A 67,178-nucleotide genomic window follows, 5' to 3' on the forward strand; every position below is an offset into this window, starting at 1 on the left:
GGTTTGAAAAATTCCAAAGTGGTGGTTTTGGCGTTAGAAATACAGAGTGCAGCCAGCCTCCAAAAAGTTTTAAGACACCGAATTGCATGTATTGCTCGATGAAAATGATGGACAAACGCAAGAACAGCTTGCAGAACAATTGGGTGTTGACCGTCGGACCGGTGGAAAACGTTTAAAAGCAATGGGAAAAATTTTAAAGATCGGAAGATAGGTGCCACATGACCTGAATAACAGGCAGCAAGAAAACAAAAAAACCACTTGTGAAATGCTGCTCACCCGGTACAAAAGGAACTCATTTTTGCCTCGAATCGTAACTGGCGATGAAAAGTGGGTCTATTTTTAGAATCTGAAACGAAAAAGATAATATGTTGACCGTGGCGGCAAGACCAAACCGACCGCAAGGCCAGATCGCATCGGAAAGAAGGCAATTCTGAGACTAGTGTGGTGTCATAAGAAAGGACTTTATACAACTCCGTCAAACCGTTCATGGTGATCGCTACCAACAACCATTGGCCGATCTAAACCATGTTATAAGCCAAAACGCCCAAAATATGAAGCCAGGAAACAGAAGGTAAATTTCCTTATGGACTACGCACCACCACCTCGCTATATAGCCACCTGCCAGCTTGTTGAATCGTACAACTGGGAACTTATTGCTCATGCAGCTTACTCATCAGACCTGGCGCCTTACCATTATCACTTGTTTGCATCGATGGGCCACGCTCTCAATGGTCTACACTTCGATTCTCACGCTGAAGCCAAAAAATAAATCGATGGCTGGTTTGCAGCCTAAAACAAACAATTTTTTGGAAAGGCATCCATAAATTAGCTGGAAGAGGGGGAAAATGTTTGGCTAGCGATTTTTTTTTAAAAGTATCATATAACAGGCGCATACTTGTTATATAATTAGCTCTTTGACATAACCTAATCATACTTCAAAATTGCTTTTGGAGAACTCTTTCAATTTTCACCTCCGAAAAATGAAATGTTCCATTAAAACCTTTCAACTAGACGGTCCACAATTCCAAGATTGACTAAATAGATTACAAATGAGGGTTTTTAATAAACGATAGCATAAGTCCCTGTCTCTCTGTTCATCTCTTTTTAACACGAATGAACTATTTTCTTATATAATTGTTATTTAATTGATGAACTATTTATTATATATTTTTTAAAGGCTGTATCTTGGAGACTGCGTGGTTAGTGTATATCCAGATGTTAAGTAATTTATGGTCAAAATAAAGGAAGGGGAGAAAAACAATGTGTGTTTCACGTATAGAGTTTTTGGCTTAATATGAGGGACTTGTTCAATGTTTAGCGAGAGCTTAATCCAGTTTAACCGATACCCGTTCAAAGATATTAATGGTAAGAGACGTATGTAAAGGGTGATTCAAAACGAGCAGTTTTCTCCAGTAGGGATTTTTTGACAGGCGTGTGCGAGTTCTGTCAAATTCATACATCATCTTTACTCAGTATTGTTTAACTAATCTTCATGTAAAGATATACTCCACGACAACATGTCAAATTGTTCAATTGTACTATGAAAATCAGCGTTCTGTGAAATAAGTTTTTCACAAATTACGTCCAACTGATGGTCCACATAATCGACCTTCAGAATCCACAATTAGCAGAACAATCAAAAAATTTGAAGGGGCAGCAACTTGCTGGGATGCCCCGTCGTCTGGTAGGCCACGTACAGCTCGCAGCGTAGAAAGTATTGCGGCCATAGCCGAGAGTGTAGCCGAAGATCGTGAAGAATCGATTTGCCACCGCTCTCAACAACTTGGCTCGTCGTATGCAACTTTTTGGTACCTCAAATTGAAGCACATGGTCTCCACGATATTTGTTACTTGTGCACAGTACGAGTAACAATGGGACATCATTTTGGTGAGCAATTAATTTCAAGTTTTGGCCCGGTGAATTGGCCAAGAAGATCGTGTGATATAACACCTTTGGACTTTTTTATTTGGGGCTACGTAAAAGCAAAAGTCTATGTGGATAAACCAGCGACGTTTGAAGCTGTGGAAGCAAATATTGAGTGAGTTGTTCTCCAGATTCCCGTCACAATGCTCGAACACGTCATCGAATATTGACACGAAAGAATGGACCATTTAAAGGCCAGTTGCGGCCAACATATGAAGGTGATTATTTTCTAGAAATAATTTTAAAGGATTGTTTTTTCGGTTCATAATAAAGTCTTGACCATAATATAATATTTTATGTGTTTTATTTCTACAATCCAAAAACCGCTCGTTTTGAATCACCCTTTAGACAAATAAATATTAAATTTTTATATTAAGTGAAATAACGCTGTTGTATATATTTGAAGACACAATGAATAAGAGTTAAAATCTATTTGCGTATGTAGAAGGAATGGTTACATTTATACAAGTATATAGAGGGTTTGCAAGTTATCTATGCCACAATAAGGATTTTTTTCAAGCGCAATTTCCTCTCTAACCAATGCAAAGATTTAAAAAAATGAAACCAGATTCTGAAAGCCTGATGAATTCTGAATTATTTAATTTAATAAAATTGGAATCTCATGCGAGGCCAAAGGATCGAACAGGCCTTTGCCAATTTGGCGCTTGGCAAATACTGGAATTCCTTCTTGATCCGACTGATAAGTTCATCTTTAGTGTTGAAGGTGGCTTGTTTAGTTTGTTGTTCAATCGTACCCCCCCCTCCCCCACAAAAAAATCCATCGGATTCGGATCCGGCGATTTTTGAGGGCTAAATTCAGGGAGACAAAGTCGTCAAAATTATTTCAAAGTCATTTGAGAAATTTTGTTCGAGGTGTGTCAGGGAGCTTAGTCCACTTGCTACATGTAAGGCCTCCCATTGGCATCCATCTAGATCCGGGGCTTCACCTTGGTCTCTAGTACGTTTAGGTATGTATCAGTGTTGCCCCTGAAGACTAGGGGGAACACATGAGGATGCATAACGTGGCTTTCGAAGTTAACCACCCCTAAATCCATTAAATGTGCCAGGAATTTCGTCTACATGATGACAAGCACATCTTTAGGCAGAATGCCAACCATCTGATGTCTCAAAGATCGAGTAATAACGTTATATTGTCGTTCCCAGTGTGAATCCGAAGGAGAATTTTGTGCCTTCTCCAAATAGTTGGGACAACGAATACGTTAATGGATTATATTCTCTCCAACTGGTGCAAGCTTGAACAAGCTATCTAACAGCTGCAACAAAAATCAGCTACGCAAGTACTTGTATTTATCCCAGAAACAGCGCCAAAGTGGTGGCATAGATAGCTTGCACACCTTGTGGATGAATAAATGTTATAAAACTGGTAAGAGGGGACGAATTAAGGTTACAAAATCTCAGGAGGGAGACATCATCCCAGAGCTCAATTCGTCTTTATATTCTTGTACTTCTTTTGTAGCTATATGTATTTAATTATAGTCTTTAAAACTGTGACTTCCATCATTCTCAATCTTAGTTTACTTTTTTTTTATTCATAAGGGTATCTATAGGGAATACATCATCAAAATACACAAATACATTTTTAATTCACTTCAAAATAAAATTGATGAGTCGTTGGAATGTCTCGGGAGCGTTTTTAAGCCCAAACAGTATTCTCAAGTACTCCAAAATGGCGTAATCATAGCTGTTTTACTAATGAAGTCTACACGAATGGGTGTTTGATTGTAAGCTCTGTGTAAGTCCATTTGACTAAAAAATTTCATCCCTCTTAGGTTGGCCGCGAAATCCTTAAATTTGGAATAGGATATCAATCTAGATCCGTCATGTTATTTAATTGGCAATTATCACCACACATTCGCCGGCCTCCTTTGGCTTTAGGTAGTACATGAATCGCTGATGAAAAATTTGAAGAAGATGGACGAGTTATTCCCTGCTCTAGAAGTCCATCAATTTCATTTTTAACAAAATTTAGTTTATCACCAACCAGGTTGCGGGATTTTTCAAAGCAGGTAGGACCCTCAGTTTCGATAAGATGTTCAACTCCATTAGTTGGGTAAGATTGAGCGAATTTTTTATCATCGAAAACTTTAGGGTATTGAGATTGAACCCATTAGGCTTCTCATAATTCTGAAATGACGCATGGATCATTAGAAAACAATTTTCTTGTTGAATAAGTCAATATTAATTTTGTAGAAATGAAGAAAATCAGCCCCTAAAATAGAGCAGCCTCTAGATGCCACAATAAATTTCTGTTGGAAAGTTCCTAGATTGCACCCTTCGAGTTTTAGTACCCAAAACTTCTACTGGATTCCCTCCATAACCAAAGATAGGTGGTATTTTAACACGAATGAAATCTTTACAATTCGTCAGGGATATAACAGATACCTGGGCACCTGTATCTACAAGAAAATTAATTGAATTTATATTGTCTTGAATTAATAATAAATTTGAAGGATTATTTAATGCCTCGGTCCCATGCAGCCGAGGACAATTTAGTTTTTTTTTAATCAATGAATTAAAATGACAATCAGGACCAGAGCACACAGTTGCATTCAAACCAAATATTGAATGATACTAACATACTCCACTAGGTCTCTTCTTAATCAAAGGTGCGACAGTGGGAGAAAAAGATGGATCCTCGACAGTAGAAATGGAAGGGTTTGTGACTTCCTTCGCAGTTGTACAAATATCTGCTAAATTCGTAGTAGTAAGTGTTGATTGTGCTCTCAAATATCCCTCTTGTTCCTTTGGAGCATTTTTATTTTTGCCTCTTTAATAAAACTTTCACGTAAATCCTTTAGGTATTCCTCATCCAGAAGACGTTCAACCTCATCTTTTACCTCCATGCTTGAGAGCCCGGGAAGTATCAAACATCTGATAGCCCATATAGAACTAATATGGATTTCTTCGCTCCCTCTTAAGTAATATTCTCCTCACTAATAGGAATAGTATTGAAAACCTCACCCAGCAATGCTGACGCCATAAGACTATGTTTAACTTTGGTATGACAAATCTCCCACAACGCAAAATTAAGTTCAATTCTCTGGAACCATTTCTCAACATCCGAAGAACAGAACTTAGGAAGGCGGAGTTCCACAACGGCCATCGCTAAATTCGTTTCTTCCGTTTTAATTGACCATGCTTGTTTTTGGGGAGACACAGGTGGTGAAGTTTGCTTTTGGGGAATTTTTGGAATCACGTCGGGGTCACCAATGTAAAGTATTTAAAGTTCAAATTTTTACTTATTATATTCTAGATAAATAATAATAATAACAAGAGGATAAAAAAGAAGTGATCAACTCAATCAAATCAAACTTCAACATATATAATCCTAACGATGAATAAAACACATTTCTGATGAACAGTGCATAAGCTCGAGTAGTCAAGGACATTCAATATCTACTTTAATAATTAACCCATCAAAATAAATTGGTTAAAATAATATTCAAGAATTTAATAAGTAATAGTAAATATTCTTCGATATTTACTATTTTAATATATAAAAATTTATGGAATTTTTAACTGTGTGATACGAGGGCATAACTTCTTTAAAAATATAGGTTTTTCGACAAGAAATCGTTATTAAAAATAGTCCTCTTTAAGCAATACTTCGTTCAAATTTTTTCCAATTTTGTTATACATTCCAAGAAATACATTTTGTCCAGGATCTCAAAATAGACATTGCTTTGTGCATAATTTCATCATTGGAGTGATATCTCTTTCTGCCGAGACATTTCTTTAACTTGTAGCTAAATTAGGAGAATAAGAAGGATATGGGAAATGAAATTTTGACATGGAAACTACACATGGGTGCACCCTTGCATTGCCTTGTGGAGAAATATGTGTGAACTGTTAAAATAGTGTTATAAAAATAGTTTCGAAGTTAAAATTTTGAAGGCATGTTTATTTAAGTTTTATTACGCATTTTATTTGTTGATAATGCATAAACAACACTTATTAAAAATGAGTTTTTTATCCAAATCATGCCAAAGCTTTTGAAAACTAACTTAATTATTTATCAATTTTGAGAGTTTTAAGAATATTTACCCGAATATTTTTGAGGACTTCAATATTTTATGTGAAATTTTTACATTTTCTTATTGACTGAAAATAAGAAGTTTGAGCTACAAAAATCCTCGACAACTCCAAATATCCCAAATGTTTATAAAATTAAAATTATATTATTACGATATGATCGAAAACGGCCTTTAAATATGTAGACATCAATATGAAACAGCTTTTCAAAGTTTTAGAAACGATTTTGATAAACAAATCATATTTTTACAATGTATATATAAGAAATATGAACCGATAATTATTTTCAATATAAGTATAGTAGAGGTTTGGTATTAAATAAAAGCCAAATGGATTGTTTTCGATGGGTTAAACGTTATAATATAGAATAAAACATATATTAAATTATAAAGTGCGTCAAACTTGGGTTTTTTAACTCTATTTTTAAGAGTAACAAGAATGATTCTCTTCCTGACTTAAAATTATTAGGGTTGTATAGCACAACTCACTGTACAATCTACGACCACCTTGGAACATTGGTTATGAGTACTAGGGATGGGATTTTTGTTGAAAAATAAGCAGAGGAATCACTTTCAAGGAAAACATATTTTAAGGGGCTTACGACCTTTTTCAAGTTATAAATACGCCTAGCTGGTACTGGAGAAGAATGTCTCAAGGGTAGTCAAAAACCTTTTAACAAGTTAGCAAGATCCTAGGCTATGAAAAACCAATAAACTACAGGACTCTTACAAATGATGAGCATTTTTCAGGTTACAACTTCCTGGATGACAATTATAGTGATATTCTAGATCAACAAAAAATCAAATCCTGTCCTCATTATACCTACATTGCAATAAAATTCGAGAAAAAAAACCCAGAGATTTTCCAGCATTTTTGTCAAAATATAGAAGCTTCATTTCCCTTTAAATATAATTCAATATATTTTGAGATCAAATTATTTTGTAACTATAGGAACCTTAACATTAACTATCATTAAAAATCAAGGGTACATTATAATAATTGATCACTGAAACAAATGTATTAATACTTTTAGTCACTCGTAAAATTATTTTGTAACTTTCAACCTCAGTGCAATGAAGTTAATCACTTTGAAGCTCTAATTACAGATAATAATAACCTTTTAATTATAAGACGTTTGATCGAAATTACCGGGTCTTTAATATGGAATAATAAGAAAATAACATATTCTATAAAATGAATACATTAGTAAGACTTGCGGGCATCATAACATTAACAGATCTATATTAAAATCTTCTTATTCCATAATTATTATTATTATTATTTTTTTCAGTTTTGAGATAATGCATTCTCAGGTACTATAAGGACGTTGCCTCTAGGACAAACACTTTACGAAATGTAAAATTATCATACCCATTAAGGCCTTGCTGCGAGCTATGGGCATTACAGTGTCCCAAAAAAGTAAAAGTAATTTTAAAAATATTCATATTTTTTTCTATTTGATCTCACCTACAAAAAATATGGTTTATTTTCTTCCTTAGAACATGAATAGCAGATACCAAGCTGAGTTTAAGCTTTAACTATGACTTGAGTCCAGAGAGGAATTGGGACATGTCACACTTAAATTTGTATACCGGGTGTCCACAGTTGTGCAGTACACTTTTGCAAATTGATGTAGTTTGCAACTGATTAAAGCAATCGGAAAAATCTTTTTTTAAATTGCATAATGCTTAAACATGCAACACCAAAAGCTTTCTGAAGAGTAACTTGAGCAGGGGTATCTGCAGGATTATACAGGGTAGGACAGCAAAATGTGGACTCCAGAGATGGATTTAGAAATCCATCAATAATTTTCAATAATAGGCAAAAAAATAATGTTAAAGAAACACCTGGACAAGATTCTTGCATAACTTTTTCCACTCAAGATGTCCACTTTCATTATCAATCGCAGCCTTTACACGTCGCCTGAAGGTTATGCAGGAGTTGATGATAAACTCCTCTAACAAGTTGTTCCATGCAGACACTATGGAGGACTTCAGTGAGTCCACATTTAGGTGTGAGGCCCTGTTGGTTTCCCTCTCCAAAGCACCCCATACATAAAAGTCAAGTAGATTTAAATTTTTGAGGAAGGGACCCATATCTGTTTGCACCAGAATCGAGCCATGTTGTCTGTGAAGAACTTTTGGCACTTGGTAGATGTGTGGTAGGAGGTGCCGTCCTGAGTACAACAGTAGTTACCCACCCGTTATTTGTTGTTCAGCCATGGCAAGATGGTATTCCATAAGTACTTTATAGTAGGTCTTCTGGCCGATTTTCTGCCCGACCTTGAAATATAACGGAGGTATCTTTTTTCCATCAGAGGACACAACGTGGAGGATCATTGTTTGCGCTGGATATTTATTGTGGTAAACCCCTTGGACCTCTTCTTTTGTTTCCGCAAGCCAACAGTAATTTTGGCGGTTGTGGAATAGATCAACTGTAAAAATCTTCTTATCAAACAACAATTGACATATCCTAGAGAAGTCTTCTATATTTTTTTATCTTGGTCAACTTAATAACCAGTCTCCTAGATCACTTAACAATGTCTGTAATATTCATCACTTTAACTCCAGCATCCTCCCTTTTTGCTTGTTGCTTGCTCATGATAAAAAATAAAAAAGAAACGGCGGAAACTGAATATCAAAAAATAATCATTAAACCTTTTCATAATAATGAGAAAATCTAACATAATTTATCAGTCCACGATTTCCTGCCCACCCTGTATATATATATATATATTTTTGAAATGTGCTTATATACTAAATTGTTTCAAATACTATCATTAGCCAAAATTTCATAAAGCTGACATGAACCATCCATGCAATACTGTATCTCGAAATTTCCTAGTATATTATTAAGAAGTGAATAAAAAGGAAGGTATAGTTTTTGTTGAAAAATTCAGATGTTTCCGTCGCTTTCAAATAAATTTAGGAAATATTGGAATGACTGAAATCAGGAGAAAAGGAACCATCCATAAGCGTTAATTATTATTATTATTATTTATTTTTTGTAAGTTTTTAACATTAAAAATGTAAGAAGAAGGAGGCATTTTCAACTTCACTTAATTATTACCTTGTTTATCGTTAATCTATGGGAAACAAGGAAATTCATTTCCATTTTCATTGTTTAATGGAGTGATACATTTCGTTCACTATCTGTTCAAATATAGTTCATTATTACGAATCGAACAAGAAGCACTCTAATCATATTGTAGTTTTCATCAAGTATTCGACTTTTGAGTACTTTAAGTACATTGCAAGAATGTAAAGTACTGAATTATTTTAAGTGTATAGTTTCATGTAATTATAATTATAATCACTGGACTTCTTCTTAATGACGCTCCAATAAGTCCTTAATTCGTTGAGTTTTTCAAAGATTTACAACTTTTAATCTTGTTTAAAAAAATAAACAATTCATATTATTTTTTAATACATAATGTGGTGGCTTGTGAATGTAATTTGTAGGGGTGCTGTTACTCACATTAAATAACGTAATATTATATCTAAAATATTCGAATATTGAAACGAATAAATACGAAGTCATAACTAAACTGATTGTTAACAATCTCTTGTGTGACTTTATTATATACATATATATTTATATGTTATACACTTCAGCGTAGACGTAGAAGATGGGACGGGGGCGATTAGTCCACCTCAATGCTGTTGAAACTAATAATCAGTCAAATTGTAGGGCTGCTCTTGACAGGGAGCCCCGCGCTAAATATCAATTAATATCAGTTCAATTAATCAGCTGTTTCGAATATGAAGCTTATAAACTTATTTTACATCGAAATTGTCAATTATTTTAGAATAAATTATAATTACCAATTCAATTTTTTTCTTCGGAATATTATTGTAATCTATATTCACACAACCTGACCCACTGATTATATTTAAATATCTTAGTAAATGTTTAAAACTAAATTGACCAAAAATCAATCAAAATCGACTTTTTTAAGACAATTTAAAAAAAAAATTGATATATAAAGTCTATTTTATAACTTCACCTAGTAGAAAAAGAAACTCAAAATTTAATAAGAAATATATTAGCTTTTAAGTCAGATACTTTATTTTACTCGATTTTTTGGTAGTTATATTAATTTTTTATTCATTTTAATCAAAACAAAGTAATGAATAATTCATTTTTTAAAACCTGAAATGTTTGTGTCAATTTATATTTACTTTTTTTTCCATCTACAGTGTTCTTTTATGTCGAAATATGGCACTGAATCGTAGTAATACTCTAAAAACTTGATTTTAGAAATATATAATAAGCCCAACTTATATACCCACTGAAAATTGGCTGACCCATTTTAACCTAACCAGGTTCAAAAGAGGCAGCCCTTTAAAGTTTCAGCTTACCAGGTAAAACAGTGATGGAACCCATAAAGGACACAAATTCAAAAACTATTTTATATACAATGTAAATCTGGAGTAAAATTAACGGCTAATTATGAGACATGTATAAGAGATAGTAAGATTACTTTTTATATATTTGAAAGCCACATTAAATGTAAATAATTATTAATAATGAAATCCTTTGTTCTCGATTACGATCTGTACAACTGCGCTGAATGCCTTTGCTACCTCGTGCGGATCCATTTCCTTAATTTTATTGACGATGAAGGTATTTAAGCCTCAACTGAGGCATGATTATTCTTGCAAACGATCCTCTCCATCCTGCCCTTCAGGTAAAAACCACAGGGACTGAGGTCCGGACTGTTGGCTCGCCAATAAAATGGAGGTCAAAAATGCAGCACATTTTATCCTAAGAACTCTTGGAGTAGTGGGGAGGAGGGTGTGTGTGTCATAACTTGTCCCTCTGTGCTGATGACCACCACAACCATAACCAAAGCCAGATTCTATGTTTTCATGACTTTTGGACCTCATCAGGGTCCAGAAAGATCCATCTATCGTTTTTACGCTTATACTTGGCGTTAATGGTGAAGATTTTCTTCTTCAGAAAAGTGCTCCTAAACACCTTTACTTTTCATTTGGTTAGTAAGAATCTGGCCTGTGCTAATTCTGTCTACCTTATTCTGCTCTGTTGGTAGATAGTTTTAGACTACTTTGGGGCTTTGACCTTAGACAAGAAACGCAAGTCAATTCTGATGACATTTTTTATGACATAACCCCTACAATTGTCATAATTCAAGTTATTCCGGATTTTCCTTGTCCATCCTGTATACATAGCGACCCGAATCTTCAGACGAGTTCATTCAAATGGACCAGTTTCGGTTATTTGGATATGATGTACTGAAAGATAGAAAAAATATTCAGTCTTCAGTTAGAAATCATACCGTGCATTTCATTTATTGGTGACAATAAATGAAATGCGCCAACCTCTTCAAAATCCAGACCTTGAAACTACGGCACTCCAGTATCAAATACCTCCTCAGGAGTAAATTCAGCATAGCACGATGCTGCCCACACCTAACCAGGTGATCAGAACTGTGCCTGCCAAAGTTTGACGAAGAAAACTTTGTTATATGGTTTTGGAAAATCGATTTCGTGTTCAAAGGACAAGGCGTCACTAATGATTTCGAGTAAGTCTACGTTGTAACAGATGTAGTCCCGCCATTTGGTTTGAGAAATATTCGGAAAGAAGAGTTATCGGGTTCTTTTGGAGCCTTGAGGAAAAACTTTTGGGATCTCTATGATATGTTTCTGTAATAACAAATAAAAAGGGGCCTTTGACCTTTTGAAGAACAAATCATTATCGGCAAAAGAAATTTTGCCTGCAGTGAATTGTGTCCGTGACTCTGAGTTTGTACCGGACCTCAAAGACAATCTGGTGATAGAGCTAATAATTATCATAGGTGGCCCAAGTTCAAACAGAGCCAAGGCCAAATTTGCAAATTAGAATAAGCAAGGAAATGCACGCGAGGCATTGTGATGGTCTCAAGCAATAATCTGCGCTCATTCAATCCTCATAGCTTCATAATATTCCATGGTATTTTCAAAGCTGGTCCTTTGCTAGGTCTATCGCCAGATCCAAGTAGAGGAAGTAGATATCCCAAAGACGGTCATCATCATCTCTATCGAACTATTCGAATATATGCAGATGCCATTTGTACTCAAAAACGCAGCATAAATGTTCCAGTGGCTAAAGTATGCATTATTTTACAACATGGGGGGAGAATTAATACATTTGGACCACCTACTAGTACCTAAATGCTTCAAGAAACATCGCTATACTCTATTTTAACCTTCACCCGGAAAATATGGTCATTAACAAATCGAGCCGAAGCCATCCAGACCCTTGACACTCTTTCCTGGTCCAGTACTTGACTCACCGCATACATTTATGAGGGACCTATGAAATCGATCAGAATATACAAATTGATACCTTCAGGCTAAAGAATCCACTTTTACGGATTATGTTTGAGAATAAATAGATTAGAACTCCAGAGTTAGATATGGAATTGGGTCCAAAATGGGGAAATTTTTTTGACTCTGAATAGCCCGAAGAAAAATTCGGGATTTGACCCAAATCATGGGACTTTTTTATGTATAAACAAGTGAAATTATGCATTAAAACAATTTCTCTGCTCAAAAAAAAATATTGTACATATGTGCACTACAGGTTTTGCATAAGTCTTTGTTACTTAAAGTGCTGTTGTTCATTCTTTGTCCAAAAAAAAATGTCAAAGGATTTTCTCTTTATCATTATGCATTTGTTCTTTTTAAAGGGATAATTTATTTAGAATAGGACTAACATGTGATATACAAAGATTTCACTTTCTAAACGTCAGACTCATCATATGAGAAGGAAAGAAAAATTTATAATAAAATAAGCCGAGTAATGACTTAGAGTCATTTTAAATCGGCTGGGTGTATTTTAGCATTGTTCTGTTGATAATAGTTTATAGAGAATTGTCGTTCTATGTACTTTTTGATAGATGGTATTGAGTCTTGAAATAAACAACTTCAAAGGTTTTATTTATTTACTTTTTTTTATATTAAAATCATGTTAACGCAAAAGCAAGCTATAACGATTTTAGTCCACATTATATTTGTAAAGAATGTTTTTCCTAACGTCAAAACTGAAAAATGGAGCTACGTAGGTGGAGAATTTATACTAAATTTATAACTAGAATACCTCCATCTAGATTCTAGGTGGTAATATCACTATTTTTGAATAATTATTATCGTCAATTTATATCAACTAACTATTCTAATTAGAAAATCCAATGAAGGCACTGGAAATTGGATTTAAAGTAGCAAAAAGTACAAAATTAAGGAAATGATAATTCTATTTGAAAAAGGGCTCTTATTTGGGCCAAATTAACTCATATAAATCAAAGGAAGGCTTTGCACTATCACATTCTTGGGTATATCAACTGATCTGAGAAGTTTAAATACAAACTATATAATTGACCGGTATAATAAGTTTATGAAATATTCAGTTGTATACCTATGATTTTAAACAAAATACATTATTAAAATTTTGTTTAAAATTGTTTTTGTGTTAATCCACCACTTAAAAATATATTAATTTTTTTAATAAGCCATTTCATATAAATAATTTATATGATCATGGCCATTTTGAATGTTTTATAGCAAGGAAAAAAATTGACATTAATCAGTATCACATATCACGTATGTAGGTGTCGACACCTAGTAAAAACATACATATTTACATAATTAGAGTTGAAATGGTGGAAGCTTCCGCACGGGTAGGCTGGAGGTTTGAAGCCCCCCACCCAAAAAAAAAAAAAAAAAAAAAAATTTTTTTGGTTTTTTTCAATAAAATTTAAATTTGAAAAAAATAAAAATCTGTGAACATCTATGGATTTTTGAAATATTCCTCCAAGTAAAAAAAAAATATAATATTTAGTAAATATCTGTCGATTTTTAAAAATTTTGTAGACAGCTGTTGATTTTTAAAATTTCTTTAAAAAAATATAATATTTAAAATTTATTTAATTTCCAAAAATATTTAATTTTTCTAATTTTTACCTACAAATTTTAATTTTCAAAAAAAGTCCAAAAACCAAACTCCCCCCCCTACCAAAAAAAAAAAAAAAATATATCTCTCTCTCTCTCATCCTGCGGACGCTATTTAATTGTAATACCTAATTAGTAAAACATCTCTGTTATCGCTCCTAGAAAAACGTTCCAAATGATTTAGCGCCATTGACAAGCAGCATTTCCACTATTAATACAATAAAGTACCTTGGTTTATTCACCAATGGGCAGGATCATTATTTATTTATATTTGTTTGTTATCGAGCGACAGAGAGTGGCGCCGTCTTGTGGTAAAATAATGCATTTCCCTAAATTATAGTATTTAGAGCAACATTAAATATATGTAGGTGTATGATTCTCACATAAAGGGTGGTGCTCAGTATACACCAATTTTTGAAAGAACCTACTTTCACAGCCACTTCCAGATATTTTTTTTTTAAGTAACCTCAAGCTTTAGTATATAAAAGAACTTTAAATATATTTTCAAGCAGGAGTATAGTTTCCCATTTTTCTAAATTAGGGCAAAGCGAAGTATCTGTTATTCTTATAAATATTGGATCCTTGATGTTTGAGATTAATTGGTGATGACGTCACTGGCTGATGACGTCACTTGTTAAAGTATATTTTTGTGTGACTTCTTCTGTGTCCAATTCAAATGCATTCATTAGATTTAGAATGAGAGCAGACGGGATGTCAAAATGTTGGGACCGATACATCTCTAATTTGAACAAACTCGACTCAAATTAGTAGAAAGTAAAGGAATATATCCTAATACAATTTGTGAAAATTATTTAATTTATACATCCTTTCTTTGAGTAGGATATTATATAACATGTAGATTCAACATATAATAATATATATATTTATTTAGAAAAAACCTGTTCTGTTTATTCGCTCTTCCCTGAGTGATATGAATCATTATAAAGGTAGTATAAGCAACTAATAAGATGGTCAGAGCAAAGCTCGACTATTTAATCATCATCCTTATCTGCTGAAGCGGGATATAAACTGCGTAGAAAATTACTTTTTTCTATATTTTAATATTTAATCCTTCAAGTCCGTGACTCATCGAATCTAACTGAGTAGTTTGTATTTTACTCTAGAAAAAATGATAAGACAAATGCAGAGATTTTATATTAATACATATGTAAAAACTAGTGTGAAAACCATTTTTTTTTTTTGGAACTGATCAAGGCCTAGTTTTATTACAAAATTGGCTCTGATCCCCTGGCCCTGAATTAATTCTATTATTGTTCTTTTAAATGTTGATTTGTTGAACTCAAATGATTTCTTGCTGAGTTGTAAAGAGTTAGCTACTTCATAGATAAGTTATGACTTGACCGGGCGAGAACGTTGTTGTCGCATTTATTTTAGGAGCGTCCACAGGGGACGGGCTGGAGGTGCTGTACCCCACCCAACTCCCAAAAAAAAACACATTCTAAATAGCTATTGCTTTTTGAAAAAAATCAGAAATTTTCAGTTTATTGTGAACAGCTATAAATTTTTTCAATTTTTTTCCACAAAATGTTTATATTTGAAATTTTTTTCCACTAAATGTTTATATTTGAAATTTTTTTCCCCAAAAAATAAGCTGTCTATGAATAGCTATTGATTTTTGATTTTTTTTTTCCAAAAAAAATCATATTTTGTGAATAGCTACGGATTTTTGATATTTTTTCCAAAAAATATAATATTTAAAATTTTTTCAAAAAAATTTATTTTTGTGAACAGGAAAATCAACCCCTCCCCCCCCAAAAAAATAATCCCCTGGAGGCCACTGATTACCTGAGAACGAGTTTTTCACAATTTCGTTGGTAAAATGTATTTTTTACGATAAAAGTTTATAACTTATGAGATCCAATAAATAAAGATGACATCATGATAGTAATTATTAGGGATAGGTCAAACGAGGAGAAAAATAAAAGTGTTAAGATTATAAAGTTAAAAAAAAAAACCCTTGTTGTTATCTAAAGCTTTAATCCAAGAAGTGAAACAAGACTGTTAGCTTGTGGAGATACAATGGTACAGTGTCGTAACACTTTTTTGCAATACGTCGCTGATTTACTTTCTGACGTAGTCTGGCCCAGATATAATAAAGAAGATGATTGATGAATATCCCACCAAAGAGAAGATAAGTTTTCAATTATAGGTACATTTATGATTTATTGATTGATATTATAATAATAAATATATCATTTAAGATACAATGGTGAATAATTGTCAGAAATGGGAACTTGGACTCCATAGTTTAACTATAAAATATATTTTTTTAGATTAATGATTATGAGAAAATACCTCAGAATAAACATCTTTAAACTCGAATAAACAAATTAGTAAATAAAAACACTCCATATTATAAAAATCTTATCTAGCTAAGCTATGTACGGAATTCCTAATTATATCTCCAAATAATAACTAAGCTGTACTTGTAGGAGAAAAACAAAACTTTCTGTGCAGCAAGTAATGGGGTTATTCAGTAGTTTCATATATTACAATCCCATCTTTTAATTGCACTATCCGAAATGCCCAGCCCGAGTTATTAAATAAAATTAACAAATTTTCGAAAAAAATTTCAGAAAACATTGTCTGATGGCTTTAAAAAAAAAAAAAAAAAAAAATAGTTGAAGTCTTTACAAAATAAAAGCAGCTGTATTTGAATAAAAACTAAGCAATATAATCAGAGGAAAAAGAGAAATTTTGCTAGATAAATAATACCTTACACATAATTTCCTTCATCAAAACGACGCAATATATATATGTATATTGTTATTTATTCTTATTAAATTTAGTTGAGTATTCTTTCAAGATATCGACTTCTAGAATGATGACGTCATTATGGGAAATCCTCAATACAATTAGAAGAGAAGCCATCTGTGAAATGTCATCTGTCTCTGAAAGTTTCTAATAATATTTGATTGCCTATTAAAACACCTAGTGTAGACATAATATATACAAGAGTGAAATTGATATGAAACGTGTCAGAAAAAAAAGTATATCAATTTGGTGAAAAAAATGATTTGGGATCATCATTCAATTAAATGATATTACCAAAAATATTAAGTTATTTATGCTGATCTTTATATTGTTTCTACAAATACATACCGTGTGCGGATAACAAATCTTTACACTTCGTTTTTACTACATAAATCAAGGTTTTTGTGAATGCAGTTAAATTGTTTGGGTTAAATAAACATAAAATAAAATAAACAAAAAAAAACAACTAGATCTTCCTGAGAAAGGAAAAAAGATTGAGAAAATGCCATCTGAACCTGATCAACGAATTTCGGTACACGCACTTTTGGACGCTGGCAAGAAACCAACGGAAGAGAAATTGTTACCAAGGGTCCAGGCCAACCACCCAGCCATGAACATGGTGTTCCAGAAATATGGGGTGCCTTTACACACGTCCAAGAAGGCCCAGAAGTGATTGGGGGATAACTTACCTTGCTGGCCAAAGAAAATGTGAGCCCACTCACATTATGCCAACCCATTAGACTTCACTCTTTGGGTGCATGTTGAGTACAAGGGCTGCACCGTCCGTCACCCATATATCAACAACCTCAAGGACACCGTCAACCAGCACTTGGGCACCATGTCTGAGTATAACATCTGCAATGGGTTCAAGGCCTTCTGTGGGCGCCTGGAAACCATCATTGCTGCCAAGGGAGGCTACATCTATTATTAGGGTAGCCAAGACATCATATTAGTTATTTTTATTTTATTGACATACCCTATTACAGCTGGTTGCTGAAAACATCTTGATATAGCTCTAGATTGAAGATATAAACATTTTTCGCTGCTCCCGGTATAACATGTCGAACAATAAGTAGTTTTATATTTTTAGCTTCATTTTAATGCTTTAGAAAAAGTTTTACAATCATCCAATTGAACCCAAGTATGTTCTGTTCTGTTCGATAACTTGTTGCCAACGAGAATCCTACTTTATAATTCTCGTATAGTAGAATTTTTGTCCCTATGTGCAAAAAAATTCAGGTAACCTATTTTCAGCGGCCTTTATTGAGGCCAAATTAGTACCCTACGGTGCGTTGGCCATCGACAGGAACAAGGGGTTGTCACTTTGTGTCAGGTTTGTACTGTGGATTCATAAGAACGTATTACCAAAGCTCCCATAGCTTCTGACGCGTCGTTAAAGATGTGTACGACCTGCCGTTGTATTTTTGATACCTATTCACAAACGCTGCCCGCTTCAGTTTGATTGCCAATTTCAAACGGTTGAGTTTTTTTTTGCAGTAGAGGGGAGAATTGAGATGGGGGAAATTGCTGGAACCCCTATTGTACAACACGAACCAAAAGAGTTTTCACTTCATATACATTGTATATTTTCTTGTACGCTTGTCTTTCCTTTTTAGGTAGTCAAAGTGTCAAATATGGGGAATTTCTTCCTTTGAGACCGCCATACTCGAGGCACGATAATTCATGAAGGAACAGACAAAGGGAAAAATTGTTTGTAGTATGTACTGACACCCCTTTACAACGTATTATCCTATGATCCCATGTGACCAATAATGAACAAGATATATTTCGTTTAAAAAGGGGCGCGCTAAATACAAATTTATTTTTCTCCCAACCTAACATATATATATATATATATATATAGAAGGTTTCTCCTTTCTAACAAAATATAACCCTTTTTTTATCAGAAAGGAACTTGTGTTGTATGGTTTTATCTGTTTCTTTGAATGATAGTAATGTTAATAGTAGAAATGTTTTAAACGTGCTCTGATTAATTTTCAGACGATTGTTGAATCTACTATAGTCAAGTATATCTGGAATTCAATTAATACTCGACTCTAATACTAAAAAATACTAAAAATTTGACTAATCATTACTTAAGTAATATTTCGAACTTAGATCATCCAAGTGTAAGTGTAAAGCCTAATTTTTAGAGGTGGGTACTTGGACTCGAGACTTGGGACTCCACTTGGTCTTGAGTCCATATTTTAATGAGTTGTCACTCTAATCACACAATCAAAGACTCGAGCTTCAAGTTGGACTTGAGATTCATTTGCATGTATTCACTATCTTTTATTTTCTGAGGACTTGAATTGGATACGAGGAAAAAATCAAGGACTTTAATTGAATTGGAATAAATATTAAAAGATTTGACCTTGAATTTTACTATTGGGCAAAGAGTTGAGACTTTACTTCTACGGGCATTACCTTACAAGTACTTTTTACCAACTCTGCGAATCTCTCGTTAACTCGAGTTTTTCTGTACAACTCGATAATGCAAATAATATTTTTTTGAGGGTCTTCTGCGGGAATGTCCTGTTTTTTTCTCCTTTTGTATTACAAACTGTAGAAGCAATTTTAGTTATCAAGAAATTTCATTTTTAACCATTTTTGTGAAATGACTTTTTTTTTAATCGATATCATCTATTGATGATAACATATTATATAAATAGTGCATTTTGATAAATTATGTATGTATAGAGATTGACAAATTTGTTTTAAACATACTTTTTCCTTATTATTGAAAATCATTAAATGTCTTGGTATGTGAGCAAAGTATTCCGTAGAAGAAAAAAAAATTAGACATCTCTTCGTATACTCGTATATATATATATAATATAAACAAATATAGCAATTATAATTAATAGTCTATTGAAAATCAAATTTGCAATCATCATTGATAAGAATGTGGAAGGAAAATAATGGATAATGACATTAATATGAAAAGTTTTAATACATCTGAATTGATATTAGGGGTAACCGGGTAAATTTGCACGAACCCTTTTTTCTCGAACCTCAAACAATCCATTTTAAACTAGGATTAAGATTATTGTAGAAAAAAAGTCAGACATTCTTATCAATTTTTCTTAGAGATATTGGATAAAAACTGATTTGAAGGTGCCTAAGTAATTTTTTGGAGAAAAAATAATTCTATAATAATGACAACAATCTCGTTTTTAACCACTCGGAACCTCGACTTTAATATAAAAGAATAAAATTTACAAATAGCTATGAGTACTTTTGACCAGCAAAAATAATAAGTTTCAATTCATAAATACAAAGAATCAGCTCCTTTAAATCAGAAAGAGTCAACTGTCAAAAACAGACGAAGACACAATTCCTAGTATTTTTGTACATCTCAAAAAGTGGGCCCTTGAGGATCAATTTTATATATTGTAGCAGTTTGTGCAAAGGAGGCTGTTGCAATTTCTCTTATACTGTTTTCTTATAATTATTTTATATATGTGTGTTTCATAGGAAGTATTTCAATTAGTTTGGGTAGGGTCCTAAAAAAGTTCGTGAGACAAACCCCCAAATATCCAAACTCCCCCCCCCCAAATGATTCTCCAAATTTTTTTTTTAAAAAAAAAATAACTTTCTGTCAAAAATTTCCTAGTAAATTAATGTTTTTATTTTTTTCCAAAAAATTTAATTTTTGAAATTTATTTCAAAACATTAAATATATGTATATAATTTAATTTTTGATATCTTTTGTGAACAGCCGTGGATTTTTGCCTTTTTTTTCTTTTAATTTAATTATTTTGACAGAAGTTTAATTGCGTTTTGAGAGGTTTTGGTTAATGTTATGCAAAAGTTGCGTTACTAAAAAGAACAGCTGATTTTTTTACATTTTGAACGTCTTATTTACTAAGTCTTTAGGATAAATATTAACGAAAATGGAGCAAAAAGGGGAGAAGTTGCTCAATTAGTTCACGTGGGATTTAGCAACTCTGTAATTATAAAGACCCTTAATGTCTGCAGAACCTCCGTCTGGAGGATTAAATCAGGGCCAACAGTGGTGAAGACATACGTGATTGTCAGAAAAGCGGAACGCCGAACAAATTAAAGCCTGAAACGGCAAAAAAAGATTTATTGAAAAATCGGATGATGTCGATGACGGACTTGGTGAAGAAGCAATCGGTTGGCTGTTCCACGATGTCCAATGCCATTTAAAAAAAAACCAGTTACAAGTCTCTCCAAAATTTAAACGACCCTTTCTACCTTATCAACTAGAACCATTACGATTTGATCGGTCAATAAAGCTTAACAATACTTTGAATCAGAGAAACCGAATTTTGATCTTCTTGGACAAGATTTAGCAAAGAAAAGTGCTTACCTAGGTTCATAAGATCAAAAAACAAGCAAAGATAGCCGATTATTGCTTTCAACATGACTATGCTCCACCATATATGACAAAAATTGTGCATAATTGAATGGAAAAAAAATTGGACTTCTGGCCGAAGGATTTCTGGCCACTGGAGAGCCCCAACCTGAATCTCCTTCTTGATTACAACATCTTGTGGCGAATTGAATGCTAGACTTTTAGACAACGTCACAGCAGTATGGAATCCCTAAAGCAATCGGTGGTCAATCGCGAAGCACTAAGTGTGCAAAGCTTTTCGGGGGGTATGGAGCGTGTGATTGAGGCCGAAGGTGCTCAAACTCATAATTAATCATCTCTAATGAGTAATAAACAAGTTATAATAAAAAAACATTCTCTTACATTTCATTTAAAGCCACTAGGTGTTATTAATTGTTCAACATTAATTATGTTCCAAGACTCTCTGACGGCCCGCTCTGACAGCTTTGGAGTCCACCAATCAAGAAAATTCTTTCAAAGATGCGAATAAATGTTAGCTAATTATGAGTCCTTCCTTGTTACTGTTTATGTGTACAGGTAATCTATAGTTACATGCACGCATTTATACTTAGATATAATAATATTACCCATGTACATAGAAACAAAAGGTCCTTGGATAAGGTTGAGGAATATCCAGTCTTTAAGGCTTGTTCTTCTTCTTATATTTAGTGGTGTGTACTCTAAATTTTCACATTAAAGCAATTAATATGTGTATGTAATATTATAGGAATGGGTAGGGGTAATTGTCGTATACGTCGCTTTATGCCCGGAATATCAATGTAAAAAGTAACAACGTATTACTAGCCAACAGATAAATATTTAAAAAAGTATTCGGATCTGTATATATCATGGAATATCCTTTTTAGGGGCGTCCGCAGAAGGTGGGCCGGAAGGGAATTTTTGCTTACTACTAAATTAAATTGTCAATCTTGAAAATCACGCAGCAGAGCAAAAAAAAAAAAAAAAAAAAAAATTGTGAATAGCTATGGATTTTGAAACTTTTTTTCCAAAAAATGTAATATTTGAAATTTAATTTTTGAATTTTTTTTTCCAAAAACATGTTTTTTTTCTGAATAGGTTTGGATTTTTGAAATTTTTTAATATAGCTGCGGATTTCTGATTTTTTTTTTTTTCAAAAATCTAATATTTGGAATATAATTTTTGAAAATAGCTGTGATTTCTATATATTATATTTGGAATTTAATTTTTGAAATTTTTTTCCAAAAAATTAAATTTTTCAATTTTTTTCTTTCCAAAAAGTTTATCTTTTCCATTTTTTTCCAAAAAATTTAATATATCGAAATTAATTTTTCAATTTTTTAAAGAGCAATATGCATGTTTAAATTTTTAACAAAAAGTTACGAAAAATTTAATATTTCAAATTTAATTTTCCAATTTTTTTTTTCCAAAATAATTAATATTTGAAATTTCATATTCAATTTTTTTTGCAAAGAAAATAATTGTTCGAATTTCTTTTTCTTTGTATGAATACTTCACCAAGGTCGCTGGAACCATAATTCAGAAATGTTAAGAGAGTTTGCTAACAATGTTGTCATATATTGATGGCTTCGTAATTACACAACTTTTTATTGCTAAAAATGAAGTCCCAAGTCGCCCTGTTATGGTACCTATGAGCCATCACTCATCAGTAACTTAGTTGCATTATTCTGTTGTTCTTAAAGTTATTTGTAATTATAACTATATAGCTACAAATTACTCGGGGGTGATAAAATACTCAAGTAATCGATTCAACCTCTCAAGGCTCAGTTCGGTAACAGGCATTTAAAATAGGGGGATCGCTAAAAAAAATCGAGCCCAGGACGTAATATTAGATAGAAACAGGGGCCCATCCACCTTATACGCAGATTGTATAGTCCCCATGTTCTAGGAGGGACCCCAAAACTAAGATTGCTAAATACAATGGTTTTCAAAGTGGGAAACGTGAAGGGTGTAGGGGGATACAGAAATATGGAGAATTGAGGATTGCTTTCAGTCTACACATATGTATATAGTACATATGTTTCGGTTGTAGGAGGCCTCAGCTAAAAATGTATTAGTGATGGGGCATAGTAAAGTTATAGAGCCCTGGCTTAAGAAATATTATAATTTTTATATTATAGGACCCCAACAAGCTTTAGTAGCGGACCTGGATCCATTATAATCTACCCTACCCTTTCCATCTTTTATTTAACCGTCTGGTGCTTAAAACCCATATTCAAGATCCATAAGAAGCCCTTAGAATAGAACTGTATCATCCTGACGACGTAAAAAAATTGAGAAACGCTGTAATTGTAAAAAAAAAAATACGTAAAAGCTAATTTACTTTTTATAATAAATTGTATTTCCTATATAGAAACAAAAGCAAAAGAACCAAGACCGAAACTCCAATGATTATCTAATCCTACCTGGAAACTTATTCGAGCAATTATGATCGATTGAGTTGTGATCCATCTCCTCCTATTTCTTATAACATATTCTTTATTTTGCGAAGCGTCACTTTGTTACACATAGCGAATCAATTATTTTCTTACTATTAAAAGGTTGCAATAATTAAATTTCAACTAATCTGCTGTCGCTGTTTCTAATTTTCGAAATTGAAAAAGAAAGTATGACGTACGGGCAAACTTATACAATGTACCCGCTGCTCGTAGCTAATTTAATTAAACGCCCCCTGAGAGTTTTGTTGCTCTTCTCCTATGTATTCTTCAAATTGTCAGGGTTGACTACGTTAATTTTCAATTTCGTTTTTTTAGCATACTGCCCGATCATATTATTTTCAAGTATGTTAATAACACGGGGAATGGTCGGATCTCTGAATAGTAAACTATAAATATTTTATAATTAATTCAATTCATTATCATTTCATGACCAATCCGAGTGGAATCACCCCCTTGGTAACAGTTTTGATTTAAATAAATAACAATAATGACACTTAATTACAATACTATATGTAGTTAAAAACATATGTACATTGTATATATATATATATATTACGTATATAGGTATGACTCTAAGTAAGTACTATAACAGGTGATTTATATGATATATAGTCAGAACATATACGCACAAACGTATGGAAATATATAATTTTGTTCATGTGGCAAAAAACAAATTTAATTGCCATATCAAATAAAATATTGTCAATCAGTAATTTTCCAACTTACTTATTTAAAATAAAAATATATATGTACATATTTACAATGATAGTAAGTATTGAAGCTTAGAGGCCTGAAAATTCTAAAATTTCATATAGTAGATATAAGGATGCACGTCATTAATTCGCCCACACATTCCAAATGCACTTCACTATATGAACAAACTAACTTTCTAATGGGTTAGATTTTGATAAATTACTCCCGCATTAATTCAATCTTCAAAAAACCTCCAAAGTGGTTAAAATATTACTTCGTAGGGGAGAACGGGAAACGTTGCAATTCTTTTTGTTACATGGATTACTGATGTTGTATAATGTATGTAGATTGGAGAAATTCCCTAACAAAAACCTCTTCCGGCTAAAAACATATACTCAGTGTGAGAATGTATAAAATAATATTGTAGAAGTAACAATATGAGGAAAATTGCAAGATTTACTGCAACTGTACCTTTTTGTACTGAGAAGAGAAATATATTTTATTTAATCTCCTTTATTGTTAGTGAACTCTGATGAAAATATGTCCGTTGATAGCAAAAGAATCACTAACTATAGTTGTTTTTAATAAAAAAGTACTTTTAAAATTAGAAAAAGAAAAACGGTTCTTAAGTGTGATCTTCCTTTCTTTTTGTTCATTATTGAATGGATTGTCATGGTACTAACTTCTCCCTCTGAAGTAAGCGTTATCCCCTATCTTTGGTGTAAATTGTTTTAAAAATGTACATATAAAAAAATAAATGGATATGAATTTAAATATAATTAAAATATTTAATCAGACTAATGTAATTTCAAAAGGATAGGTTCTCCTCTTAATAGCAGTAACTCAAATTTCAAATATTTTTTTTTTTGTAAAAATAAAAATTCTAAAATCCACTTTTGTTTATAAAACATCAATTTTTTGGGTTTTTTTTATAAATAAAAATTAAATATAATAACTTTTTTGTAAAATAAATTCAAATATTAAATTTTTGGAGAAAAATTTCAAAAGTACAATGTTACTCCTGAGAAATTAAATATTTCTGAAAAAAATTCAATGACAGTCACTAAAAACTGGAATTTTTTGGAAAAAAATTTATAAAATTAAGTTTCAAGTAGAATTTTTTAAAGTTTTTAAAGTTAAGATATTAAATTCAAAATATCCAAAGATTTTTATGGAAAATTAAATTAATTAGAAAAAAATTGAAAAGTTTGAATTAAATTTCAAATATTAAATTTTGACGTAAGAATCCAAAATTCCTTCATTTGAGGGGGGCTACAGCCCCTCCAGACTTCCCCCTCGGGATACCCCTGCTGATATTAACAAGGGTCATAGTTTATGTTTTTTTGGTTTTTTTTTTCATTATAAACATTTCAACTCTATCAATACTAACTAGTCTTTAACTTACAGCTAACACCATTCAAACTAACTGCATTATTACAAAAATAATGTTCCTTAAAAAGTTACTTTTATTCCTTAAAATCTGTTTTTATTCAATATCTCGAAGAAAAGTTTCCAAAAGTTATTCTTTAGAATTATACAATTAAACTTTTATCAACATTTAGTAGCTTTTTGTTGTTCAAGAATCCTCCTCGGTCTCCCCTACCTATGTACCATATCGTAATATACTATACAAGTAGTGGGATACTGCAAACGAAGCCACACAAACGAAGCCATACAATCGGTTGAATCATCATTACGTGTGGAAGATATTTTTAATTGGCAATTTACCCATAGAAATCAAGGTTAAGGAAGCAAGACATGAATGACTCTACTCGTGCTCATCCCCTTGATTAAAATTAGTGATAGGACGATACAAAAAAATCCTGATGCCGATTCTGATGAGATTGTAGTAAAAGAAATCGAAAAATTAAATTTTTTCTTTTTAAATTTCAAAGATTGAATTTTTAATATTAAATTATTCGAAAAAAAAATGAAACACATAATTCAAAATTTAAAAACTTTCAAAAAATCACAACTATTCACAAAAAATTTAATTTTTTGGAAACCAATTTCACAAAATCAAATTTTTAATATAAATTTTTTTTGGAAAACAATTTCAAAATGAAATTTTTAATATTAAATTTTTGTAGAAAAATTTCATAAATAATTCCGAGAAAATTTAATTTTTAGAAAAAAAAATTCAAAAATTGAATTAAATTTAAAACAATTAAATTTTCTGGAGAAAAGCAAAAATTCCTTAATTTATTGCTATTTTTCTTATAACTTAAAAAATAATTGTTAAATATCTGTAATAAATAAGAATCGAAATAGCACATTAATCATTATTTTCCGATTCTGATTCCAGAAAAAACAACCTATTCTCCAATTTCCGATTCCGTTTAATCGTCCCATCACTATTTAATATATTCATTGGCATAATAACATAGGGCTTCTTATTTCTTAGTAGGAAACTTTAGCTGTTATCTATGTATTCATGGGGCGTAGGTAAATCAAGCCAATCATTCATTAGTAGACCGCAATGAATTTGATTGATATGATATGATGAAGAATTGAAAGAGCGTGACTAGAAGGGAATGTTGAAAAATACCTAGAAAGAAACAAATGTCACTTTATTAACAAGTACCTTCACTATTTATCCTCTATGTGACGATGAAGAATCTTTCATCAACCACGAGAGAGGTTTTTAAATAGACCCATTTCTAATCGGTATATTTCAGAACATTCATAGCAGAGCCGTCTTTAGGATTATATTTTGGAGAGGGCATGGTTCTTGGAATTTAAAAAATAAAATCCCAAAAATCCCAACTTTATGGAAAAAAATTCAAAAATCTGCAACTTTTGACAAAAGATGAAAATTTAAAATATTAAATTGTCTAGTCAAAAGCAAAGATTCCTTTATTTGGGGGGTCCAACATCTCCAACCAACCTTTTTATTGTTCTAAATGTCATCTTTTACTCCTGGACAATCAGCTCAAATCAAGCCATCAATGTTTTCAAACTGAATTGCCTATAAGTATAGTTTATTGTCCAGTAGGGCCCGCTAATGGTATCTTGAATCACTATGTAACTAACTTTTCAATCTCCATGGAGTCACAAGGTGAATTCTGAAGAAGGGGTAGAGAAAATTGTTTACATCACGAAGAAAAAGAATAAAATTACATCATCTGTATTACCTCAAGAGTGGCATCTTGCAAGATTTTTTTTTTTTGTAGTGAATTCCATTTTAATAAAAATGGATCACGTGGTCATCGTTGCCTTTAAAGAAAGTATGAACAAATGAAGTGAAAGAAATTAATGAATCACTTCCTGAACAAAAGAATTTCACAAATGTATTATGAACGGGTTCAAGTCTGTGTATAACTCAGAAAGAAGACGTTCGAGTGACTTATTCCACTAAAATACCTACATTATGGTGCAGGCTCTCAAGTTTTGAGATCATTTCGGCGATATATTTGTAATCTTACTGCATGTCGTCAATTCAACATGGATTCACTCACTAAGACAAAGATATTCTATGTATTTTGTTGTCAGCTGTCGATTCCTTTGTCTCACTTGATTATGGCCATTTCATTTTTTTTTTTTTTTAAGTACATAAAGTAATTATTTATATTTAATGATGGGATCTGTATAAACAAAAAACTAAGTTTATTGTGCTCTTTCCTCAGATTTTGTTCATTATTCATTATTTAATAGGTTCGTGGGGTGTTAAAATCTCCCTCAGAAAAAAGAATTCGCGTCTATCTTTGGGAGTAAATTGATTTTTAAAAATGGATAATAAAATTAATATATATGAATTTGAATATGATTATAATATTTTACCTGCACTAATGTTATTATAAATGTGGAAGGTCTATATAGCAGTAGTTCATTTTCTCCCTCCAAAATCATATAAAATGCAGCTGATATTAACAAGGGTCTTAATTCAGTAGTACCATATGTCTCACTCCTACCTTCTCCTCACGTTCTTACAGAAATCCCATCTCTAGTAATAATATTTCTTACAATTTCTTGTCTATTCCTCGTCGAATGCGTATATATATGGACGACATCATTATTTTTATGAATAAATTTTAACTATCATATCCAAATTTATAGCAACACTTTTAACAAAACAATACTTAGGAATATTATAATATAATATTACATAAAATTTATTTTATAAATTATGGGGAAATAATATGACACATTCTTAAGTCGTAATTACTTTTAGATAATATCAAATATATATTAAGTACGAGTGAGGAAGATGTTTGATGGATTTTACCTTCTTTAATGCATACACAATGCTACATGGGAGACCAGGGGCGCCCACTAGGGGTGGGCTGGATGGGCTTTAGTCCCCCCTAAACTAAATAATTTTTCCTTTTAAAAGAAAATTTAATCTAATTTTTGAATTATTTTTCCAAAGAAATTATTTTTCTTTGAATAGTATTGTTCTATTGGAAGCATTTTTTTTTTGATTTTTTTTTTCTTCAAAAATTTAATATTTGAAATTTTTTGTGAAAAGCTGTGGGTTTTTGATTTTTTCCCCAAAAAATTAAATTTATTGGAAATAGCTGTGGATTTCTGAAATTTTTTTTTTGAATTATTTAATATTTTCATTTTGTTTTGCAGAAAAGTTTAAACTCTCAAATTTTTTTCTCATAAATAACTTTACAAAAAACCAAAAAATAACCAGGACACCCTTGGATACTCCATAGCCCCTTTGTCATTCTGGTGTGCGCGTCTAAAACTGAACACTCCTTTAAATTTTACGCCATGCACATATTCGTGATTTTATTGAGTTGAAACCGATTTATACTTCGAGGCAAGGGTATTGACTAGTTATAAACAAAACTCCAGCAAAATCTAAGTAGCAACAGTGAAACAACAGCCGATAATATGGGGAGACGTCGAGTCGCAATTTTGGAACTCCCACTGAAATTGCCAAGGTCCTGAACTGCAGCTGCACTACCGTTTATAGCGTAGTAGCCAAAGGGAGCCTTAGGCGACCACAAGATCTAAGTCAAGGCCTCGAAGGTCGGACGAAATGGTTGCTGCCGTGAAAAAGTCTGTCGAGGACAAGAGAGGCTGGAAAGTGGCCTCTCCAGGGAGTTCAACGTCAACAGAAGGACCATGGATCGGCTAGTTAAGAAAGATCTTGGCCTTAAGGTCTACAAGAGAACCCCTCGTCAAGCTCTCAAGCCTGTAGACAAGGAAAAATGCCTCGTAAGGTCGAAGATTCTTCTCAACAAGCTTAAGAAAAAGCCAGCCGAACAACCTGATTGTTCGCCGCTTGACTTCGCAGTGTTTGGGCGTTTAAAGGGGATGCTGTCGGGAGTCCAATACAAGTCCAAGGACCAGCTAAAGTCTGCCCTCAAGAATGTCTGAGCCAACCTCGTCCAGAGCTTCATCGCCAAGTCCTGCAGCAAGTTCCTGTCCAGGCTGGAGTTGGTAGTGGGGAACATGGGCGGCCATATTGAATAAACATTCAATATCTAAGACTCTTATCTTTCATATTTAATAAATTAATTTGTCGACCACTTTAAAAATTACGGAATTGTTTAACTATTTTTAACTAAATTTCAGAGTGTTCAGTTTTAGACGCACACACATGTATTATGTTAGAAATATATTATTTCACCTTGCCATTTAGGTATACAAAAATATTACTTAAGATTTATATGCGTATATTTGTAGTTACATATGAATATGAGTATGAGTTAATGATTCTACCATGGAGAGGGATGCATTGGGTGTAATTTTTGGATTATAAACACACTATGAATTAGGATACAGTTATATGAAGACTCTCTTCACTGCCTCTTCCTTATTTCCTTATCTAGAAACATATAAAACTATTAATGTGAATGTGGGTTGAAAAAATTGAGGGTTTTTTTAAAAAAGGGATGCAGTTTTGCAGTTGTTCCTCATCGTATTCAAAAAGATAAATACAAAATAATATATTAGTGTTGGATTCGATTAGTACTCAAACTCGAAAATTAACTCGACTTTCTCAAACCAACCATTTTCACAAAATGACTATAACTCGCCCAAAATAGTTTTAAAGTATATTAATATTTGTGAACATTTATTCTACCGCCTTTTCTTATAAAGTACGCCATCTCAAAACCCTTCTACATGTGTACATACGTACTTTGTACCGAGCCTTGCAATAGTTTTGAGACTAAAATGAAGAAATTAAACAATGATATCTCATTTTGTACACATTTAAGGTACAAAACAATTTTATTAATATAGTTTATAATAATGGTATTAAGGATGATTAATCTTGAATATGATCAGAGTCGGTAGCAATAACAGCTTCCGAGGAATTTCCTGTAAGTGGTCTTGATGTAGGTCTCTGATATTGCAGCCGACTGATTTTTGACAGAGTTATTTAAAACTTCAACATTTTGTTAACGGATTCTGCTTGCCACTAGGGGCATTATCTGGGTATTGGGGAGGCCAAGAGTACACCAAAAAGACGGTAACAGAACTGATGTTTCACATTTTTCCATCTCTGTTCATCGAAATGGTATTTTTTGGGCTCGTAGAAAGACACCACCAGCCTATCCAGAGCACCCGGCACTTGTTTATAAATGTTTTAAACGTCTGTTCTTTTGAGAATGTAGCTGATTTTTATTCAAGTCAAATTTAAAAAAAAGTAAGACAAAATCTGAAAAAATAAACAAAAACAAAGTTATAAGATTTTGACTCGAATCCAACACTATTATGCATTATTTTAAATTATATGTAGCATTCTACATATACTTCTTCCTGGAATACTTAAACGAGAGGTTTTGAGATTATTTTTCCAAATGAACACCATTGTATGACAAAATAAATAATATAATATATTAGGTACATAGTACCTAAATTAAATACACATGTGATTGAAAAAAGTAGGTGTAGAAAAAAATAGATGACGTCATGTTATGTTTATGACTAAAGAGCATGTAGTACTCTCTCTACCTATAAGTTATAACCTAAATGCCGTAAATATGAATACATTATAAATACGTACATACCACCCTACTATTTGTTGAGTGTGTGCTCCGCCATTCTTTTCTTTTCTTTTTGATACTTCCCTTCTCTTTCTCGCTTTCAAGCAATGGAAGCAGACCTGAGTGTGAAGTAGTCAAAAGGGATTTTTTTTATTCCTTAGCATAACTTGTATGTCGTGTAAGCGCCCTGTGATTTTGGAGAATAAGAAGGAGAGAGAACAAAATAATAGATTTCATGCCCCGGTTTATTCTTTTACATATTGTCTATAATATTTTTACTTGTTAGTTGAGCCTCATACATCCGCAAGTCCTTCGATCCCAAGGCTCATTTTTTATTTTTTTATTCTTATAAAAAAATTAGAGGTTATTCCATTTATTGTTGTTGTTTTTGTTATCGTTGTGGTTCATGCTGCTGTTGATTGGTTAAAATATTTTGATTTCACGAAATAAAATTAAATATATTTTTTTTTAAGTTCAAATGATTTTAAAAGTGTTTGATCTTCAGAGAATACAAAGGTAAGGAGATAAAAAAAAAGAGAGGGGGAAGTATAACGGTGTTCCTTTTCCCCAAATTATATTTTATTTTCTATTATGAATTATTTTTTTATTTTTCCTTGTCTAAGGATGACCGAAAAAGTTACTTATTAGTTAATAAGAGACGCCCTCAGTTGTTATATATGAATGTAGTATGTTTAAAAATATACCTTTGATATTTCAAGGAAGCCACAAAGGGGGATACATATATCTGACTCATTCCTTCTTTCAAACATTTATAACATTTAAAAAAAAACTAAGTTGTCCTCTTTCTCCTTTTTTAGAAAACTTGATAAATATTATTATGTAATATTATTGAACTTGATGATGATGATGTGATAGGCCTCATCTTGACAGTTTCACCACCTACGCAAATGACTCATTTGCACACCTATATCACTGGTGCGAATGAGTTATCTTTGGTGTGTGTGTTTGCTAAAAAGTCCTTCCTATCTTTGCCAATAATTTGTTAGGATCTTCATGTTATGTACATATTGAGGTCAAATTTGTTTGTTCAATAACGTGTCCTCCCTTCCTTTGGTTGGTTTTGATGACCTAGAAATAAATAATACTTTTTGTATAATCGTTACAATATTGTAGTATGTTAAAGAAGATGATTGTCTATGTATTAGGTATATTAATTATGAATGAACGAAGGGTCGTTGATTACCCAAACATTTCATACATTAAATTTTCGGACTGACATTCTTTTTTTTTTTCAGACTGAAATATCCAATGGGGGGGGAGGATATAACCTTGGGATGTGGACGGCGGCTTCCTGGACTGCCCATCCACCTAGGTACTAGCTTTAGAGCTAAATTCGACAAATATTACTATTCACAGAATATTAGGGCCAGACACCTTAGTCTAATGATTGGTGCCGGCTCTGGGAAGATTTTTTACTCTACTGGGGCAAAAAATAGGATGTTTCAGCTCATAAGGAGACCCCTGGGTTTCAGCCCAATTTAGTCCTTGTATTAATGGTAAAACTTTTTCTAATGGCACAATCACACCTCTCATAATCACGGGTTTTCTATTGAAAGGGGCTGATTGGAGTGCTATGGATTAATAGGCTCGATAAATACTACCATAAATATTGGGGGCCCAGGCTTCCTTGCCCCCTTGATGATTAAGACACTGAATATGTATGCATATTATTGAAAACAGGACCTTCATAAATAAAAATGAAGAAGTCATACTCAACCAATGCGCGATTTAATTATGATTTTTACTATTTTCAGATCATAGAGCTAACAGCAAGTTAGAACTTAAGAAATAAAGAAGCAACAAGGCACACATATCAAAATTACACATTAATAACCTTCATTAATAAATAAGTGACAGAAAAGATAATCATGGGAGGACATAGCGGATCCTGGACGCCAACTAAAAGACGGGGCCCAATTGCTGCAGAGTTTCAAGGACCCGGCCCTGCAGCACTCTCTCTACCTTCCTTATTCGGAAGTAAGACATTATTATCTATTTACGTTTTAATCATTTATAATTATGCTTTAAGTATATTTTTATTTTATTTTATTCTTTAAACAATGTTCTCTGAGAGCAAAGAGGAAATGTTATAGTTACAAAATAGGAATGTGAAAAATGCTTTGTAGTTAGAACTTAGAAGTAGTTTGTTTGTAGGTACTTAATTATGTATTTATGCATAACCTCGTGTCTCTTTTGACGTCTGTACATTTTAGGGATGTAGTTTAATATAATAGATATATAATAGACAAAAATAAGTATGAAGTACGGATTACATCTCCTTGGTTCAAAGACAAACTGTGCTAAATTGCATTTTGAAAAAGTTGAGAAATGAGAGCAGTTTTATTTCTAACTCTTAAAAACAATTTTTTACACAAATACACAAAATATTATCGTCTATTTTTATCAGTAAAAATGTTTTAAGGAACTCTTTAGAGACGCCGCCGCTAATTGCAATAAAAGTACCAAAATTCATCATTACAATTAAAGAATTATATATTGATAGCTTTATTTAAAAAAAGGTCATATTGGTGCTAAATAAAGCCCTATAAATCAAATAAAGCCGCGGAAAACTGTGATTGAGGAAAATTGCACATATTTCGTTCAAACTTTATGATGATTAAGAACAAACTATAAATTCGCTCAATATTTTGTATGACAATATCTAAATATATCCCCATAAGGAACACCTTCAAGTGTGAGTAATATGATTGCAATATAGGAGGAAAGGAGGCGGATAAATAGCTTAGGGTCTCTAATACCAAAAAGTAATTTCAAGCCTTGGGTAAGGCGTGCAAGTCTTGGTAGTGTTAAAAACTAAATGTAATCTGCCGAATCAACAAGGTGCATGTCTCTCATTCGCTAAAAAAAAATCTTATAGGGTATGTTAGTTCAAATTTTACATCTGGTTCCTTGGATGTATTGAAAGTATTTGGTGGTGGGTTTTAGCAATCCCACACTACCCCAGGGCCAATCTGAAGGCAGAGTTATTCAGCCATATTTTAAGAGGCCCTAAGCTATTTATGATGTTTGACCAAAATACAGGCAATTTTCCTAAATGGCAATTTTCTCCAGGGCAATCTACCACGTGCAATTTCCCTAGTACCCAAATAAAGACCCTTAACTACAGTTAACATTCTTAGGTATCTTAACTCATCCCAGAAATTTGAATACAACGGCTTTAATGGACTTGAATAATATGTTTATGATATATGATGGTAAAAAGTATATTAAACATAAACTCCTATTTATTGATGTTTGTTCAAGATTTTTTTTTGTTTTAACTCATAACATACCTACATGCAAGAGTTGAAAATGAAGTACATATTTCCTTACTCTTAAAATGATGAGGTAATAGCTAAGACGATGTGAAGCAGTGAAATGATGACTCAAATGTTAACATCCAATAAAAATGATCTATCAATGCATTTTTAAACAGCAAAACAAGAAATCATGTTTGTGCCTCGATCAAATAATTTATTTTGCTAATATAAATATATGTACAATGTACAACATAGAGGGATGTGTTCTTTAATTTAAAGACTATTCAGTATTGTGTAGTTTTATCCGTTCCTTCCACCAATTGAAGTCTTTCAAATAAGGAAGGGTTTTGTTAAATTAAATTTCGTATGTCTAAATTTATTATTTATAATTATTAAATTTTTTGTGATTCTATTGTCTATCGATGTTTGAAATTTTTTTCCGAAAAAGTTATATATTTATAATTATTTAATTTGTCGATTTTTTTTCCCAAAAAAAAACATTTTTCAAAAAATTTCATTTTTTGTGAACAGCCGTGCGTTTTGAAATAAAAAATCGAATCCTGCGGACGCCCCTCATAATGGTAAAAATTTGGAAGAAAATACGAATTCAGAGTATATGGATATTTAAGACTAGCTTAAAATTTATTTGTTCTTCTTCAAATATAAAAAGAAATACTCAAATTTCACAGTATTTATTCTGGACATTTCCTGGGATCAGGTATTTTAAAAAATATAAAAAATCCTCTGAACTGAGATACCCTGCTATATTGTACAATAATACAATATATATATAATTACTCATTTATTTGAAATGGCTATTAGATATACAATATGTATACATAGATATTAAAAATGGTCATATCAAATTGAATGTGAATTTTGTTCAAGAACAAGATAAGGGCATATATGTATAATATAATGACTCATGAGAAGGACTGGTTCCTCTACCCACGACATCGTCTAAATATAGTTGTATCTATGTAGTTGCCTATGTAGGCATAATGTAGATATTACTAAATGCATGAGTGAGTGAGCGGATCTTAATACCTGATCTTCCCTTCTTTTTTCTTCTTCAAAATATATTTACCTATATGCCTTTACAATACATATTTATGCCTATATGGAAGTATACATACATATTAGACGTTCACACTCCTGATTTATTGATTCAACTTATAGGCGTATGAGACTATAATATTTTGGGAGATGAATTCAACTTTGTCTGAATATTCATAACTAATTAATTCTAACACAAATTTTGGACGAAAAAAAAACAAAAACCATGTACATATTTATTCATAAAAGACAAAACTACAACTACTTTTATTTAGATCTAATATTTTTTTGATGACATTATTTTAGTAGAATAATCTTTGTTGTGATATAACTTTTTTATAAAATACTTTTCTATGATATTTAATAAAAAAACATTTATATGATAACTATTTCTTATAGAATAAACTTCCTAATTTAATTTATTTTTTAAATATATATATTAAGAAATAAAAGTCATTTCCATGATATTTTTTTATACGGAACATTTTTTGATTACTATTTTTCGTAAAAGATATCTACTTCCTATGATCCGTTTTGTTGTTTCAAGTATATTTTTTAATGACTTTCTTTATAAAAAACATTTCTTTGAAGAAATAATTTTCATACACAAAACATTTTCTATGAAATAATATTTTTTGTTATGAAAGAAATTTTCTATGAAATAATATTTTTTGTTATGAAAGACATTTTCAATATTATAACTTATTTTTTTAAATAAATCATTTGATTCCCTTTTTTATAAAAGACAAAAAAAACATTTTTTGACTTTTTTTAAATTTAAAAAAATAATAATTACTCGAATACAGCAGATCTATTTTTCTTTTTCCTCTATTCTCATAAATATGTAAAAGGCTTATAAGAACATATTTTCCATAAGGATGTGGAATATGTTGAAGTTATAATTTATCAATTATGGACTCTCTAATGCTTCATTATTATCTATTTACAAGCAATTGCTTTGTATACATTAAATGAATGAGATACTTTTGGGTTCATTTAATATGTCCCTCAAAAATATGTATATGTACATTACTTTCTGATAAGGTTCTTGTGACGGTCTTGTGGCTCATGACTCATACACTTTGTTACCTTTATTCTATCTTGTAACCTTTCCTTTTAAAATCAGTTGGTAATTAGACAATTTTTTAACAACTATGGAACTATTATATAATATCCGTTGTCGCAGATTGTTAACAGCTTAACAACAGCTAATTTGGATTCAAATAATCAGAACACAGATATGGAGAGAAGCAGAAGAATCAACGGCTGACAACAAAGTACAACATATAAGTTAGGGAGCGCAGAACCTGACAAAGACCAAAGTCATTAGTTGTTTTTTTTAAATCTAAAAATACAATTTTTGCCCTCGGATGTGTCTCTACAAAGTATTGATTTTGACTACAAAACTAATAGTTTATATATATAGTTAATATTCTTGGGCATATGAACTCGTCCATTTAGTATGAATATAAAGCATATAAATTCACCGAAAATTTGATAAAGGATGAATATTTTCTTCATTTATTTTACTTAATTACAAGATTCACTTCGTAATAAATCACCAAAGATATGGTATGGAGGCTTGGTTTTTCAAATATTTGGAAAAAAAATAAAACAAAAATATTTCACCAATTCTCCAAAATTTATTTTTTTGGAAAAAATTAAAAAATCCTCAGCTATTCTCAAAATTTGATTTAAAAAAAAATCAAATATCCACAGCTATTCAAAAAAGATCAAATATCCACAGGCTTTCAAAAAAGATCAAATATCCACAACTATTCAAAAAAATTAAATAGATTTCAAATATTAAATTGTTTTTAAAAAAATTTCAAGAGTCCGTAGGTATTCATTAAAAATTTAAAAAATCCACAGCTCTTCTAAAAAATTAAATTTTTTGGAAATGAAAAATTTTAAAATTACATTTCAAATATAAAATTAAACAAAAAATCAAATATTTTATTTTTCGGAGAAAATTTTCAAAAATCCATAGCTATTCACTGGAAGTTAGATATTTTTGGGAAAATAAATTTAAATTAAATTTTCTAGTAAAAATCAAACATTAGTTAAATTGGGCTTGAAGGATACAGCCCCTCCAACCAACCCCCAGTGGAAACTTCTGAATACTAAGTACAGAGGCATTATCTAAACTTCACCAAGGTTTAATACTCATCTCCATACATAGAACCAACTGTGATAGATAATTATGAAGATAAGTAATACTGTGACGTTTTTCCCCCCAAGAAATCGGTTATATAAAATTATTTTCGCGTTTCTTTTATTTTAAAAATATATACTTGTGCAATATATTTCTCTTAATATTAGATTCAGTTACGTAGCTACATGTGGATTATAGAGTAAAAAATATTTGTTGCATGTTCGTATGAATCCATTCGAGTGTGTAGTCATTGTTATTTGCGATTTAAATTCCTTCAATAACTTAAATTATAATCATAATATGTCAATTATCCTCATTAAAATCCATTCGTTCTTATTGTTGATTGTTTAACAAGAACTCCGGCCTATTAAGTCAAGTAGATTCATGTTCTTATTCATATAAATTAACTGTAGCGTTTACATGTCTTGAATGATAAAACTGCATTATTAATATCCTATTGTTCCAACCTCTTTTTTTATTGACCTCCTTAGTTCATAACTTAATCACATCGATTATTTTCATGGACTTTTATCAATGAAGCATTTTCCTTGGCCTTCTATATACAAAGCCTCTTTCGTGACAATATTCTTAATACTTAGACTGTCAAAATGTCATGCTAGTCTATGCATAAATTTATTTAAATGATATGAATATTGTTGGTGTATAAGTCAAAATACTAAATAATACAAATATGAATAGCAAAGAGGTTGAGTGAGTGATTACTTTATGTGTTAATGCAAACATGCATTCACGACGCATTTCCCCTCTCACGTCCTTAATTTTTTTGTATCTCACAATAAAGAAAAAAAGGCCCAAAATCAGTTGTTAGTTAGTAAATTCATTCCAACTATGAAATTAGTATTCTATAACTGTGTGGAAATTGTTCAAAGTACTTAAAAAAACTCGTTCAAACCCATCTAATCAACTTTCAAAATACTAACAAGGGAAAAGAAATAGAAAAATCAACAGTTGTAATAAAATACAGTGGTTATTTGTGTAAAAGTGTTAACTCCGTGATCCCTTCAACATCAATAATTCTAAAATATTTTTTTTTAGCTGTTCATGTCTATTTTTTGCTATATTGATTATTAGTTATTGATCGTTGATCTATTGAGATTTAATTATAAATTTATACATATCCATACTATCTTAGCCCTTAAAACTTTACTTTTTTTTTCCTCTGAAAATTTTTTTATTGTATGACAAACTATAAATAAAGTAAAAAAAAAAGATTTTTGGAAAAACATTATATAATAATTGAACAAAAATAAAGGAGGTTGCAAATGTGCAAGAAATGCCATATTTGGTACTGAATATTCATTTATATAAAATATAAAACAAAAAGAATTTGATTGACTTAGACCATAATATACAAACTTAAACAAAAAAAAAAAAAATTTTACTTGGCATGTATGAACAGAAACCACCTTATTGTTCATAAAATAACCGAATACATTTTTAAATATTTCATATGAAATGTAGGAAAACAATTGTTATATTTATTAAAGCAAAGTGCTACGCCACATTTACTGCAATGTACATGAGTCATTAAATGACATCCCAGCATCTTGCATCTTTGACTGATCAAACTTTTGAACTATAGAAACAGGAGTTTAACTAGTCAGAGATAAAAGCAACAATACAACATTATAATCATACATTTCTACGCAAGATACATCAATACTATCGAAGCTTGTAACCATCTCAGTAAAAAAACAACACCTTTATTATGTAATTTCATATCTTTTTCAGTTTTTAATTGACAGTTTGCCAACCTATTAAGCCTAACCATGCTAATTGAAAATATACCTTGTTTGGCAAGCCACACTATAAAGTTCAATGAAGTAAAGTAACGGTCAAAGTACAATTTATAACCAACATTTCTTGGAATCTTTATGCTGAACCCCACCACAATATTTGAGGATGCTTATAAATCTGGTTCATTGTCTTTTCTTCACGAAGGATTTTTTTTCTTTCCCAGAGCTCCCTCTTATGTTTTTGTTTCATATTTGAAACAAAAATGAGAATTGTTGAATATTTGCAACAAATTTCTATTTCACCGAAAATTCATCTTATTGATTCTGTTGCACATTTGTTACATAAGAAAAAAGGCCCATAAATTATTACATATAAAACAAAGTACTTAAATATTTGCATTTAAATAATTCCAATAGAATAGAGAATCATAAAATATTTTTTTCCTTATGATTATTAAGAATATTTTTTTTAAATTTAGGCTCCTGAACCAATTAAATAACTCTCTCTTACTCACTCGTGTTAGCAAAGATATTGATTACCTTTTTACCCAGTCTTTTGATGGAATATAACAATAACACCTATAGATCTGAAAATAGTTTCAGATTAACAATTTTTTTTTAATATTATATTTAATTAACGTTTTTTCGGTATGTTACATTTGTGCAAAAAAAAACTTTAAGGGTTAGACTATCACAATGATGATGTCAAAGGAAAACACTCTATATATGCAATAAAAAATCATAAATTATCATTTTATTAATTTTGGTTCTAGATTCTTTTATTTTGACACTCCACATCAATGGCAAATTAGAAAACAAATAATCTTGAACAAAAATCAAGAAAATAAGAAAAGTCCAAATTATACCAAACATACTACCAAATATTTCATAGACATATGTTTTTAGGCCAATTATATGCATTGCATTTAAATTTCTGGAATAAATTAAGATACAAAAGAATATTGCTAAGTTTAGATCCTACACTAGATTTAAAGACTGTATTTGTTCCCAATATGGTATTTCGAATAAAATCTATCAAAGTCTTATATTTTGAATGTGACGGTGAATTTTTACAGGCAAAAGAGGAATTCCGAATGATAATCAGAATAGTTCGTTGATAGAAATGGACCATTATAATTCGTTGAAGAGTACAGATGTATGTACAGGGTCGTACAGATAAACTGGGAAAATCCTCAAAGACTAATAAAAAATGAAGTAGATGAGCTAAAACCATATTTTCAATTATTTGAAAAGTATATTTAATGGAATTCATAATGAAATCCCCCTCTCTTTATAGACTCGGCCCCACAGTGTCAGAAGCTTTAACATGACCGGGTTACTTCGTGCAGATCAAGTTTTGCTATTGTACAGATAATGGTCTTCGTCAGGGCATCAATTGACGAATGATTTTTGACACAGGCTTCATAATAGACCCTTCCCCAGAGATAGAAATAGAATGCGTTCAGGTACTGGCTTTTTGCAGGCTAAAAATCTGGGTTCCAAAAGTGAGAACATTTTGTGAACAAGGCATCCTGCATATTTTTGGCCTTTATGTCTTTTCTTGTTGGAAATTCGTGTTTTATGGGGGCTGGTGCACTTTCGTTGGGATAACCCATCCATTCAGAGAATGTAAATTAAAAGTGCAGAACTAGTACTTTGTCATAACTGGATCAGGACGAGTTTGCTTGGCTCTGGCAAAGCTTCTGGCGCCGTGTGGCCGAGACTATTGTGATAATTATTCATAATGAAGTCCAGAAGTGGATTTCATTATGAATAATTAAATGAAACTTCCGAAAAATTATAAGATTTATGGTTCCAACCCATCTTGATAGATTTTTTTACCTTCACAAATATATTTTCTGTATTTAATTTATATAATATATTAAAATATTTACACATCAAATATTTTGATATTTTTGTCGTCGCCTTTTTTTAAATTAATTTTTTGCTGTCGCATGATGAGTTGATGAGGCAGTAATGATTCTCCATTTATTTCATGCCATTTTTGTAGCCCCTCTTGAAAGTCAATTGACTTTAACAAGCCCTTTGTTATGTGCCTTTTGATTCCCTTGTTCCATTACAATAAATGATATTTATGTAAGTGGTGTTTATTCAATTACATTTTTGTGTTTCAATTTCTGTTTCTGTTTATGCTTTATTTAGTCATTCCCGGAAGCAACTTTGGTAAAGATAAAAGGCATATAGTCCGAGGGGATTTGGCGTTAGTTTCATTTCATAACTCCTAAGGTATAATATAATTTTTTCTATAGCACTAAGAAAAAATTCCAAAGCTACAAGGAAGGCTCATTTTTGTTCCGTTTAATTTTAAATGTAAAAAAAGATCAAATTCTAATGCATCCAGAATTTTAATTAATTTTTTCAAAATCCTCACCACGAGCATAAATTTAACAAAAAGTGCATGCTTGTCAGGGTTAATAGAAATAAAAAGTTATACCATAACGCGTGTACGATTGATGTTTGACTTCCCCCACGCTTTTTAATATTGACATCATAGTGCATGAGTAGTTGCATGTTTTTTCAAAATCGGTCTATCTTGCACAACAAGAGGTACGATACATCAAATTGAAAGTTATATCAATTTTGACGTCATAGACTATGATTGGTTGCGTATTTTGTCAAAATTGTCATACATCAAATTAAACATTTTAACAAGCTCTATTGCATAATGGTATAACCTTGTATTTCTATTAACCTTGCATGTTCATAACTTAGAGAGAAGACATATTTACTAACAAAGAGTATCGTTATAGATTACAGTTGGTTTCCCTACTAAAAAGTTTTCCCAAGCCCATAAAAAATGTAAGAATTGTCCAAATATTTTGAAACCCCAAATTTTATAAGGAAAAAATATTCACAGATTCGTGCTTAGTACGTCAAGTACTACTACTATTGAAAAAAAATATATATATATATATTTGACTTGTTAAATAATAAGAGCATTCATTTTTTTGCAGATAATCAACCTATAAATACTTTTTTTAATTGTATGTTCACCAGAATTTTCACATTTCTATTTTTTTTCTCTATATATATACTCTATATATAGAACACTGAAAGGAATATTGTAAATCCGAAGCATTTTTTAATGTGTATGCTTTTTTTTGTAGGCAGCATGAACAGATTTTTGTATTTTTTAATGCTGTCATCATTATTCTTGAGGAGAGTACAACTAAGTTTAAAGAAATCACTAGTACATGCTCATAAATGACGGAGTGTAAAACTCAGTATTTGTATGAAAGTTATAGGTTAAAGTCCCTGTCGTGCTGGGAGTAAAATTTAGGATCGAAAAATATGTCAACTTTTGGGTTTTTTTAAACATACCGAAAAATTATACGATTTACAGCTATATCTATTACTAACAATAAATCAAAACTCTTAATTAAATATTAACATGTTAAATTCTGCAAAAGGAACAAAAAAATTGTATACATCACGGGTAAAGTCACTTTGTTTTATAGCTTAGGTTAGTAGATGAATACCTTTGAATTAACATTCTAGGTATTACAAAGGCATTTAAACTCAATTATTACACTCAAAGCATTTTGTCTCGCAGGCTAAAAACCACAATTATTATTGTTATATAAGCCGTAGAATACGATTATTACTATAAACACTTTTAACCTCTACAGGTTTGGTATTTAGAGCCTTTTATAAAATTGAATAAAGATTACAATAATGTTCCAAGGGAAAAAATAAATCGCCCATGAGTTCAATTTATCAATTATTTTGAATATGAAGCATCTACAAACATGTTTTAATCCCCTTATATCTAAATTATTAATTATTTTATTTTCAATAATAATAAACGATTCAATTTCCCCCCAAAAATATTATTGTTGTCTATATTAACGCTATCCGATTAGCTTAATATATTTAAATATCTTAATAAATATTCAAAACTAAATTGACCAAAAATCAATCAAAATCGACCTTTTTTTAAAGGTAATCTTTTTAAATTGAAAGAATATTCTACAAATTCAGCTGCGATATAGTGCACATGAAGAAAAATTAAAAAAGATATTAGCTTTTACATTGGTCCTTCAATTTAATCATTTTCTATTAATTTTAATCAAGATAAAGTAATGAATAATTCATTTGTCAAATGTTGAAATGTTTGTTTCAATTTATAATTCATTTTGTTTTCATTTAAAGTGCTCTTTCATGTCGAAATATGTTACTAAATCGTAGTAATTTTTTCCAATAACTTGATTTTTTTTAAAAGCCAACCATGTAAGGGTTGAAAGTATTTATGGTCATATTCGTGGCTTATAACTATAATAAATGTGGGTTATAGCCTGTGGAGCTGCAAGACCTTCTTTTTTTTTTTTTTTTTTGCATAGTGTTATCAATCCAATTGTAAAAATATGTCATGATAACTTGGTACCTAAATTATTTATTGATTTTTTTTACTTTATTTTATTATAGATCCAAATATAAAGCAGTCAAGCAAGTCTCGAGCACCGTCTTATACCTTTGGAAGTCGGTAAGTAAAATTTAAATGCATACTATCATGCAATAATATTGCCATACATTATAGACGGTTTCAAAAATAGATCATTGAAATAAGATCCTAAAAGGATGCTATTTTCTGATACGTTCAACTTACTTGACAACGTTCATACCCCATTGGTTCACATGAGAAAAGTGCAGATCAGGAGAAGCCTGTTCTGTACGGACGTCATAAATTATAATTGGAGTAGACGCCATCTTGAGGGCACAAAGTTGAATTATTTTCTACATAAAATAGACAATTGTCCAATAAATATTGATGAAACTTCATGAAATATAATATTTAAAAAAAAGACTTAACCTCTGCATTGAATATTAATTGATGCAAATGATAAATATTGATATTTGAATTAAATCAAAGTAGTATTTGATAAAAATGACTAAATTTGAACGTGTTTTCCTTTAGTTTTACTTTGGCATCCAATAGTTAATTAGTTTCATTAATACGTATTTATGAAGGAAAGGTTTTTATTTCTATTAAACTAGGTTGGTTAGGGCCCCAAAATGACTTATATCAATAATATCCCTCCGGGCATTTGTATTGTAGAAAACTTGTCTGATGAAACTTTTCCATAAAATAAACATAATTTAGTTTTAATTTTATTTTGATCTTGAATTTCTATAAACGTTCAAGAAATAAATGAAATATCTCTTATTTTTTTCTCTCTCTTTTTTTAATTTAGAGCCTAGTGAACAAAAAAAAAGATTTTATTTCAATGATGTATTTTAGAAACTTTATGATAACCATTTTAACCATTCATATGTTGAATAAATTTAATCATAATACAGGTACAGAAGAAAAACCACGTCAACAACTCCAGCCCCCAATTCATACAATACGTCAAGATTAAGTCAAAGAGGTAAATTAAAATTTGATTATGTCCAGAGAAGATAAAATTAGTGCATTTTTAAGCGTGCCAGGATGTAATTGTATAAGTTAGAGCCAAGATAACTTTTACAAGCAAATTTTACAAATTGTATCCTGATAATTAATAACTTAACACATGGGGTAAAAAGTCCAGTTACTTAGCTTAAACTGTATTTATTCTCATACAAGAAGTAGTGTAAAATTAAAACGCTAAAATTTTTTGATCTCATATATCCAATGATATATATTATATAAAAACCCCTTATTTTACCAATTTATATTTGAATTATTTCATTTATTTTTTTACTGATCTTAATCTCAAGCAATGTATGCCTCAAAATTTAAAGTTAAATCCGTATTTCTGCAGAAACTTGACTTGTTAAAAACAAATGGGTAATCATACTATCAAATATAAACAGATTTTTTTAAATTAATATACAACTTGGCAGATAATTGTTTTATTTACATATAAATTGCTGAAAGTTTTCTTTAACACATAAAAACAGTAAAAATAATGAAAAAATATCTCAAAAAATCAGATTTGATGCGAAAAATCTAATGAGTCTGATGAACATATAAAGTAATAATCGAGTTAAATATGGATCTAAGCATATCTTCTTCTTGTTGACTTGCAATATTTATATTTTCCTAAAAACGATCCAATGTTTTTTAGTGAAAGCAACTTTTATTTTTCTATAAAAAATAGATTAAAAGACATTAACTACTCAACCATTGAAAACCTAAACTATTCCAAAGTTTTTTTTACCCCGTTGTAAGATTCTATTTTATTCTGAAAATGAATGTAATCTAATAGATCACTTTTTAAGTGTATTATTATTTTTTTAAATTATTAATCATTGATTGTCCAAGAACTAATTACTAAATCCTATGTGTGTGTCAACACTAGTGACTGAATCCACAATTTAAAAATTGAGACAATTTGGTGGACAATATAAAAAAAAAGAAGGGTAAGATTGAGTTAATGATTTTCGCTTTCCCTTTTTGATCAAAGATAGTGTTCCTCCTTTTGTTCAACAACTATCATTATTGATGTAAATTGTGTCTCATTTGTAGATGGACATTACCAGTTTTTATGGAATTGGTACTCTGAAGAATGAATTTACTTTTCCTTAGCTAGTCCTGAGTAGTGAACTTCCCTTTATATTACATTCAGTTATGTTAAAAACCCGATTGAAAATTCGGATGTACTCATCATAGACGGGTAGTAACCTTGAGAATTTGTTGCAAAGCTATAATAATAAGTCCATGTTGGACTTAGAATAGAATTGAGGATCGACATCAGTTAGTTATGGCTAATGTAAGGGCATTGGAAAATTCCTTCTTTCCCTCCTCCGAAGTCGTCAAAGCTGGGTTTAACTGTTTTAATAAAACGTCATGACAGTTAAGCTGTTTTTCACGTAGCTCAATGGACAACGCACTCGGAAAAAATTATTTTTTTGAACTCAATGTGCGTCGGTTTGATACTCGGTCCTTCCTAGAAAAGGAAATATACTTTATGTATATGGACTTCAGAGAAGATTCCTATTTCAGATGGAGTAAATGAACTACTGTAATGTTTATTTATACTTAATCAAAGCTACTTACTCTATCTGTCCAATTAAAGGAACATAAAAAAGCTGATTTTCTCTTCCAAATTGTCAAGGTTACTTACCTTTTCTATTTGACATGCCTAAAATACATACGATTTTTATCACTAAGTATCCCTTCAACTAGACTTTAACTTTCATATGTTATGCTAAAAAAAAGGGAAATGATTCCACACATCTCAATACCCTTTAAATTAGTCAGAGGAAGGCGCACAATATTTTCAACTGATAAACCGAAAGCAAATTAACATAAAATTAAAAGAGTCTTTGACATGCAAAAAATGCCTTGCAAGGCTTCAAGCCTATCCAAAGTCTATTTTTTTACTGTCCCTATCAGAAAAAGTATTTATGCAGTTAAAAAAATATAAAACTGAAGACAATAACCAAAATGGCCCTATTTGGGCGTTAGAATGATTTAAAAAAGTACTTGAATCTCAAAATTAAATTCAAATTCAAAAAATTGGTATTCATATGAGTCGAGTTCTGATTTATATACGTGTTCGATTTAAAGAGCTTAAACGATAAATATGATTTAAATTTCATGGCATTGTGTGTATTTTAGAGCACAAACTTAATCCCGCGATTAGTGTTTGTAGAAATACTATATATTTAGTTTAAATTCTTAATAAAGGTCCTAATTTTTTATTATATAATGTTTAGGAAAGTATCATGTTGAAGGAAAAACAATAGCTCGTAGACCAAAAGATAAAATACCCGAGCTTTTACCTGATCCAGGAACGTATAACGTTGTCAAGTCTTATAAAACATATTCCGATTCATCGCCAAAATATACATTTGGAACTCGGTACAAATATGAGCATGAATTTCTTACGCCCTCTCCCATGGACTATGCCCCAGAAAAATGTGATAAATCAATGGATGGAATTCCAAAATATACATTCGGAACAAAAACCAACTACAGCCCTAAATCCTGCTCACCTGCACCTGGTACATATGATATTAAAATGCAGTATGATTCTCCAAGATATACTTTTGGCCACAAAGAAGAGACAAAACACTTGAGCTGTGCTCCAGCACCAGGATCTTATGATCCAAAAATGCTAGACACAATGATCAAACACACAATCAGAATAAAAACAAACAAAAAACAAGAGAGCTGCGCGCCTGCACCAGGTACATACGACCCACAATACAATGACCATACTCCTCATTATACTTTTGGCATGAAGTATGACCTTAAAGAGGGAAGATGTGCACCAGGTCCCGGAGAGTATGATCCAAAAGAGTGGGATAACACACCAAAGTATTCATTTGGAATAAGACCTGAAATCAAACATGGAAGTGATACACCTGCTCCAGGAGCATATGACCCAAACATTTATGAATACACCCCCCAATATACTTTTGGGCATAAACATGAAATTAAACATGGAAGCATAGCACCTGCACCTGGAACTTATAACCCTAGAGATGTGGATTCAGCCCCTAAATATACATTTGGTATGAAACCTGAGATACGACACGACAGTGTTGCTCCAGCACCTGGTACTTACGATCCTAAAGATGCAGATAACACACCAAAGTATACTTTTGGACACAAAACTGAGATAAAACATGATAGCATTGCCCCTGCACCAGGGACCTACAACCCCAAGGATACAGATAATACTCCGAAATATACATTTGGACATAAAACTGAGATTAAACAAGATAGTTTTGCACCTGCTCCTGGAACATATGACCCCAAAGACGCTGACAACGCTCCAAGATATACTTTTGGAATGAAACCTGAGATAAAACATAATACTGTTGCTCCAGCACCTGGTACTTACAATCCAAAGGATGCAGATAATACTCCAAAGTATACTTTTGGACACAAAACAGAGATAAAACAAGGTAGTATTGCACCAGCTCCTGGAACTTACGACCCTAAAGACGCTGATACTGCTCCGAAATACTCTTTCGGTCTTAAGCCTGAAATGAAACATGATAGTGTTGCCCCTGCACCTGGTACCTACGATCCAAAGGAGTTAGATAATACTCCAAAGTATACGTTTGGACACAAAACTGAGATAAAACATGGTAGTGTTGCACCAGCTCCTGGAACTTACGACCCTAAAGACGCTGATACTGCTCCGAAATACTCTTTCGGTCTTAAGCCTGAAATCAAACATGATAGTGTTGCACCTGCACCTGGTACCTACGATCCAAAGGAGGCAGATAACACTCCAAAGTATACGTTTGGACACAAAACTGAGATAAAACATGGTAGCATTGCCCCTGCACCAGGAACCTACGATCCAAAAGACGCTGACAACGCTCCAAGATATACGTTTGGAATGAAACCTGACATAAAACATGATAGTGTCGCTCCAGCACCTGGTACCTATGATCCAAAGGATGCAAACAACACTCCAAAGTATACTTTCGGACACAAAACAGAGATTAAACAAGGTAGTATTGCACCAGCTCCTGGAACATACGATCCAAAAGACGCTGACTACGCTCCAAGATATACGTTTGGAATGAAACCTGAGATAAAACATGATAGTGTCGCTCCAGCACCTGGTACCTACGATCCAAAGGAGGCAGATAATACTCCAAAATATACTTTTGGACACAAAACAGATATTAAACATGGTAGTATTGCACCAGCTCCTGGAACATACGATCCAATAGACACTGATACTGCTCCAAAATACTCTTTCGGTCTTAAAACCAAGATTAAGCATGATAGTGTGGCTCCAGCACCTGGTACATATGATCCAAAGGACGCTGATACTGCCCCAAAATATACCTTTGGTCATAAGTCTGAAATTAAACATGAGAGTATTGCACCAGCACCAGGAACCTACGATCCAAAGGACAATGATGCTGCCCCAAAATATTCCTTTGGTCTAAAGCCTGAAATCAAACATGATAGTATTGCACCAGCACCAGGAACCTACGATCCAAAAGACACTGATAATGCTCCTAAATACACATTCGGTCTTAAACCTGAAATCAAACATGACAGTATTGCACCAGCTCCTGGAACATACGATCCAAAAGATACTGATATTGCTCCTAAATACACATTCGGCCTTAAGCCTGAAATCAAACATGACAGTGTTGCACCTGCGCCTGGAACTTACGACCCTAAAGACGCTGATACTGCTCCTAAATACTCTTTCGGTCTTAAGCCTGAAATCAAGCATGATAGTGTTGCACCTGCACCTGGAACTTACGACCCTAAGGAAGCAGATAATACTCCGAAGTATACTTTTGGTCTAAAGCCTGAAATCAAACATGACAGTATTGCACCAGCTCCAGGAACCTACGACCCTAAAGACGCTGATACTGCTCCAAAATACTCTTTCGGTCTTAAACCTGAAATCAAACATGATAGTGTTGCACCAGCTCCAGGAACCTACGATCCAAAGGATAATGATGCTGCCCCAAAATATACCTTTGGTCTAAAGCCTGAAATCAAACATGATAGTGTTGCACCAGCTCCAGGAACCTACGATCCAAAGGACAATGATGCTGCCCCAAAATATTCCTTTGGTCTAAAGCCTGAAATCAAACATGATAGTGTTGCACCAGCTCCAGGAACCTACGATCCAAAGGACAATGATGCTGCCCCAAAATATTCCTTTGGTCTAAAGCCTGAAATCAAACATGATAGTGTTGCACCAGCTCCTGGAACTTACGACCCTAAAGACGCTGATACTGCTCCTAAATACACTTTTGGTCTTAAGCCTGAAATCAAACATGATAGTGTTGCACCAGCTCCAGGAACCTACGATCCAAAGGACAATGATGCTGCCCCAAAATATACCTTTGGTCTAAAGCCTGAAATCAAACATGATAGTGTTGCACCAGCTCCTGGAACTTACGACCCTAAAGACGCTGATACTGCTCCTAAATACACTTTTGGTCTTAAGCCTGAAATCAAACATGATAGTGTTGCGCCAGCTCCTGGAACCTACGATCCAAAGGACAATGATGCTGCCCCAAAATATACCTTTGGTCTAAAGCCTGAAATCAAACATGATAGTGTTGCACCAGCTCCTGGAACCTACGATCCAAAGGACAATGATGCTGCCCCAAAATACACTTTTGGTCTTAAGCCTGAAATCAAACATGATAGTGTTGCGCCAGCTCCTGGAACATACGATCCAAAAATACACTTTGGTCTTAACGCCAATAATGTTGCTCCTGAAATAAAAAGACAAATACACTTCGGTCATAAAACTGAGATTAAGCATGAAAGTGTTGCTCCTGCACCTGGCACGTATGATCTAAAGGACGCTGATGCTGCCCCTAAATATACCTTTGGTCTTAAACCTGAAATCAAACATGATAGTATTGCACCAGCTCCTGGAACCTACGATCCAAAAGACAATGATACTGCTCCTAAATACACATTCGGCCTTAAGCCTGAAATCAAACATGACAGTGTTGCACCTGCACCAGGAACTTACGACCCTAAAGACGCTGATACTGCTCCTAAATACTCTTTCGGTCTTAAACCTGAAATCAAGCATGATAGTGTTGCACCTGCACCTGGAACTTACGACCCTAAGGAAGCAGATAATACTCCGAAGTATACTTTTGGTCTAAAGCCTGAAATCAAACATGACAGTATTGCACCAGCTCCAGGAACCTACGACCCTAAAGACGCTGATACTGCTCCAAAATACTCTTTCGGTCTTAAACCTGAAATCAAACATGATAGTGTTGCACCAGCTCCAGGAACCTACGATCCAAAGGACAATGATGCTGCCCCAAAATATACCTTTGGTCTAAAGCCTGAAATCAAACATGATAGTGTTGCACCAGCTCCTGGAACTTACGACCCTAAAGACGCTGATACTGCTCCTAAATACACTTTTGGTCTTAAGCCTGAAATCAAACATGATAGTGTTGCACCAGCTCCAGGAACCTACGATCCAAAGGACAATGATGCTGCCCCAAAATATACCTTTGGTCTAAAGCCTGAAATCAAACATGATAGTGTTGCACCAGCTCCTGGAACTTACGACCCTAAAGACGCTGATACTGCTCCTAAATACACTTTTGGTCTTAAGCCTGAAATCAAACATGATAGTGTTGCGCCAGCTCCGAGCCTACGATCCAAAGAAATGCTGCCCCAAAATATACCCCTGCAAAATATTGGTCTAAAGCCTGAAATCAAACATGATAGTGTTGCACCAGCTCCAGGAACCTACGATCCAAAGGACAATGATGCTGCCCCAAAATATACCTTTGGTCTAAAGCCTGAAATCAAACATGATAGTGTTGCACCAGCTCCTGGAACTTACGACCCTAAAGACGCTGATACTGCTCCTAAATACACTTTTGGTCTTAAGCCTGAAATCAAACATGATAGTGTTGCACCAGCTCCAGGAACCTACGATCCAAAGGACAATGATGCTGCCCCAAAATATACCTTTGGTCTAAAGCCTGAAATCAAACATGATAGTGTTGCACCAGCTCCTGGAACTTACGACCCTAAAGACGCTGATACTGCTCCTAAATACACTTTTGGTCTTAAGCCTGAAATCAAACATGATAGTGTTGCGCCAGCTCCTGGAACATACGATCCAAAAGACGCCGATAATGCTCCGAAATACACTTTCGGTCATAAAACTGAGATTAAGCATGAAAGTGTTGCTCCAGCACCTGGCACGTATGATCTAAAGGACGCTGATGCTGCCCCCAAATATACCTTTGGTCTTAAACCGAAATCAAACATGATAGTATTGCACCAGCTCCTGGAACCTACGATCCAAAAGACAATGATACTGCTCCTAAATACACATTCGGCCTGAAGCCTGAAATCAAACATGACAGTGTTGCACCTGCACCAGGAACATATGATCCCAAGGATGATGATAATACCCCTAAATATACCTTCGGTATCAAAACGGAAATAATAAAGCATTGCTTCCAGGAACCTACGATCAAAGGACAATGATGCTGCCCCTGAAATCAAACATATAGTGTTGCACCAGCTTGGAACCTACGACCCTAAAGACAATGATACTGCTCCTAAATCAAACAAATGACAGTGTTGCACCTGCACCAGGAACATATGATCCCAAGGATGATGATAATACCCCTAAATATACCTTCGGTATCAAAACGGAAATAATTCATGAAAGCATTGCTCCAGCTCCAGGAACCTACGATCCAAAGGACAATGATGCTGCCCCAAAATATACCTTTGGTCTAAAGCCTGAAATAAAACATGACAGTATTGCACCTGCTCCTGGAACTTACGACCCTAAAGACCCCGATAATGCTCCTAAATACACTTTCGGTCTTAAAACTGAGATTAAGCAAGATAGTGTGGCACCTGCTCCGGGAACATATGATCCCAAGGATGGTGATAATACTCCTAAGTACACTTTCGGTATGAAACCTGAAATTAAGCATGATAGTGCTGCGCCTGCACCTGGAACTTATGATCCAAAGGACACTGATACGGCACCAAAATATAGCTTTGGTATTAAGCCTGAAATCAAACATGAAAGTATTGCACCAGCTCCGGGAACCTACGATCCAAAAGACAATGATACTACTCCTAAATACACATTTGGTCTTAAACCTGAAATTAAACATGATAGTTTTGCACCTGCACCAGGAACATATGATCCCAAGGATGATGATAATTCTCCTAAATATACATTCGGTATGAAAACGGAAATAATTCGTGAAAGCGTTGCTCCAGCTCCAGGAACCTACGATCCAAATGACACTGATACTGCTCCTAAATACACTTTTGGTCTTAAGCCTGAAATCAAACATGATCATTTTGCACCTGTGTTGCACCAGCTCCAGGAACCTGATTGCTGCCCCAAAATATACCTTTGGTCTAAAGCCTGAAATCAAACATGATAGTGTTGCACCTGCTCCTGGAACTTACGACCCTAAAGACTCTGATACTGCTCCTAAATACACATTCGGCCTTAAGCCAGAAATCAAACAGGACAGTGTCGCACCTGCACCAGGAACATATGATCCCAAGAATGATGATAATGCCCCTAAATATACCTTCGGTTTGAAAACGGAAATAATTCGTGAAAGCATTGCTCCAGCTCCAGGAACCTACGATCCAAAGGACACTGATACTGCTCCTAAATACACTTTCGGACTTAAGCCTGAAATAAAACATGACAGTATTGCACCAGCTCCTGGAACATACGATCCAAAAGACGCTGATACTGCTCCAAAATACTCTTTTGGTCTTAAAACTGAGATTAGGCGCGATAGTGTGGCACCAGCTCCGGGAACTTATGATCCAAAGGATGATGATAATTCTCCTAAATATACATTCGGTATGAAAACGGAAATAAGAGATGAAAGTATTGCACCTGCTCCTGGAACATATGATCCTAAAGATTTTGACAATACTCCTAAATATTCTTTTGGATTTAAACCAGTAATATCATCAGAAAGTGATGTGCCAGCCCCTGGTACATATTTTCCTAAACTTCCCGATGAGTCTCGGGGTGTTTCTTTTGGCATTAGACTTGAGGATCCAAATCTATTTAATGTACCCGGTCCAGGAACTTATCGTCCTGAGGATTGTTAGTATATTTTATTTATCTAAGCAGAAATGATCAACTAACTTTTGTGTTGGGTTCCTTTTGTTTTTTGATTAACATTCTTCCATAGAGTATTTATCTACAGATATTTTTCTCTGTCTTTATTATTCTAATTTTCATTTAATCATAACTATCTAGATTTGTTTAAAAGGTATATGTTTAACAATGTATTTTTGGAATGTGCTACATAATCACTTATATTCTACTATCCTTCCATATCTGTGTATGTTTTTTGTCTCTCATCAAAATGACTACATCAAATTCTAGTTATTATTTATATAATTTTTCAATGTTTTCCATCAGGCAAAGATGATGTTAAAGCTCCTTCACTTCATATGAAACCTTCTGATCCGAAACCGTTCATCACTCCATCTCCAGCAGCTTATAATCCAGAAGGTGCTATGGAAGATACACGATCAACGGCTCCCAAGTATTCTTTTGGTATAAAAGCATCTATTGATAAAGTACCAGAGGTTCCAGGCAAGTTCGAATCTCGTATTTACAAAGAACGATACTTAAACATACATTTTTACATATTCAGCCCCCAACGCTTACACAGTACCTGAACAGAGAGATAATCCTAGCTATAGTATATCTGGAAGATACAAAGAAATTAAAAGCTATGTTACTCCATCACCTGGAGCCTATGAAGTTCCCGATCCCAATCATTATAAATCCAAGGCACCTGCATATTCTTTGAGCACACGCTATGAGACACCTTTGGATTCAGCACATATTCCTGGGCCTGGTGCTTATACTCCAGAAAAGGTAAGATCCTTTTTCATTTGAAAAACTTAGTTATTGGATTACATTATCTTTAATGATTTATCTAACTAATTGATGGTTTTTACTGTATTTTTTTTTATTTTGTTAATTTCATGCTGCCTTATTTGTGTACTTTCATAAATTTAACTAATCACAATTCCATAGTTTAATAACAAAAGCCAGGATCCTCCTCAATTCAGCTTCGGTGTAAAGCATTCAAACTATATTTATGGGACTCTCCCACTTCCTGGAGAGGATAATCGTCCCCTTCCTTACTAACAAACAAAGTAGAATTAGGATATCTTCCCTCACATTACTAATGATTGTTTTCTCTTTCATATCTCAGGTTGAGGCTCTTCTAAACCAAACACCCAAGATATCATTTGGTATTCGTCATTCTCCCTATGTAGCCATGCTCAAAGGGGATAATTATGTTACTACAAAAACTGAGAGTGTTGAAGAACCTTTCCCCGTTGTGAGTGGTACAACTAGTAGTAACATCACAACAAACAATTATGTTTTGAACAGTGACTCCAACGGAGGAGGAGAGAATGACTCCAATATTACAAATACAAATTATATCATTCAATATCCCTTGGGCGAAACTAATAATGGATCCACAGTCACAACAACGAGCTATATCGTGAGAGAGCCCACTAAATACACAACTGAAACATTATCCAGTGGAAATATCATTGTTCAAAGTAACTCTCAGAACAGCTCCACAGTCAAGCGCATATCCAGTGAGATTCTTCTTAATATCAACAATCCTGCAAATTCAATTGGGGCTATTACTGAGGGCATGGATGGAAATGCTCTTGAAACTATGCAACAATCTGGTTCTTCTGTTATAAATGGAAAGGCTATACAATGCATCGACCATATTACAGAAAGGAATGTGAGCAATAAGAATGATCATGTTTCGTCTAGCGGGGGAAACGTCAGTGAGAGGACTGTAAAAACCAGTACAATCAGTAATACTAATAATAGTACAAGCAACTCTCTCTCCAAGAAAACCCTTGTCACATCCCATTCATCAACATCATCACGTATACCTCAAGCATCCCCCAGTAGTAGTACCACTAACAATAAGTCAGGTATAGGCGGTGTCATGATCCTTAAGAAAAGCCCCGAGGTTTCAACAACAACAAAAAGATATATGAATTCCAAAGGGGGGACAAGCGTGGTATCCACATCAACTTCAGGCTCTTCCAATAAGAAAGTAGCAACAACGACAACTGCATTGACTCGAGTTCATAGTGATGGTCATCGTGTACGATCTGATACCTTTACCTATACGAAGAAACCTGTTATTAAAACCACAAAAACAACCGTTACTAAAAGGGTTAAAGCTTAGACCCTACTCTATTCAGCAAAATAAATATCGTTAGTAATCATGAGGACAAAATAAAATATGTTTTTTTGTAAAATTAACAAGGCTATTTAATTTTTTCTCACTTACACAGCAAATTAGTCAGCTTATAAATATTATTTATTAATTTATGTAATTAACAGCAGTACGTACATATTATATATTCACATTTATATCCTCATTGCATTTATACATACTTACTTATTGTCATTATTCTTAGAATTAGTTTAATCCCAAAATAATTTATATATTAGATATATTATTTAATACATGTACTCTTGTAATTGATCAGCAATAAATCATAATTGTTTAACAGCTACATTTCTTTGATTTTTACAATCCCAGTCAATTCTGAGTCTAGACAGGAGTATTAGTTCTACAGCTCTGAGTGGATAAAATACAGGGGATCTACATTTATTGCGGTTTTGGGATACAAGAAAAACCCACTTTCTATCTCAACTTTTTTAATTTTAAAATGGCTAAATTATTTGTCAAAGTCCAGTTTATACTATTTTTCCTTTGTTTTTTATTATTGTTGGAGAATAAAAACATTTTATTGATCATAAACTATTTAAAATAGTAGGGCAGACAAAATTTTGTAAAATTTAATCTTACTCGGAAATTTACTTAATTTTTAATTCAGTCTTTTCAATACCGTAAAATTTAAATAATCGGAACTTAAAGATTATTTATCTTGCAACCTTTTTAATTGCAAGTTTGTACAAGGAGTAATAACCAAAAAATTTAAGTATATGCATCAAATCCAATACTCATAGGTAAATCTGGGCTGTTTGGTCAAATAAATTACTGTTTTGAGATTAGAAAAGGAAAACAATTGGTACAATTTCCCTTTTTCCTTATTTATTTATTCTTTCTCGAATTATTTTTGTGCTAACATCTACTCAAATAATATACTGTTCGCCAAGTGCCTTTGAATTTGTTCAATAAAATTAGTGAAATGCCGAAAAAAAATTATCCCTACGTTTGAATTGAAATTATTGCAGGCTATGAAATTTGGAGCCAGACGACAACAAAATATTTGTCAAATATGCCACTTTTTAACAGCCCCCTTCAGAGTCTAACGACACTTAATGTCCTCTTCCACATCGAGAAGACGACTGCATACGAACAACTTTTGACTCATGATGATTCTGACCACTTTAACAACGACCTCTTAAAGATGCTAGTTTCCTGTAATATAACTTTTTTCTGAGGTTGTCAGCAAGGATATAATCTCCAAAATTAAAGTGAAAATTGGAGATAAGGATATTTTCATAGCTGTTGATGAGAGTAAAGACAACCGGGAACGATCTATGACAGCTTTATTGACGGTTCTTCCTATGGTCGTTTCTTGAGTCGTCCATTTAATCAACATAAATACATAAAAGTTGCTAATGTTGTTAATTTTGTCGTTCAGAGTATTCAACTAACTCTTGGTTTGGAATTTGATGAAAATAAGTTAAAAGTTTTCATCAAGGATGTAGAGTCCTACTGTAAAAAAGTGGGCGAAAACCCTGAAAAGAAGCTATCCCCAATTGCAACATATTATTTGTGTAGCTCATGGACTCCATAACGTGGCTGAACTTACACGTAAAGAATTCCTAAAGACAAACGAGCTCATTTCAGAAATAAATAAAATATGTTTTTGAATGCCGGGCTAAGAAAACAGAACTTTACTGCTTCTTACCAAATTCCCTTACCTCCAGCACCTATCGTCATACGCTAGGGAACTTGGTTGGAAGCAGTATATGACTATTTCAATAACATCGAAGTAATCAGGGAATATTTAAGCAACTTTAATGAGAAAAACTAACAGTCGTTAAAGCTAAGGAGATTATAAATGATGAGTTTATTTATGAAGAATTGTCAATAATTAACTATAATCTCAACCCAATTACCGAGGTCATTACTGCGTTAGAAGGAAGACTCTCTTTATTTGTTAGCTTGACTATTGTCGAACATTCACGCGTCGATATCAAGTTAGAACCATTTGAAATAAAATTAAATACCTTTTTACAAGTAAATCCAACGTAAATCCAACGCCATTCATACAAAAATAAGATTTTTTTATCAGTAAAAAATGTCATGAACAAGCTAATTATAAAATGGAATACTGTTTATTTCTAATTTACAAAATTTGTTTCATTAATAATTTATTGAATCCATTTGTAATATTTAGTGTCGTTTGTTATTATTAATTTGTTTCACTTTCTGTGTATAGCTTCTATTAAAATTTTTAATTAATATTTTTCTTTATAATTAAGCGTTTTTTATTTGTATTTTTTATTTTACCCATACTTCTTTAACTTAATAATGATGCTTTAATTTATAAATTTACTAATAATTAATTGAAAAAAACATTTATTGCTACACTTCATATAAAACATACAATCAATACGGGTGCATATAAAAATAACTTTAACTTTTCGTGATCTCACAATAGTTTGCCGGATTAGGTATCCTACTGCAGTCCGTCCTGAAGGTGTTCTAGGGATGGTGCGTTGTTTAGCAAGTCCCCAATATCAGAACTCATTAAAAAACTGGAGAGGCTAGAGACGGAATGTCTAAATTTACTAGTAATCTAATGCTACGGGTTAAGTGATAATGATAAGTTTTTGCCTACTCATTATATGACATATTAGCGTCTTATTAACATTTGTTAATAAATCTATAATATAGAAATTTGGAAGTTTTTTCATGATTTTCACGAAGTAAATCAGGTATTCCTCAGTTTGAAAATTTCAACTACTTTTTATATTAACTCTTCTAGTGTAATATGATATATAGAAGATTCTCATTTTTATACCAGCATCACGTGATATTCTATCCTCCAAAACCGTAACTTTTAATCAATAGTACCATATGTCTCGCTCCCACTTTTTACATGTGATTATCAGCTGGCTGCTTTATTAAGATTTTTGAGGGTATAACAAAAGTATTTATTAGCAAAATGTTTAATGAAGATAAACTACGTATAATTGACTTAGACGTTTTTTATCCGTTACAGTGGATTTGAAAACGTCACACTCCATGAAATGGTAATTAATTATGAACCATATTCTTAGAATAATTACTAATGAAACAACAAAGTATAGTATTTCGAAATATATTTGAAGTTCTAAGTTTAAAAAGAAGGCTCTCATTAAATATAATCTACATACTAAAAAGTAATCCATCATGCATTTATGTTAAATATACAAATTAAACAATTGTAATCATATAACTAATAATAACAATAAATTATAAATACAGAATATTGAAATAATAGGTTGATCCAAATAATATTTTCTTGTTCTAACATGAATTCAGTTAAATAGGTCATAACTTTAATTTTCTAAACACAAGCCATACGAGGAGTTTAATCAAAAAGATAATCACCTCTTTTTCTTCATGTTGAAGTTGCTGTTGTAAGACAGCTGCTCACTTTTGATGCGTATAACTGTCCTTCTTTTACAGGTATCTCAAATCAGATGTATTACCATCCCTATGCCCAAACTGTCCCAACTCCTTCTCAACTCATAAAGCTTCATCAAGACCAACTCAAGCTGTCACGTAGGGCTCAAAAGTTCAATAAAATGAGTTCTGTGGATGAACTTGTTGACAAATTGGCCAAGGAGACACTCCCATCATACTTCATCCTCATCGCAAAACCAAGTGTTGCCCTTTTGAAGTTATCCCATGATGAGAAATTGGGCCCCCAAGTAGTAGCCAGCATCCAGTTTGAGACAGATATGTCATTCAAAATGTACCACTCTGGTATATTGATTTACAAAAAGGCAGTGTCACACATCACCTCAGAAGGCAAGGTCAACACTGTAATTCGAGGAGCCATCAATTTGGCTTCCTTTCTGGGAGCAGAAGAAGAATTGAATCAAATAGAGGCCTGGGAATATATTCTCAACTCTTTAGAGATTGAACCTACACAAGCTTCTAAGCTCTCTTTCATTTGTGAGCAAATGGCTCTCCTCTTCACCAAACCAACAGCTAGAAAATATTCACATTGTCTTCTTTCAAACTCACTCATGTGGGAGAATGTGAGCTCAGGACTATGTGGAATATCCTAAACGTCAGACACCTGGATTTGGCTACGAAAAGAGAGATGAGCTTCGTGAACCAATCTCTGAGAAGAACAAACTTGGCCTCTCTTTCTTGAGAGATTTGGTAATGGTATACCTCCAAGATTAGGATACAAAAAATCTTTTTTTACTTTTTTTTCCGAGTATGATCATCGTGAAGCAATCATTGTCGACCTCCGTGCAGGACGTGTGCCGAAATGTTCTCAAGTTGTCCTCTACCACCGTGTACAAAGTCGTAAATGAGTTAAAGGAGTCTGGAGGGATTGGAGCACCAGCAAGGAAGAAGGTATTATCTATGTACAAAATTGGCTTTCTGACAATTTGGCGATGTTCTGGTCTAGGAAAAGATAGCCCCCTAGCTCCCCGGACTACACACCTTTGGACTATTTTGTGTAGGGTGTCTTGGAGAGGGAGTCCAACAAGCGTACTCACAACAATTTGGCTTCTCTGAGAGCCTAAATTATTGAAGCTGTGAACAATATGAATAAAGATCACCTGATCAAGGCGTGCAGCAGGTTTCACGCCAGTTTGGAGGCCGTGGTTGATGCTGATGGTGGTTCAATCGAATTATTAGGTTTATGGAGGTTCCCTACGTTTGAATGTAAATGGATTTGTAAATATCTCTACTAATTTAAGAAATAAAAAGGTTTATGTCCTGGTCTGGAAAATTCTTAATTGTATAACCGCACTCTGTATACGGTGCAGTGATAAATGTCAAATAGAAGTTATTTGATTTTTTTCCTTGGTTAATCTTTGACGTATAGCTTGGCTTATGTCTTGTCTTTTATCAAGGTCCATCAATAATTTGTCGTCATATATGAACCCACCCGTCTTCATACCGTTCTTCCATTGTTTTATCGTCATGATGAAAACCCCGCCTTGATATTGGTGTCGCAGCGCAGCTGACAATGGCTTTGAGGGCTTGGATTATGAACGCTACAGGCCTTTCACTCGACTGCACCCGAAATGTGCAAATGTGCAGTCGAGGTGGTTGACAGGAGAGCTGTAGGGGGGTAAAGAGCCTAACAACGGAGGAGATAGATTTCGTCCCTACTGTGATTAATGTGGTGCTGTAAGCTGCAATAGTGGAAACGACATTCTGGAATATTTGAAAGCTATGGGTTAAATATATAGGTAGGGATGATAAAGACGCCTACTAGAATTCAAGTATGGGATCATTACATTTTGTAATAAGGAGTTTGAAGAAGAACCTATCGGATAAAAAATCCTATCAATTTACATCGTTTACTAATAAAAAGAAGCAAACTAAAAAAGATATATGTATTTCCATCGATATTTGTACCCGAAACACACTCCTTAATCTTGCTAAAGGTGAAATACGAATTGGGTATCTTCAGAAGCAAGACATGGGAAATAATTGAAATTATCGAATGAACAAATAAACTCGTTTCACTCCTTCGATCAACTCAATAACTTGTCAGTTATCCAATTAAGATTGTTTTTAGAGGAAGATCTGACTTTTTATCCTTATCTAAATCATAAGAAGCATCCAGTTTCAAAGCTTGTGTATATTGTGAGTTCAAATAAAGTTAAGATTGTTGAGGTAATTCATAACGTTATAGCTTATTTAAAAGTTAGAAAGACTATTATGTGGAACCAAAAAAGATAATTACGAAAATTGAATAATTGATTTCTTCTAATGTCTCGTATACCAATAAGTAAAAATTTTCAAATTTTGCTCATCACCATCAATAATGGTGGAGGAAAACTAAAATGTACAATGGATCTTGTTTTCAAGTGATATGAGCGTATTAAAATTATACGATGATTTTTAAATTGATTGAATTAATAGCTTAGAAAAAGTCTAATTTCATAGTTAAAAAGTCCCTCTGTTAATATTCAAGAAAATAGAAAACGCAAGAGACATAGTGATCTTGGAGCAAATAGAATAGAGAATAATCTGTCAAATGTATCTTGAATTCATTGTATGTGTTTAAATCCAAAAATTCTTGTATTTAATATAATAATTGTATCCATAATATTTTAGCAAATAAATGAGATTTCATTTTTGTATTCAGGGTGAAATATTATTTTAAATGAACTAAATTATTGAATTAATTATTTTAACTGATGAATTTGTCCATCAAAAATAAAACTTATATCAACTTCAGTTTGTGTTTGTACAAGATTATTATGTAGTAAGTTTCCTTTAAATAACTAATTAATATGAAATATTATTCTTCGATTCATCTTTCAATACTAATCAAATGTGATTATTTCATAAAGTCAGTATATTATTACAATTAGTTAAATGGATTTAGAGTCGCATAATTCAAATGTTTGGATTCAGAGTAAAGATCACAAAATATTATTATACCATACTAAGTATAAATTAAGAATAATTGATTATTAGATGTTTGTATGTCTATGTTGATTTATTATATTAAGGACTGAAAATTTAAATTTAATTTTTAGAGTATGATTTGAATAGTTTCTTGAGGTTAGATTTATAATATTTAGGGATCTTGGCTCTAAAGCTGTAGATATTTTAAAATTTGCGACTCCCAATCATAGATAAAATTGCATATTCTCTGCGTTCCAAACCGACTCCGTGAGTAAATAACTCCTCAGTCCTAATAATAACTTAATGGGAATTAGATGTAAAAAAAAATGAAATATTTGCTTAAAATATCACGTGATGTTGAGAAAAAATTACAAATCTTATAATAGTACAAAAATTCATATGAGTATTTTGAAACTTTCCATTATAATTATGACGTTGAATATATTTTAATTGAAATTTTTTATTTTTTAATATTTAAATTTTGATGATTTATAGAACTCATAATTACTTTTCGATTCGAACTTGAAAGTTTCATTGTTCAACAAACGGTCCAAATAACCATAACATTCAATTATTAATTTAGCCCCCTATCATTTACCAACTGTACTTCTCAATAATAAAAAAAGGGGGTAAAGGGTCCAGGGGGTAGTTGATCGGGAGTTAAGGGACAGGGGTAGTTTTTCCAGGGTAGGAGCTCTGTTCCCGTACAAAATACGGATTTACTGAGAGGAAAAACTTGGAGGGCGAGCGCGGAAGTCTAAAAGTGTTTTGGGGATTCACATAGAAATGTTGGATTTTCATTACTTAAATAGAAGAAATCAATTTGACGTTATTTATATTTAATTCTTAATCTTTCACCGAGTTTTTTTCTTTCTTTTTTTTTTATAAGAAGATAAAGAATTCACTTTATGTTTTTTTTCTAATTTTGGAATAACTAGAATCATTATATTATTTTAGAGGCAGATATCTTCAATAGTTGCATGTACTATGCAAACGATTTCTTGGTAACTAAAAGCTAAAAGTCTTTGTATAGATTAACTTGAATGAGGTGTCAAATAAGGAAACAATTTATGTTTAAGTAGTAGCCTTTTGTATTTTGTAATTACAAAGTTTTTCATTCCTTTACAGCGTAGCACATTCACGCTCAATTCTTACTATTAGTATAGACATCACAGATTGATAAGATAAGAAAAATTTACTTTTAGTTTATTGTTTTTTGCATTAGCTAGGCAGATATCTTAAATTGATTTATGTACCATGCTAACTATTTCTTGGTAACTACAGGCCCTTCCTGTTATCGTAAATCATACATCCGTTTTAGAAGTTTGATTTTGTGAACTGACAATGTGCCATGTCAAAACAACGGTAAGGAGTACAAATTAATGTATATTTTAATTTTAGGATGTTAGAAGAGATGCTGCATTTGCTCCATTATGAATGAGAACTTGAAAGATTGAACCTGGTCCATTACTGCCAAGTTGAAGATAGTAATAAGCTGCAATGTTGATAGCTTCAGTGACAGTAGTTAATTTTAGTTTTTAAATTTATACTGTGTAGTTCTAAGCTCTTACTTAGTTTTATGTTGTTATTTGAAGATCCTGAAGGATATGTATTCTTCCACCTCCAGGCAAGCTGTAATGCCTAGTCCTTTCATTTCTGAATGTATGATTTTGACAAGTGCAAATTTTGGAGTTTGAAGCAACAAGAATCCCGAGGACAATTATAGAGAACTTGTGCTGACAGAACGGTATCTTCTATAAACAATGCATACCCCAGAGCTTCTTGTCTTTCATTTTCCAAATGCACTCTTTTGGTGCTAGTTGATGCATGTGTTGGTCTTGGAGATGGTGATAGTGATGAGAAGTAGCTTGCCAGATTCGTCCACTTTGATGGGAGGGCATAATCTTTCAACCGCCTGTGAATATATACCCTTCATAAGTATTATTGATTATTAAAATTACAAGCGAAGAAATTGCATTGTTAAAGTGCATAATTTAGAATTTGAAGGGAATGCCTCTAAAATATGCTATAATTTCGTTGCCCAGACATTTGACAATCATTAAACAGTGCTTCTAAAAATATTTAAAAGGAAATTAAGAAAAAAACGAACCGTCTCAGAGATTCACAAGCAATATTCATAGTATTTGGGAGGATAGCTTACCTTCGTCGGAGTGATTTTCCTTTATTATGGAATTGATCTACAGATTCAGTCATACAATCAGTCACTTTAAAATGACATTGTATAGTCTTGAATTCACTGTTAGTGTCTAGTCAATCGTATCTCCTGGGATGGCCCTAAGCCATTTGGTTAGGTTTTTGAAGTCTTTCAAGGGGAATTTGTGAAAGCTCACATCTGGATACTTCGTAATGCCGTCATAGCCCTGCTTGCATGCAGGAGCAGTACACCATTATTAATTAAGTCATAACAAAACAAATTAATTACCTTTTATTCAAGAAACAAAGGAAGAATGTGTCAGCCTCCTTATGCAGAAAAAAAGAGAGCCCAATTTTAAGACACATTTCCAGTTGTTTCAGTATTCCTTGTATAGTCCCCGGAGTGTGTCAGGAAAGATGAAAAGGAAAAAATAGCACCAGAAATATTTTTAGTTACCTTGAATATTAGGATATAAAAACCTGTATAATATTTATCTTCTCGTCGAAAAAAATAGTACATTTTATGACAAAGTACTAATAGTTATTCTGTTTTCGAATTTACAATTGGTTATTATTTTTAAAATATTCTAGATATCATCATCATATAAACATGAAAGATCAATTCCACCTAATAGTGCAAAAAATGATTACATGAAGGATTTATTTAAAATGCAGTATTATGTTGAATCCGTTTTAGGCTTGTCTAAAAAATAAAATTCTTATATAAGCTGTTAGTCATTAATAAATAGTCATTAAAGAGTACTCTTGTAAGTTATATAAATAACAGTTTAACTACAGGTTCTGTGAAAGTCATGCATTTTTCATTATTAAAAAAAAACACGCAACCACTCATCTACTATGACGTCAATATTAAAAGGGTCGTGGAATTCAAATATCACTATCAGTCCTTCATGCGCTATGGAGTATTTATATTAAGCTTGCCTAGGTCAAGTAATATCCCCCTTCCCCTCAACAGAAGCCAGCAAATATCCGTTGTAAGTACCCCTTTTTATATGTCCCAGCATAAACATACATGTCGAATAGAATAGTATAGCGTCCCTAGGGAGTACGCCTTTATAATTATTAATGAATGTATCATATAAATAGGGGATGTTGAAATTGATTATTAATTGATGAAATTTTTTGAAGTGGAAATTAGAGGTGGCGTAGATAAAGAAGGAAACCTGCGGGCTGTGATAAAAAATAAGATAATAATTTTAACGCTAAGAAATTAAATTTATAGAAAAGGTTGAGTGGTTAATCATGTGCTATTTCTTCCGTACTTTATGTATAACTGAAAAATAATACTTATTGTAGAAAGTTGAAACTATATATTGACTATTGTATATAAAATAGTATGAGCCTGCCCGTTCTACGGGCGCATGGGTAGTGTTGGGTCGGTCTATTATCGGTCTGAGTTGACCACGTGGTCAACTCACTCGGTTGGAGCAAAAAAAATAACCGATAATAAAAGCCTAGTCACATGATTCGGTGCTACGTTGGTCTTCAGACTGAAGACTTAGACCACAAAAAAAGCTTTTAAAATTATACAACCGGCCTGCAAAGACATAGCAATGTCCTATTTGGAAATAGCAACTAAAATGATTATCATAATTCATATTTTTGTTACAGGAAATGTGGAAAATTGGTCATTTTGTAAAATGACCGTCAGAGCGGGCAATGGGTAAAATGCCTGAGCAATCTATAAAATTTCCAAAGGAGCGGTCAATTTACTTTTATTTACATTGTAAGGTAAAATAATTTTGGAAAATTAGATTTTTAAACAATTCATTGAAAGCAATTTGATCATTAAGGGTTTAATGAGGATCCAATTTCATTGCAAGCAATTTGATATTCATTGAAATTTATACTGAATTCGGACATTCAAGCTCATTTATGATCAAAAGCTGGGTTAGTACCCACCGCCACTGCTTCCCTGAGCATCAAAGACCCTTTAAAAATCAAATTTTCTAAATATTTCTAAAAATAAACTAAAAAAAATATGACGCGAAAGAATGATATGATTGAAAACGAGGAAATTGCATTTTTTGTTTAATCATACTTGTACTCCAAAGTGGCATCACTCCTTCTACGTATTTTTTAATATTTCCGGGACTGTATATATGTTTAAACAATGGAATACTATTACTTTTGAATCTTTTTTATATCTTTGTCGTTCAATACTTTGTACATGCACCAAAAAACCCACCGCCGTCTCTTTCCTGACCATCAAGGACATCAAGGAGCAACCTCTTCAGCGGTTTTTATCTTCAAGGGACACAGGTAGACAAATTTTGTAAGGTTGAATTGTTTAAAAATTACAAAATTATTTTACCTGACATTGTAAATAAAAGTAAATTGACCACTCTATTGGAAATTTTATAAATTGGACGCTCTAACGGGCATTTTACAAAATGCCCGATTTTCCACATTGCCGTAACATTTATATTATTTTTAAAAAAGCGTGTGACGTCACTTTTTTTATCTAATTTTTGTCGGTCCATCAACTCACTCAGTTTAAACCAATGGAGAGTAAGTACGGTTCATTCAGTCAAGAA

At 32.6% G+C, this 67,178-nt stretch overlaps 1 protein-coding gene across 1 annotated transcript; it reads left to right on the plus strand.

Moving 5' to 3' along the window:
- Positions 1–31,183: 31,183 nt before the first annotated feature.
- On the plus strand, positions 31,184–56,404 carry LOC121119359 (uncharacterized). The gene is given in 13 exon segments (XM_071889414.1): positions 31,184–31,654; positions 32,914–33,136; positions 43,834–43,891; positions 44,707–44,777; positions 47,053–49,097; positions 49,377–51,426; positions 51,523–52,136; positions 52,139–52,199; positions 52,418–53,161; positions 53,250–53,930; positions 54,252–54,428; positions 54,490–54,716; positions 55,060–56,404. Coding segments are annotated over 12 exon segments (7,848 nt in total). The 5' UTR covers positions 31,184–31,654; positions 32,914–33,027; the 3' UTR covers positions 56,071–56,404.
- The last annotated feature ends 10,774 nt before the right edge of the window (positions 56,405–67,178 follow it).

This window comes from Lepeophtheirus salmonis, chromosome 6, assembly GCF_016086655.4.
Source record: "Lepeophtheirus salmonis chromosome 6, UVic_Lsal_1.4, whole genome shotgun sequence".
Taxonomy (NCBI): Eukaryota; Metazoa; Arthropoda; class Copepoda; order Siphonostomatoida; family Caligidae; genus Lepeophtheirus; species Lepeophtheirus salmonis.